This window comes from Scomber scombrus, chromosome 15 (assembly GCF_963691925.1).
Source record: "Scomber scombrus chromosome 15, fScoSco1.1, whole genome shotgun sequence".
NCBI lineage: Eukaryota > Metazoa > Chordata > Actinopteri > Scombriformes > Scombridae > Scomber > Scomber scombrus.
This window is the reverse complement of record NC_084984.1, coordinates 16919645-16990129: the sequence shown is the minus strand read 5'-3', so window position 1 is coordinate 16990129 and position 70485 is coordinate 16919645. Positions and strand designations below refer to the sequence as shown.

Here is a 70485-nt window from a genome sequence, read left to right as displayed (position 1 = left end):
CATAAAGCAGTCTTGCCCAGTTTTTTGCAGAAGACATTTTAACATGTTAAGTGTAGGAAAAACACAGGGCCTTGATATTGTCCCAGTTTGCTCAGTGTCATTTCAGACCTGGGCACACTAGGATTTCAAATGGTGAAATGTGGCAAATGCATTTTATTATATAAATAAGTGTTTTGAATAAACTATGTATAGTCCCATTGGCTACCAAGCTTACTATTTTTAGCAAGCTTGTTAGTGGCCAATAATTCCACACACGTGGAGGAGAGAATGTCACTTTGTGGTGTTATTTTACTGGGATACCTATAAACAGAGCCATTAGTTAATCACCAATTGCAAAACAGCACACAATGTGCTATTATAGTCTTATCTAAACTATGTAATAAAGACACATCCTAACTGACCAAACATTTTTGGCATTTCTGTGCAGGAATTTCTCAGCTGACACAAAATCAGTTTAGTGCATTTTACAGAGGTGAGGTTTGAATGGTCAGTATTAAGTGGAGTGATTACAGCAAGAAAAGCCTGTACAAGTGTTTAGAAGCACTAAGGTTCCCATTTAAAGAAACTTAAAGAAAAGGCCTTTATTCTAAGAGCAGAGATTCATGTCTGCAGAGTATTTAGACAGCTAAATGTAAAGCACAACAGTCAGTGACAGGGTTTGGGGGGGGGGCAGAGTGTAGCCTGTATTGATCACAAACTGGAGGTAACAAGGTACTTGCTAGGCCAAGCCAAGCAGAGCAGTGCATGTAACTGCACACAAAACTGAAAGTTGTATGTTAGACTGAGTACTTTAATGGACTATTAAACCATATGTTATTAGGACTAGACTTGGAGTCCTTCTGAAATGAAAAATCAGCAGCATCAATACCTCTGCAGGAGCCCAAGTGAACTGAGGTCTTACAGCACCCTCTAGTGGGGATCAGAATTATGACAATGCAAATTTCTGGTCAAAAACATTTAATAAAGGCTTTAACACAAAAGTAAAATCACTTTTAAAAGTATTGCTGTACATTTCACACATTCACTGCCACACACACATTAAGAAAATCCAATTTAAAAATGGTCCCATTATCCACTGGACCCTTAACATGGCTGACCCATTTTAAAAGCAATGCTACAAGGTTTCCATTTGAAATAGCAGTTAACCCATGAGACTCACATTACCATCTGTAGCATCATCTGAGTGTTGAAAAATATTGTGTTCAATGTGCCAAATCAGCTAACTGTAAGTAGTGCATTATCACATTGCAAATATCCCTGGTGAAAAGAGTGCTACACATTTAAGGGAGGTAATTTTTGGTCTGAGAAACTGACAGATTCTATAAAGTAGTGGAATATCAATATAGTTTCAGCCCTACCATTAAATAATGAAATACCTGTAGCATGCTTTGAAAAGGGCCAGTTAGAAATACACAACCTGTAAAAATGCAAACCACCGAGTCATCCTTGGGATCGGTGCAATTGTGTAAAAAAGTTCAACTGTACAAGTCAGCACATTGTGCCAAACATGGTCATCTCACTGAGTGAGCTGCTTTGCAAGATCCTTCACCACTGAAGATTTGAGCTGCGAGATTGTGGCAATCCTCATCTGCTTTGAAGTGGAGTATTTGCCTTTGATAGCCTGTAAGAACAGAGGTCAAAGAGTGTCACTCTGTTATGTAGGCACAGTGGTTGTGTTTTGTTGGAGTTGAGGGAAATCAGATTGTTTCACAACTTACCATGTGCTTGGTCTGCCCTTCATTCACCTTCACAACATTCTTGGCAATGTGTGCCATCACAGGAATCAAACTCTCTGCTGTGTAGTCCATGTAGTGCTGCAGTGTCACATCCTGAAAACACATTTCAGAAAGTTAGAGTACATATTTTATCCTACCATGGTGTTACAGAATTTAACCTTGACATCGATTAACAAGCCTATGTGGCCTCTCAAACCCAGTACCAGTCAGCCTGTAATTGTAAGAGAAATCTTGGGCACTACAAACTGAAACATTTTAAAACCACTCACCCAGTCTCCAGCATCCAAGATCTTCAGGGTAAGAGCCAGGGCAGCACTCGCCAGCATGGAAGGTGGGAAATGAACCATTTCATAGTCGACCATGGTGAGCTCCAGGAGGTATTTTGCCAGGGTGTGCTGATCTGCAGTCACCTGAGGGGAGACAAGTCAGGAGTGGATGTTAGTGGCTGTAAGACAAACAGCAGTCATTGAATCTAGACTTTGATGCTGCTACAAACCTCATAAATCTTTGAGGCCCTCCTGAGGAACTGGAGGGGGAGAGGCCGGCCCAGTTGGAACTTGAGCACCCGCAGGATTGTCATCTCCATGTCTCTGATCTGGGCAGTGGTATAGGCCTTGTCCGTCACATAGGCAAAGTCAGAGATCTCTGGTGGATACATCTCCTCATATTTGGATGCAAGGAACATGGCAGTCACACCGACGAGCTGCAGCTGCTTCTTGGGGACTGGGTGGTCCTGTTGAAGGTGCAAGCACATGGATATTTTAAAAACTGTAGCATGTCAGAGGGCTATGACTGCCATGAAATAGAAGCGGTTTATCCTTAGGCCAACTGCTCACCTGAAGAAAGCGGTCGATTATTCCCACTGTCATGTACATCGTCTCCTGCAGCAGACGAAACTTCAGGTTCACTTGCACTAGCCAGTCAATGAGAATGGCCCGCATGTTACCAGTCACTTCCTGACCCTGCAGATAAGCAGGTTTGATGTCCTGCTCAACCTGAGAAGGAGAAACTCAATTAAACTCTAATATTTAAAAGGGGGGGGGGGTTAACCAGCGAAATCTCATGCAAGTAAAATTTTGCCCACCTCAAGCTGTCGGAGGTACTTGTAGATGTCCTTCACATATTCACTGCAGAGCATAGGGTTGTCATAATCATCTGCGTCCACATCCCTGATGGCGGTGTGAAGAATGACGTCGGAAAATGCTTGACATAAGTCGGCAGGCTCACAGCCTGAAGTCTCCATTGGAGTGGGTGATGCTGGTTCAGGGGGAACCTGGAGAATCCCAACAAGATGTCAGACAACAGCGCCACACCCGCCAGTTGTACCTCAAATAGCTACTGGCATATAAACTCACCTGCTCCTCTGGCTCAGGTTTAACAGGAGCAACATTTTCTGGTTTTGGTTTTTCAACCACAACCTTTTCAGCCTTGGTGGTGACTTTGGGCTTTTTAACCGCCTCTGTCTTGATATTCTAAAAGTGAGAAGAAAGTCACAGGAGTGTTGAAGTAAACAAATCTGCAAATTTTATAGTTTAAGTTCTCAAATATGATTTGATTTCTCTCTATGGTAGTAAACAGAAACAGTAAGATACCATAAATGTTCAGATTAGACTAAAGAATTTAACTTTCAACCAAATGAAGTATCATTTGATGGATCTATAAAAGTTGTTAGTTGAACCTCTACTTATGCAAGTTAAAGCATTTGTTTTGTTAACTACAGCGAGTTGAATTGCAGATAACAGGCTACATTGTTAACCATCCATCGGTGAATCAAGTCTGAGCTCACGAGAGACTTTGTCATTAAGATGTGTACCTTTTTCAGTGGTTCTTTGTTGATTGCAATGTTTCCAATTTCGCCCAGGGCCGCTCGGGGCTTCAGTGTGGGCCCGTTCACCGTACAAGCCTTTCCACCGAGGTCAGACCTGGTAGAAGCCAAGCGGTTCTGCAAGAAAAAAAAGTAGTCAATACATGTTGCATGCTGTGTATTCATATTCATATTATATATTTAATTCAAAAGTCTTAAGTGAAATTATGGAACAGCTGCACGAGAGCAGACCTACAGCGACGCACGAGGACGTTTCACATTCAATAATTTCAAATTAATAAAACATTTAAAAGACGACACCTCATCAAAATGCTTTTTCCAGGTTATACGTAATTAAATGATAAGTAATAATAAGATTGAAGTACTTACTCGGGTTACTCGGAGAGCCATTTCGAAATGTGTGCTGTACCAACAAAGACACGGTGACTGTAATGGAGAGGACCGGGGTGTAGTTTTAAGGTTCGGCGTCTCTGTTTAAATCCTCGCTCCCTACGAACTGATTGGCTGCGCTCTTAACCTGCGGAGCTCCTGATTGGTCGAGCACAGCTGTTTCAAATGCGTTCCCCGGACAACCAGTGGTCACGTGATGTGGTCCCTTTTTTGTCCACATCCTTTTCCTGTTACGTGCTGCTTGTTATTATTTCTTGTATTTTCTTTGAATGTAGTGTTCATGCTATTTCATCGTTTTGTGTGTGCAGACAACACGTTTACATGCCCATAAAAGAAACATAGAAACCCCTGTGATAAAGCTTAGATTATAAATCAGTCAATTGGTCAGTAATAAGCAATCGGATCAAGGCTGATTACTCTACCGTACTTTTCATTAATACACAATGAAACTCAAAGTACTACTGCATTAAAAACGTATAAATACATATACATAATGACATACACACAAAGAAATAAGGCCTCAATAAGCAATGCTTTCTTATTACAGCAAAAAATGGAAAATGTGTAGTTTACATATACTGTACCAGTTATTTTCTTGTGTTTTAAATTGGCAAGCGGGTACCCTCATATGAATTATGATGATATATCAACCAAAAACTATTGATAAAACACCACATACATCCTATGGGACTATGATGTGTTGTGAGCATTTTTGCCAAGAGCTTTGCATCCCAATGAATGAACTTCTCTATGCAGTCTGCTGCCTTATAGAATGTATAGCCTCTCTGTACCTCTCTGTCCAAGTAATCTGCAATGAATTAATTTAATGTGAATTAATAAGCAATTTGTCAGTGGGAAATTGCAAGTAAAAGGGGTTACATATATCTAGGTAAAAGGCAACCCCCCCACCACCAGTAGTCGTAGCCATTTTGCATCTTTTTTCCTATTATTTTTTAAGTTAACCTTAACTCCATGGTTCTTTTGTTGGTCGAAACTATTTGTTCATGCTGGAAATGATGAGGCACTGTCCAAATCTCCTGCTACAGCAGATCCACGGACACACCTTTCACAAACATAATACAAAGTATGATAGTAGTACACTATGCAAAGTATTTCAGGTAATCATCAAAGGACACCTGTGATGCACATTATATTTTCTTAACACATCTTCAAATTGTTCTACTAATTTCATTCTAGGATCACGTATACACTTTTCAATAGTATTTTCTGTCTAGGGATCAATATATGGAACTCCTTATCCACAGAGCTCAAAGGGATCATGAATGGGATTTTGAACTCAATTTGAAACTGCTCTAAAAGAGGGGTCAGTCAGCTGTGAGTGATCAGGTGCTCGGCATTGTTTTATGGCAATTTATTGTTTAATTGTTTGTGTTTAATTCTGTTTTATATATATTTTCTGACTGCATTTTTGCCCCATTTATACAAAGGCTTCTATAGGGACAGAAAGCCAAATATAGGCTAAAATGCTGTGGTGTATGGCATTAGTCCATACTACTTGTCACTATGAAAATAAAACAGAAAATAAATTAGAAAAAAAATTACAAATCATATCCAGGGATCATGTGGTATAAATATTAATGTGTTCATCTGTTTCAGAGGAGAGCCAAACTGAGGGAATGGATTGGTAAATCTTGTGCCTGGGCCCTGTGACTTTCCAAGAAGAGATGGCAATAACAGTCACTTCAAACAGCTGTGCCCCCCCTGACTCTCTGGATCTGTGCCTGGCCTAGTCAGTAATCCATCCCTGTATGGTCGTCCCATATTCTGTGGACTGCTAATTTCATTGAGCAATATTATGGAAAGATACAGGTGGCAGAACAAGACTCAAGATTACTTTATTTTAATTTCTGTGTACATTGAAATAAAATTCCACGTCTCCCAGTCCAAAAACAGTGCACTTGTACAATAAATGGTTTAAACAAACTTAACTACAAACATAAGACTCCTAAAAATATATTGCGAAAACAAACAACATGGTTAGATGGAGTGAAGTAAGTACCACTCTTGGCCAACTGGAGAACTGAAGGCACCATCCTCAACTTGCTTGCTTGTATACACAGACAACTGATTGTATGCATATTGGTGTTTGACTATAGGCAATGGAGCTATAAATAAATACAGATTCATAAACACATATACACAAAGATATAAGGCCTCAATAAGCAATGCTTTCTTATTCTCTGTCTCAATGTTGTTTCACAGCAAAAATATGGAAATCATATTCTGATTTGTTTACACATACAGTACCAATAATGTTCTTGTTGTGTTTTAAACTGGCAAGCTTGTACCTTCATATGAATAATGATGATATATCAACTCAAAGCTATTGATCACATACTGTATACATCATGGATTTTTGACAATGGTTAGCCTATAATGAAAGTATGGTCTGTGTACCTGGTGAAAGAAAGCAGGTTTAATGTTCTGTAATAATAGCCTGAAATCTTCAGTGGCTGTACTCCAGCACTCTGCCGTCCAATCAGAGCGTCACAATTTTCCGTGACGTCCGCCGGAAAAAGAGAGTAGGCACACGCATGCGTACACGCAGTGAGTAAAACAAAACAGATGCCACCACAAATCAGCGACAGAACGACGTCACCGATATCAGCTAGAGGAGAGGAGGCTACTCCGAGGGAAGAAGAACGAAAAGAAACCCTCACTTACCTAGACGGCCCTAGTTAGTTAGCTCGCAAATAAACAGAGTTATTCCGTCAATACAAAAAAAGTATTCACCAAGAAGCGACGTTTATCTGACACCGACGGTAAGATAACTCACAGCTAGCATCAGTGGTTGTTTTGGAAGTTTTCTGAAGTCAACAGTAACATAAAGTCGCATTTCAGCTTAAATACAGTGATAGCCTCGACGTAGCTCAGTTTAAATGGAAAATTTGATTTAATTAGATAGCGAGGATTAAAGAATTGTTAACACGTGTCGACCGTAACTTTTCATCTCCAACTGCGAGTGTTGTAAATTAAATTCACAATAGCTTCTTTGCATATCAATGACTTAAATAGGCTTTTCTGTATTTTCTCCATCCTCTTCGTCGTCTTATAAGTAAAATAAAGACACTCTTTATCTAATTAGGCCGGCGTTAATCTACTAGCATCTGAAGATTGGCTGAAGTTATCTTGTGAGCTTTTATCGAGATTTCACGACGTGTCGCTTTAACCGTGCGTTTATTTCACATGATGATACTTACAAAGAGATCGTGTTATTGTTATTCGGTTATGAAAATAAACAGTATGTTTTTACTGAGAACAAAAACAAAGAGCAGTTTCATTGTTAGCATATGCTAACAGTAGCGAGATCACGAGAATCTGCTCACACGGTTTATTGTGGCTAACTAATGTTAGCATACGATCGAGTGCACCAAAACTACGCATATTGTGTGTATTTGTTTTAACTTAAGCTTTTAAAACTCAGTGAAAATGAGATGGTGTCACTGCTGCCGGGTGTCATGTAAGCTGAAGTTGGCTCATTTAACAGAGGAAAGATGTTTAGCAGCTATTAGCTTGCTAGCATGACTCAGTGGATTTGTGGAGGAGCGACACGGCTGTGGCCCGGTGTTTGTCCGACAATGACTGCTTCAAACAAACCTCCACTGAGGATATCCGGATAGAAATAGTCCTATACATGGATGTTATTGAGCCTCGGGGCGATGTTTGACAACAGCTTGGGGTTATCGGGTTATTTTTTGGCTTTAGCCTCGGTGATAAACGCTCTCTGCTGTTTATATGATCTACAGGTGTCGTGCTGAATGTTGTACCCATGTTAGAATCTGCCCCACTAAACTGTGTGTGATTGGACAACCTCTATCTTTTTAAATCACACTTTCCTGTTTTGGGTTAGAAAGCTGATGTTAATCTACGACAGCTGAACATCTTCCGTACAAGTGTAGCATCTTACTCGTCTCGGGTTCACAAGCTTAGTGTTTTTTTTAAATGGAATTTGTTGGTTATTATTTTAGTTTTGTTGTTCTGGCTGGATTTATTTGTTTAAATGTAACCACAAGATGGTGCCATAATGTGTAAAGCGAACACAGGTGGCCATGCAGGTGACAGATGACGGAATGATGTGATTACCCTTTGGAGTACCTTGTGATATTTGCAAATGTAATAAAGTGGGTTTCGAGTCAGTATTCTTACTTGGTCCCTGATTAAGGCTTTGAATCAGCACAATGCTGTTAAAGTGTGTGTGTGTGCGTGCGCATTCCTCCTCCTCCTGCTAGGACTCCTGAGGTAACCTATAAATAGAAGCGTTCCCAGTCTTACTGTATTGAAGTAGCGCACGCGTGAATCTGTGTGAGCATTTGAGATCACTGTGTCACATTGCACTCCTGTGACAGAGCAAAGCCATCATGCACTGGTCCATGTGAGCGCTGCAGTTGGTAGGGGCGCACACACATGTGCAGGGGGGCAGATTTCAGCGATCAGTGTGTTTATGAGAGGGAGCCTCTGATGCAACTTAGCGGAAACCTGAATTTGTTGATGTGAGTAAGTACCCTGATGTTTCTCCTGTGACTTAAAAACAGCCTCCGGCCCCTCAAGTGGTACTCTTGACAACTAAATGCAGGTAATTATTCGGCTGATGCAAGCTCATGCTGACTTGGGTAACTTTAGAGTAGCTTTAGAGTAACTTTTCTGGTGAAGAGAAGAGACCCATGCTGTGTTTTAACTTGAAAAAAAGAGCAATTTATGTCAATATTAGCCACACATTCTGATTTCTAAAGCTATTTGTTCTCACCTGCAGGTCTATTTGTGACAGAGGAAGTGTACAAGAGCTTTTATACTCAAGTTCTCATAATAGCAACATGACATCACACATTTTAAAACCTTACTTTGAGGAATATACAAATTTTTTATGCAAAACTTTTTTTTTAATTTGACACAAGAAGCTTTCAAAGTTCTCACTTTAAATATGATCTACACAACCATCAGCTGAATAATTTTAGCCTAGTTTGCTTAAATAAAGCTGTGTTGTTGTTAACTTTGTGCAAATTAGAATACGACATTGACGACTGTAAAAGTCAGATGTGATCATGTCTGTCAAACAACAGCTTATTATCAGTATCAGTAATCATGATGAGTTGCACAAGGGGTGAGCATGATGAAATCACACTGTTCTGACCTGTGAGTCACAGATTGTTTGTTTGAAATTGCAAATAATGACGGAATGAAACATCTGGACACAGTGGAGGTTGATCCAGGTGTTAATGCATTTAATTAATGCAACTTCCATTAGTCACGTCATGATAGGACAAAATGAAGCTTGGCTGTTGTTGGGTTCATGTGCTCTTGTGAGGGAAGAAACTCAGCTCTGATACATTCCTATAGCTGATTGTGTCAATTTCACAACTCATTATCTACCACTTAAAGGGAAATTCTGATATGTTTTAACCTGGGTGCTATTTTCCCATCACTTGGGATCTAATTGACTAATGGGGATGTTAATTTTTGGAGTTGGTCCATTATTGAACCAGAGCATTTCAGCCAACAGCCAAGAAACAGGCTGCAATATAATCCTTAGGAGCAATTACTCCCTTTTTAAAGTGCGTCCACTGCTTGTTTTTTGCTGCTGACAGGCTCAGATTGTTATTACAAGTTTCTGACAACGAAAGTAAACACAGGAACCGGCCGCCTTGGGATCTGTATCTGGGGCAAACAACCCACATTTTCATCAGTGGTTTGTTTACATGTGTGAAGCTGATTTTCACAGCATTTGGACTGTAAAGAAACTAAGAAAACTCAGTGCAATGATGGATTATCTCGTGCACTAGACAGCTAAAATAGGGCACGCAGGTGATTGAGTGGTTAGAGCGCATGCCATATACGCATGTCACACCCCCCTCTCTCTCCTATGTTTCCTGTCGGTCTACTGCTAAATAAAGGCGTTTATGCCAACAAAATCTTTAAAAAAGAAAAAGAAAATAAAGCTAAAATAGATCCCTATGCAGTTAACCGTAACGCTGCTACAGGCAGTGTCATTTACATCATTGTGAAATCCATTCTGTAGGTGTATTCATCCATGTTTCAGGTGTGTTTGTGTTATGTTGTGCGTTGGTTGTACTCAGACCCTCATCACTTCAGCGTGCGTCTTTGTTTGCGTCTCCAGGTCAACTCACCAGGCGGCAGACATCGCTATGGCCCAGGAGACCAATCAGAGCCCAGTTCCTATGCTCTGTGCAACTGGCTGTGGTTTCTATGGCAACCCCAGGACTAACGGCATGTGCTCCGTGTGCCACAAGGAGCACCTGTCAAGACAGAACAATGGAGGAGTGAGTTCTCTGAGTGCTGTGGGTAAGACCTGCTGTGTCTGTCACAGGTTTTTTGTTTTGGCTTTATTTCCTTAAATAAATCCCAACCTCTGTCTGCAGCTGCACCTTTCTCCCCAAGCTTCTGACTCTGACATGTGGTAAAATGTTCCTCTCTCAGGCAGCAGCAGCAGCAGCACAGCTGAAGCTTCTGCCATCCAGAGGTTAGAGGCCACCTTGAATAATGCTGCAGCGGCTGCAGCCGCTGCAGCAGAGGTGGCAGCTGAGGCAGCTTCGGCTGAGGCTGCAGCCGCCGCTGACGCTCTCAGGTGAGGATCCGCTGAGGTCACGAGCACGTTTTTGATAGCCATTAGCAGCTTCTGACCGGAGCTGACATAAACAGTTTTTCCTTTTCTGTAATATTCTAATTTTCATCCCATTTGTCATTTGCAGCGGGGTTTCGACAGCTATGACTGTAACAAAACAGATGACTGAGATGAGTCTCTCCTGTGAGGAGACGGGAGCATCAGGGAGCAAATTAGAGCTCACAGAGCCAGGTGGGTACAAAAAAATGGACCTGTTACTTTTCACAGGATATAAACTGACCCACCAGTATATTGATACAATGTAAAACAGTCCACTACATAATAATAGTGTGAATCTTGTAATGTTGGTTTTTATTTTCAGTTGGGTTGCTATGCTATATATTATCTAAATACTTAAAAAAAAAAATTAAATACAATGCATTTGGCTAGTGAGGACAATCAATCAATCAATCAATCAGTAAGCAGGACTGTTTTATGACAATATTGGATGTGATATGTGTGAATTTGACAGACATTTCAATCTGTTAACTTCATGTATAAACTCTGTAAAAATACAAAATTGCACTATAAATATACATTTTCTGCGCCTGCAGTGGTGAATCAGCCCACAGTCTCGACCTCCCATCCCTCCACTGCTGGCAGTGAAGACTCCAAAGCCCCCGAGCCCCTCAAACCCAAGAAGAACCGATGCTTCATGTGCCGCAAAAAAGTTGGCCTTACAGGTAAGAGACGACAGTCACACACTATTCCTGTTCAACTGTTGCAACTTGTTTCAAATTTGGTTATTGTTATTTATAAGTTGGACTGCTGTTTTTGCCATTATTTGCCAATATTATTATCACACATGAAAGTCCACACAGCAGAATACAAAGAGTAGTAGAAACTTTGCATTGTCTGAAAAAATGCTTCATTTTTACATCTGCTTCAGAAAAGTGTGATGAAAATTGAGAAACGCACAAAGATGAGCCAACATGCCGGTTCATAAATAATTGATCTTGTGTTGAAAGTTTTCCTGGAAGTTGAATTTCTCTTTTGGGGGTTTTTACAACATTTTCATAGAAGGTTCCTGCTAAAAGACACTGCAAAAAGGCATCAGTTAAGTCTTATGTCAGTAGTGTTTTACTGTAAAATCCAGATATATTTCTGTACTAGTTGGGCAGGCAGCAGTGATTCATTAGAGCTTATGTTCTATTATATCTTCCAAAATTAAAAGCTCAATTTTTACCTGAAAACTTCCAGGCTGTCTACACTCAGGAACATTTTTGCATTGTGGGCTCTTGTCATTGATTTAACACTGTCTGTGCTCTGCTGTGTCATTTCAGGTTTCGACTGCCGCTGTGGGAACCTGTTCTGTGGACTCCACCGTTACTCCGACAAGCACAACTGTCCGTACGACTACAAAGCTGAGGCCGCCGCCAAGATCCGAAAAGAGAATCCCGTGGTGGTCGCTGACAAGATCCAGAGAATATGAAGAGAGAGAACTCCGTTACAGTTTGACTTTGAATACCAAGGGGAGCGATCGGATTTAAACACACAAAAAAAAGGAAAGAAAGAAAAGGACTTGAGCCCAACCTTCTTCCTGAAGGACCCTTTTTTCTTCTTGTTTGTTACAGTCTGGACCTTTTTCCCCCTCCCCCTCAGTGCATGAAAGTTAACTTATATATCTTTTAGCTTTCATTCTCGTTTGTGTGAGTTTAACACTTTTTTTTTTGGAAGGTGGTATTGAAAAATAGTGTGAATGAATTATATAAAAAAGTAGAAAAGGGGAGGGGTGGGTCGCTGAAGAAAAAAAACTCATTTATAGAAAAAAAAAAGCTGTTGATGGTTTTACTCAGTCTGGTCAAGGTCGCTCGAACTCTTTGCTGTTGAAAGAACCCCGGACACTCGGGCCTTGTTTTTGAACTCTCTCAGACTGTTACTGCTGTTGGCTGACGGCGCCATCTCAGCCGTGCTTGCTCTCTGCTGGCTTGAGTAGCAAAGTGGATATCTGTCTTTTCTCCCTTTTCTTTTTTTTGTTTGTTTTTTTGTTGGCCTCCCCCTTCAGAGTTTTGATGTTGCGTCCTGAAATGCTTCTCCGTGCCCGCCGGAATCTCGTCCAATCCGGCCCGACCTCTTCACACATAACATCTCGCTAAAGAGACTTTAAAAATAAAAAAAGAGACTTTAATGCTAGCCTTTTTCTCGCTGGCTTGTGTGTGTGGCACAAGAAACTCAACGCAGCGTGACAGCTTCCGTCTCGATCTCGGGGTCGAACACCACGACCCCGCTACGCTCCAAGATCCGGACGACCGGCAGCCATCACCCGTCTCGCTTTTTTTCCCTTTTTTTTTTTTTTACTTAGTTCTTTTCAAAAACCATCCGCTAACTGTTCTTCTCAGATCCTGTTAACATTTGTTCCCTTTTTCGTTGATGAAAATCAGTGTGTATGCTGTGTGTTGTTGTTGTATGACAAGTAGCCTAAACTTGTATTACTTCTTTTGCCTTTTTTGGAAGGGTTTAGCCCCACTAATATTTTCATCTTTTACTTCACTATTGAATGTTTTCTTCTACTTTTAATGTGAGCTGACAAAAGTCGGAGAGTGTTTGAGGACTGTTGCATACTGCATATCGAACATGTGTGTGTGTGTGTGTGTGTGTGTGTGTGTGTGGCTGGTGACTGAATGTTGTGTGCAGCAGAGACTTAGTGAGACCTGTGGTTGTAGGTTATTAATTCCCATTTTTGTTGATTTGTCGTTTTTTGTTTTGGTCTGGCTGCTTAATCTGTGTGTTCTGTTTTTTTTTTTTTTTTTACCCTTTAGTTATGCAAGTTTGTACAAACATCTTTATTTATATACTGCAGTGCGCATAATCTTCCAGTTAAACAGAATAAATTGTATGATGTAAATAAATTATGTTCACAAATATAACATTAAGAATCTTGGGCCATTCATTTAAATACATCAATGTCTTCCAGTTCAGACTAAAATTATAATAGGGCTCTAGTTATATACTGTAGAGGTGTTTTAACAGTATGTCAGTGGCAAGAAGGTGATGAATTGGAAACTTTGGAACAGGCAACCCTGAGGACAAAATACTCCCATCAATCAATGCCTTTATTTTGAAGTTTTGGGAAGTTGTGGTTTTCCAAGAATGTAAATCTTCCACCTGCACACTAAAAAAGGTAACCTGTGGAGTTTGACCTCTAGTAGCACTAATATTAATCCTTTTTGGGGTGGTCCTGGTTATATTTAATACTTTAATAAGTGGCTTTGCAGATGTTTTATGGAAAAAAACACTCGCCCCCTTTTGTTACACCTTAAGGATCCACACAATATGTTGTGGGAGTGACACACAATGTAAACATAACTTCTACAGTTTACACAGTAGGTGACAAATGGTCCGTTTTTATCCAGATTTTTCTTTTAAAGACCCGTCAAGTCCATTTAATCACGTTTTTCATTGAACTTTCTCCACGAAGATTCAACAGTACACAAAACATCCCTTCGGAGTCCACATCCACCCCAACCCCAATGTCCATTACCTTCTTTAAAAAGCCATGTTTGCATCTTGCTGTCTAAATTCTTAAATATGAACATGTAAAATAGATAAATATTCAGTTAGTAAAATAAGAGGCCGCAGAAATCAAGAAATGAAGGCTTACATGTAACAAACTGTCACAACATGCCCACAACAACAGAGTCATAAGCACAGACTTATACCATAACACAACATGCAGCTATACATCACATCATATAACTACAGTTTCTTATGATGCATACACCAAACCGTCTCCTCCTCCCTCACAGGTTCAGTTGTTCAGACATCAGCTGACATTTCCCTGCTGCTGCCTGTCACTTTATCTCACAGAGCCCTCTGCTTCCATGTGACTCATGTCTCCGCTGTGTGGAAACAATATCTGCTGCAGAGAGCGTGGCCTTGGGTCACGTTATGACACCCTGCCTCTCAGTGATGACTGTATGTTTAAATACACACACACACACACACATGCAGAGGGGGCTCGTTCATCAGTACAAGAAGCACATAGTGTTCCTCTGTCAGTCAGTTCCCCACACACCCCCGCCCCTGAGAATTAGTAGAAATACTTCCCCAAATAATCTCCTGTGTACTACTACAGGAGTCAACATTGACCTACCAGAGCCACTAGGTGGCATAACACACACATATCCCAAATATCCAATCCTATTTAATGTGTGTAAAAAAATCCAAACATGAATTTAAACTTCTCCAACTTGTTGTGCCATTGGTGTGAAATGATTGAGCTCTTGAAGGAAAGCAACACTATAAATTAAGATCATTCAACCGTAACATTGTAAATTGAAAAAGGGGCAACTATAAATACAATACTCTAATGTTATACAGCAGAAGCAGTCACACCTGTAAACAGCTTAAACACTTTGTTTTATTAAAGTTTACAATTTTTAAGACAAGCAAAATGTTAATATTTATGAAAAGGATAAGCTGAATATCATGTTATATTTCAGTCTTTACATTTACACACACACACACACACACACACACACACACACACACACACACACACACACACACACACACACACACACACACACACACACACACACACACACGTGTCGTTCACAGATGTGCAATACTATAACAGCAACCTCAAGACCAGATCCATTAACCTTTAATTGCTCATGCATCTTTCATGGTGATTGTGCATGAAATATTGATTTAGAGATATCGGAAGGTTTTTTTAAAAAATGTTTTATTAGACATGCAGGTGTTTAGAAATGTGTGTCATGAGCACAAATGTGTCCAGATCAGAAGAGAATAGGGTGAATATCTGCTGGTTTTGCAAGCTTTTATAAATGACAGCACACTTGTGCATTATAAACACAAACAGAAAATAGAAAATATAGCTGATTAAACACCAAGTGATTATAGCTAACACACATAATTGTGTTCATTTAATTATTTTCAGCCCACACAAATGCTTGAAATGGTTTGATCAATATCACTGTACAGTAATACTTGATCAGACCAAATAAGCAGTTTTAGGACAACTGTTGCTTCTAGTCATTTGTGACGAGCAATTGAGTTATATTTGGCATAGGCTACATAGATTAATTACAAAATACAATCTAAATGCATGCATGCAAAACGGAGCTCAAAGGACTGAATATAAATATTACATTCATCAGACATGGCCAGAAGTATGACTCAAAATGAATAATAATGTTGCTCTTCTGGATGTGCGAATTAATATCTGTTTGCCATAGTTTGCCATATCAACTTTCGTCAAAAGCGCTCTTGCACACCTGAGAAGTCTTTATGATAGGTGTGTTGGTGAAGTAACCACATATTAAAAAGAGGAAGGAACACCTGCACACTGTCTTTTGCTCTTCCTCTTTTTAATATGAGATGATATTGTTATATTAACAGCTTTTTTCTCTACCCCAAGTGGCGCAAGTGATCAGTTAGTGTAGCTGCTCCTTCCTCTTCAAAATAAACAATACAACCTCTGTGCTATCAATAACTATTGATTATGGGATAAAATCATCCCGGATGAGCCCCCATTTAAACACACAGTGTACTATACACATATACACATACTCAATATACCCTTGTATACTTTTGCTATAAAAGTATGTCTTATGATACCTTAAATAATGCCCATTTGTTCTGTGTAGTGTCAGTTTATGCTCACCTAAAGATTCACAGTAGTGCTGGATCATCTAACTGTGTCAGAAATATATTTTGCTCTCTAGCAACATCATCTCCACTACTCACAGCTGCACACTGGTGATCCATGTGTCACCTTTGGGAACTGACGTCTGTGTAATAGAATCATTTGGATGTGAAAAATGAGCTCTACTGTATTATTTAATGATGGTTTTCTCTTCAGCTCAGCACAAACAGGCAGCTACATGTTGGCTTACTCTATAGCTGCAATATTTTGATCACAGTTTTTTTTCTGCAGTTTTGAAGACAAAACAAAACAACAAAATACTGCAACTGCAAGGTCAGCTTAGGGTATTTACTGCTTGCCTAATGAGCCTCGGATGAAGAAACCTAAACCTTCATTAAATCTTAAAGCTGTCTAGTCTTCTTGTGTGTGTATGTGTGTCTGCATGTGGTCTCCAATAACAAGACGAGTGAGAGTGTCTCCAGCTCTTTAGATAATGGGGTCTTTTGGATATTTAGGAAAAGCAAAGCAGGACACAATAGTCAAGTCTAGCTAAATAGAGTCTGTCTGAATGCTGATTCAGTTCAATGTCGGCCTGATATGAACCACTGGTGTGACCCATACCTCTATATCAGCACTTCAGTGTAGTAATAATAAAATATAAATGTCCCAGCTCTTGAAGAATAATACAGCCCATATGCTCAATAAGCCAAACTGGATCATTTTTGGTTTCCAGAAGTTACTGCATCAAAGAACCACTGTTGAGAGCGGGTCACATGCAGTAGTCGTCATAGTGACAGCATTGTGAGATACCTGAGTTTGGTGCTGGCAGGGAGCCAAGGCAGAGGAGAGCCAACCTGCTGGGGGGGGGAAGTCTGGACGAACACCGCAGAAGACGCAGAGGATAGAAACTTTCTATTTTTCATCATTATGCCGAGAAAAAGTGATGTGGCTAAAGTGGAAGAAGGTGAGTTGAAGGTTTAGATGACTGGAGGCTTCTTTTGCTGTGTTGCTGTTATAGAATCTGTATTTTCTCATACATTTTTATAACTACTTACATAAAGATGTCATACAACATTATATGCTTCAACTACATAGGTTTGGACTCAGGTCATGTGGCTTTTGGCGACCTTTCCTGCTGTAGGAACTCAATGAAATGTTACATAGTGTGTAGCCATTGTCACAGGTTCAGCCTTTGTTTTCATTGGTCTCCACCCACTTGGAGTCTCTGGAACTAAATTTGGGAGCTCCTCGGCTGGTAATACTACAGTTAATGCAAGTTCATGATACTTTCATGGCTGTGTCTGGTCAATTGGACCAAATTGGTAGACCTACTTATAGACAGACCAAGATTGCCATCCCTATAGCGCTAAGATATTGTGGAAATGGAGAAGATGTATTGGACAAATCAGGATTTCCTTAAAGAAGGAGCTGGAGGGAAAACATTTAAAACTTGAAACATGGTTGTAAAATGATCACAATGTGTGCAGTAGAATTAATTGAAAAACTTTAGGGTGGTTTGATGTGTTAGATGCTGTTTTGGACCTCCAAACACTGGTTCTATCATAAAAGTGAAAGAAAATGAACAACAACAATTCCACTTCTGTTGTTTTGTAATTTCTATTATTGTCTAACAACCAACACATAAAAAGCCTGGTATGTAAAATACAGTAAACACAAGAATCTAGCATCAAAGCTACACAAGGTTATTCTTTCAGGTTATGGTGAAAAGATTGTGGTTGTTTAAGTTCCTGCAGTGGAAAAAAGCTATTAGACTTACAAGTTTTTACGAATTTTTACTAAACAAAATCGGGAAAAAAAGTAAGCTCTTTGACTTAAATGTGTAACTTCATTTAGACTTGATCTTTCTGATGTGAAAGACTTGATCCACCTCCCAACGCTTAAAAAAGAAGAAAACATTGACTTGGTTGCAGTACTGCATTCGCTTTTAAGTGACTCATAAATGTTTTTTGACAAACACAGAGATTATAATAATAATAATAACAATAATAATAATAATAAGCTTTATTTATATAGCACCTTTAAAAACAGAGTTCACAAAGTGCTTTGACAGACAAGGCAAAATCAGTAAAATACAAAGCAAGACACACAACACAGAGAGAGGTAACAAGACTGGCATTGACAAGATGGGAGTAGAGGACAATAAATACAGTAGGAGATAGTGAGAATATAAAAATATATAAAATACATAAGACAAAGTAAAAATAAGATTAAATGAAAGCTAGTCTGTAGAAATGAGTTTCGAGTAATGATTTAAAAGAAGATACTGAATGTGTCAGCCTTATTTCCTATTTCCAGGTTGTTCCAAAGCTGAGGGGCCCTGATGGCAAAAGCACGGTCCCCTCTAGATTTCAGCCTTGACTTTGGAACAACCAGAAAGGCCCCACCCGAGGATCTAAGGCTGCGGGCCGGCTCATACGGAGTCAACATGTCCGTTATGTAGCTTGGAGCTAGACCCAGATGTGCTTTAAAAGTGATCAGTAAAATCTTAAAATCAATTCTAAAATGAACAGGGAGCCAGTGAAGAGAAGCAAGCATTGGGGTGATGTGATGTTGTCTGTTAAAACCACCTGCTGCGTTCTGAACTAGTTGGAGGCGAGAGAGACATTTTTGAGGTAACCCGGAAAGGAGAGAGTTGCAGTAATCTAAACGGGAAAAAATGAAAGCATGAATAATTTTTTCCAGGTCAGAGTGGGTGAGCATCGGCTTGAGTTTGGAGATTGTTCTTAATTGTAAATAACAGGACTGGACAGTTTTTGTGATATGAGGAATGAAACATAATTCTGGGCCAAACTGGACTCCAAGATTTCTGGCAGTGGGCTTGATGTTCGCGGACAAGGTCCAATTTTATTTTCTATCTATATGCTCCCATTTGGCCAAATCATCCAACGACACAACGTTTCTTTCCATTGCTATGCAGACGACACACAGATATACCTTCCCCTGAGATTCGGTGACCCATTTGGGGGACCAAATACAAAAAATCCCATCAGTCTTGGTCCCTAAAATAGAACCTTGCGGTACACCACAGGTAATGTGGGATGTGGAGGAGGTGGTTACCTGTAGTGACCGCAAAGGTTCTTTCTAAAAGGTAAGAATAAAACCAATCAAGTGCAGTGTCCTTGATGCCCACCCAAGTTTTAAGACGATCAATTAAAATTGTGTGATCTACCGTGTCGAAAGCTGCACTTAAGTCTAAAAGAATTAAAACTGTGCTCTCTCCCCTGTCCATTGTTAAAAGAATGTTGTTGGTTACCTTGAGGAGGGCTGTTTCTGTGCTATGTAATGCTCTAAAACCTGACTGAAATTTCTTAAAGATGTCATTTTGAGACAAAAAACTTAAAAGTTGGGTTGAAACCACTTTTTGTAAAATTTTGCTTAAAAACGGAAGTTTAGAAATTGGCCTAAGATTATTAAAAACAGAGGGATCCAGGTTTGGTTTCTTTAAAAGTGGTTGCACCATAGCATGTTTAAAAATAGAGGGAAATAGACCTTCTTCTAAAGAACTGTTGATAATCATTAAAATAATGGGTCCAACTGTATCAATGACTTCTTTGAGAAATTTTGAGGGAATGACATCAAGGCTACACGTGGTGGGCTTCATGTGGGCTATGATTTCAGTTAAAAACAGCAAAGACATGGGTTTAAAATTACTAAAATAACAGTGGATGTCTCTACTGGTATGTAAAACCTGGGCTGGGGGGCTAATTTGTTTCCGTATGTCTAAGACTTTTTTGCTAAAAAAGTCTAAAAAGCTCTCACAGGTTTCTTGTGAGGCATCGATAAAATGACAGGGGAAGGGGGTGATGACAGAGTCTCAGGTTTGAAATAAAATTCTGGGGTTAGAATGATTTGCTAAAATCAGATTAGAAAAAAATGATGTTTTTGCCTCTTTAACTGCGCTTTGATAAAACCTCATAGTGTCTTTCCACGTTTCATAAAATACATGTAGACCTGTCTTCTTCCATTTACGTTCAATTCCCCTGCAGTCTCTCTTTAATTTTTGGGTGGTTTCAGTAAGCCAAGGTTGTTTTGGCAATTTAGATTTTTTCTCCTTATAGGGGGCGACAGAGTCCAGGACAGACTTACACGTATGATTAAAAAAGGAGACCAGCTCCTCTGTATGAGATTCTTTATATGCTGACGATATTGTAATATATATCAGTCTATTAATTGTGGACCAACAATACCATTGGAACTAGCATGGCTAATAAAGACAGGAGACAAGTGGACAAAAAGATTGTTTTGTGAAAATAATATTTTTTTTTATTCAAGAATAATAACAACACAACATTTTAAGCTAAATATTCCTTCCACTGAGTACCACTGAATATGGTCATTGTTAATTGTGCAGAATTGAGATGTTTTGTGTTACATCTGCTTAATGTTTGTTGAGCCGGTTGAGTATTTTATTGTTGATGTGTTGTTTCTGTTTGTTCTTCTTCAGTTGGGATAGATATAGATGCAGATTTGAGCGACAGTGATGGTGAGTGGATGAAACAGCTTTTCATGTAGCTGATTAAAACTCAAACAATTGTTTAGAGTTTAATCTAATGGACAGAATCATGAATGTGGTATTTTGTGATTGCTCTTAATGTAGACGGTGCCACCCAGAGGAGAGGGAACAGGAGGCAAGCAGCTGGAAGAGGAGCTGCAAGGGGAAGAGGCCGTGGTAAAAAACCAGCCAGCGAGGACGAGGGTGATGATGATGAGGAGGCAGATGAGGCTCCAAGGAAAGGCAGGGCAGCAAACAAGAAGAAGCCAACTAAGAAACGTGGTGGTGGTGGTGGTGGTGATGATGATGAGGATGAGAGCGAGGATGAGGCCCCTAAGGGGAAGCGACGTGGAGCAGCCAATAAGAAGAAAGGAGGCAAAGCCCAGGACAGTGATGAGGAGGACAGTGATGTAGGGAAAGGAAAGAAGGGAAAGAAGGGAGGAGGGAAGAAAGGAGGGAAGGATGAGGAGGACAGTAAGGGTAAGAAGGGGAATGCCAAAGGGAAGGACACGGGGAAAGACAAGGACAATGACAAAGGCAAGAAGAAGAAGAAAAAGGACAGGTAGGCCAGATTTCATCAACCCCAACTCTGCTTTTAAAATCAGGATCCAATTTATTGTAATTGACAGTTTTATTGTCAATACACAATAATAATAAAATTCTTCTGTGATATGCTGCTGAGCCATATTGACAACTTATAAAATCCAACAAAGTTGGGGTGTAAAACAATACTACAATATTTAACTTGAGTAGAAGTACACTTACTTTACGGCAGACTCAAATCTCAAGTCCTGCTAGTGATCCCTACAAGGTACACTGTTCATTAAACCAGTATGTGACTGCTAATTCTGTTATTCTTAAATCACCACCATAAAATGACCAAGTACTTTAGCTTGAATTAATAGTAGCAGAAATGTGTTTATTCTGCTTTTCTATCCTGTTAATTATTTTTCGGGCCCTACCTTGTAGACATATCCTGCACTTGATACATGAATTCAAACAGATAAATCACTTCTATTTGCTTCGACAAACTCCCCCCCCCCCCCCTTCTCCATCTGCTTTTTATCCACCAGTTCATCTGATTCCAACACAGACTCTGACGAGGAAGAAGAGTCCATGTCGGAAGGAGAGATGGCCCGGTTGATGGAGGAGGTGGAGGAGAAGAAGAAACTGATCGCCACCATCAGGAACAAGCCATGGAGGATGAAGCGGAGACTCGTACACCTGAAGTAATCTCATGTCATTTGTCCAGTTTTTCAGTTTGAGATTTAAAAAATATAATCAAATGCAGTTTATTCAGTTCAGTTTCTAAGTGGAATATTTTGGGGTCATTTCATTTACCTGTCAGTGCCTGTCAGAAGAAGTATTCAAAGGGTTCACGTTTATCTTCACAGGGAAGCTCAAGAATTTGTGGATAAGTTTGAAGGAGCTTTGGGCAAAGGAAAAGGCAGGAAGTGGTTTGCCTACAAAATGATGATGGCAAAGGTTAGGATCAAAATTTCTCCTTTCTATTTTACCCTTGATGTCATGGGAGTGGGAGCATTGTTTCCATTCTTTTTTGTTGTTGTTTTATCACAGAAATGGATCAAATTCCAGAGGGATTTTGAGAATTTCAGAACATCCTGTATCCCCTGGGAGAGGAAGATCAAAGACGTGGAGAGTAAGTTTGGTTTCCAGCACAGCAGAGTTTACCAGCTGAACGGTGACTCCTTGTGGACAGATGCTGAATTTAAAATATTTTTCATGTCCTCAGGTCATTTTGGGTCATCTGTAGCATCTTACTTTATCTTCCTGCGCTGGATGTATGGCATGAACCTCGTCCTTTTTGGATTCACTTTTGGACTGGTGGTCATCCCGGAGGTGAAATGATGCTGCAACATGCTTAAGAATACTAATTAAAATCCATTCATGTGGCATAAATGAAAAAAGTTTAAAAAAGTTACAGTATACAATAGTTAAAATAAAAGTAAACAAAAATATAGATAACAATAAACATGGAAATTAAGTTTTATTCTTTTTTAAATGTAATTTGTTTTATATTGCAGGTTCTGATGGGTCTTCCGTATGGGTCCATTCCCAGGAAGACTGTACCTCGAGCAGAACAGGACACGGCTCAGGATTACTCTGTCCTCATGGACTTCAACGTGAGTCTCACTTATAAAGATTACATTTTCCAACACTTAAAAAGTTAATTTTATTAGTAATGCAAATAAATGTCTCCAACACTGATGGGGACCACAAAACACCGCAATAATACAAACAAAACCAGATTCAGAATTCAGCACATACTACAAAGAGAAGTAAAAATAATACCAGATTACATAACTTTCATAATCAGACTTTCACACCTTTATGTTTACAACAAATTTCACAGGTTACTAACAAGGAATATGTGATAATAACCCACTGTGTAACCCAATAGAGAAATCAAAATAATGACTAATTAAGAAACCATTATTTCCTTCTTTTTGCATTTGAGAAAATTAGCAACTGTAAACACATCAAAGACAATAAATAAAAAAATACATTTCATATGTACATCATCTGTATTGGAGCATATTTCAAAGCTCTGTTGAGCCATTTCATGCAAAGTTGACACTCTCAAATTATCAGTTTGTACAAAACAGAAGAAAATGGGATTCACCTCCACTTTTTCTAAATCACACAGCTCACACATTGTTTCCATTCTGAGTATTTAAAAAAAAAAAATCTGCCACATGTAATATATACGCACCTGTCATTTTACTATTTATTCAACCTTTTTGAGACATCCTGGCTAAATGGCAGCCACTAAAAGGAGATGAGTGAGGAAAGGAGGACTGGAAAAAAGTTAATGATAACATCTCTTCTTTTCTCAGGGATACTGCAAATATTCAGTCCTGTTTTATGGATACTACAACAACCATAGGACCATCGGCTTGCTGAAGTTCAGGCTGCCTCTGTCCTACCTCATGGTCGGGATCGGCACCTTCGGCTACAGCCTGATGGTCGTGATCCGCACGTGAGTCTGCAGTCCAATAGCATGTATATTTGCCTTTTGGATGTTTGCTGTCAAACAAATCAAATCAAGTATGAAAAAACCTCTCAAAGTCAGGATGCTTCAACTACCCCTGAGCATGTTTTTCCATCAGAATGGCCAAGAACGCTGATGTTGGCGGTGGAGACGGGGATGAAGCAGACTTCACCTTTGGTTGGAAGATGTTTACCAGCTGGGATTACCTCATAGGCAACGCAGAGACTGCAGACAACAAATACGCCTCCATCACCACCAGCTTCAAGGTAACCATGGCAACCGGCTGCACAAACTGAACAGATGAATCATTTGTCCAGTCAGTTCATATAGATTTATATTTTAAAGGATATGTTGAAATTCATTTATTTCTATATGCTGTAATAGACTGTTGAAAATCATACTTGTAGTTATACTTTTATTGTCAATCCTGTACAATTTTTGACAAGAACAGGAGTCCATCGTGGACGAGCAGGAGAACCAGAAGGATGAGAACATTCACCTGCGGAGGTTTCTCAGAGTCATGGCTAACTTCCTGATTACCTGCAGCCTCGGCGGCAGTGGATACCTCATCTACTTCGTGGTGAAGAGGTCTCAGGAGTTTGCCAACAGGGATGACCTCAGTTGGTATGAGAAGAACGAGGTAATGATGGTCAGACGATTCCAATGAAATACTCCATTGTGGAAATACTCACAGATAGTGATTTTAATTAATCTGACATAATACCCCTGTTAGTCTTTCTACTACTAGGGCTGATATTACACCAAACAAAGGTAACAAAGACAAATTGAAAGGAAAAAGTACTTACTATTACAACAAAATAAGTGCACTTTCTTACTATAACTACTATTACTAGTAATACTATTGCTGCTAGTAGTCCTACTACTACTCTTGCTAACATAACAATCTCAATCAAAGGTTATCTGCTTTCTTCTGGAACTTTCAAGCTCATCCCAAAGTCTTCATTAGAACGATGGAAAGTTCAAACATCTACGATTCAACAGTGAGAGATGCTATATTTTCCTAAAATGTCCTATATGCTAATGAACCAGTACACTTCATACATGAGATACTGTGAATAAAAAATAGACTCTAAAGACCTACAAACAATCTTTACATGATTTTCGATAATGATTAAAAGAAAGAACATTGAAAAAAGAAAACTTCCCAAAGATTTCAAAGAAGGTGAGTCTGGACAGGTAAATCAAACAAGACAAATCCATTTACAGCTTTTACAACTTTGTATTCATCATGCAGTGCTATAAAATTTAATTTGTTTTAACAAACACTGTATAGGAAATAAAAAGGTGTCTGTATTCATAATATAACAGTGAAAAAGTCTGAAAATACTAAGATAAAAAGTGTGTTGTCAACTGTAAGGAAGTAGTGATTTGACATGAGGATGTCAGTGGTGATTCTCACCTGTTTGGTCCAGTTGGAGCTCATCATGTCTCTGCTGGGGCTGGTGTGTCCTCCTCTGTTTGAGACTATCGCTGAGCTGGAGGACTACCATCCTCGAATCGCCCTCAAGTGGCAGCTGGGACGCATCTTTGCCCTCTTCCTGGGAAACCTCTACACATTTCTCTTCGCCCTGTTTGACGAGGTCAACAGCAAGGTATGGCAGCAATGTGTGTGTGTGTGTGTGTGTGTGTGTGTGTGTGTGTGTGTGTGTGTGTGTGTGTGTGTGTGTGTCTCCTCTCTCTCCACACTGATCACCTGGACAGTTTTCTGATGGTTCCACATTTGCTCCAAATTTGCTCCAAATTTGCTCCAAAGGCCTTTTTAATTTAAGGATGGATGGGAATGAATGTCCTAATTCCCTGAAATTTGGGCATTTTGCAACATGCTGAATGGATTCATGTGTCACTGTTGATTCATCAACTTGTCTGTGCCTGTCAGCTGGAAGAAGAGGACTCCATTAGGAATGCCTCACTCTGGGCCATAAAGGAGTACTACGCCAACTACTCACGCATAATCAATGACACTCTAGTCACTCCACCCCCCATGGACCCTGGGGATGTCATCAGAGGACCCTGCTGGGAGACCGCTGTCGGCATAGTAATGAAAAAAATTCCCACCTATTTACATTTACACATCTGGAATATTAGCAACACTACAGATTTTTCTGCTACATCTCATCAATTAAAATCAGTGGTGTTATTCTCTGCCAAAACCTAGAAAACTGTCATGTCAGTTATTTTAGGCAACATAAATGCCACTTATACAGTCCAAAAAACCATCTGGTTTTAGACTGAATAAAAAATGTTTTGAAAGTGAAAATTGCTACTCATACCGAGCAATTTTCCAACTTCCTTATAAAGATATAATAAGTATCAGATACATGTTAAACTGAATGAATAACTTGACTCTTCTAGCAACCTCTTCAAAATTTTGTTGACTCCTCACTTTGTGCTGTTTGTATTCCAGGAGTTTGTGAAGCTGACAGTATCAGACATCCAGGTGACCTACCTGACCATCCTGATCGGTGACTTTGCCAGAGCCGTCATCGTCCGCTTCCTCAACTACTGCTGGTGCTGGGACCTGGAGGCTGGATTTGTAAGTCTGGCAACCTCAGCATTTTTGCTTCAATTTTAAATGAAACAGTTTACTTTAAATGTAAATACAAAATAGTCCATAATTCAGCAATTAGTGAGGAGTTCAGAAGTCATTCCATCATTAAATTAATGTCAGAATATCTCCTGTGAAAAAGGCAGACTGTGCAGTTATTATTTCAGTTTTACAGTGTGGACCTTGTTGACAGTATAATATGCAGGTGGTACACAGGGTGAACCCAGCTGTTTAATTTATATATTAGCACACTAACTGGTGAATAATAAGTCATTAGCACATTTAAATCACTTAATAAATTTGATCAGCACCTACAAAATCAACACTACAGACTGTTTTCACTTTTTGACTTGTTATATCAGTTAAAAAAAACAAGTAACGTAATAACTTTAACAATTGTTATGTCCTATTGTGGATCCCAGTGATTGAGCATCCACAATACTAATATAATACATTAATATATTAGTACCAACTTTCATTTTTATACTGATACTGCTATTAAAAAAGGTTTATCTTGTTAGATGACCGACCAAACTTTAGATATGAACATTCATTATTTTTCCAACTAGAACCAGCTTAACTGTGGACAAAATATGTTGCTGATGATATGATGTTTTCATTTTTTTTCTTGCAGATCTAAACCAGAAATCAGTGTCTCAAATCCAGTTCTCTCCCTACCGGACTGAGGACTTATTTACCTGTTATACTGAAAATGTTTAAACTGTAAAATTTAAAGTTTTCATCTCTCTGTTCACTTTTAGCCGTCATATGGAGAGTTTGACATCAGTGGAAATGTTCTGGGATTGGTCTTTAATCAAGGGATGATCTGGTATAAACTTCATTTTTATGTGTGTGTGTGTGTGTGTGTGTGTGTGTCTGTGTGTGTGTGTTAGGTGAGAGTGTTCTATTCTTAGTTGATCAAAGTGGATTACATTTAGTAGATTTGTTGTTGTATTTAAAAAGTATTTACCAGACACTTTTAAATGATGATTTATCAAATTAATATCAAAGTATCAAATGGTGCCATCACATAGCATCACATCATTTCACTTCTGCAAATTAATACCAGCACATACCAGACAGAAGTAGTAGTAAAGGTACAATAGCCAGATGTGCCATTCCAGGGAGATCGTATAATAAACTGTTCCTCCCCTGTCTTCGTCTTTTCCCAAAAACACATTTGAGTTCATAACTTGGTTAGCAATTTGAGCACTGTCAGTGAAATGCCCATATAAATGTACAACTTTCATACCAGTTTTGTACGGTGAATATGTGGACAAATAGCAACAATGCAAATCACATGTGGTTAGGGTGTTATAGACACGTTTCCAGAGACAAATAGTAGAAACTCAACTCAAACTTTAAACTGTAAACCTTCATATTTAATATGTTAGACAACATCTTGTGTCATTACATGAAGCATGTTCTGGTGTGTTTCAGGATGGGGGCCTTTTATGCTCCTGGCCTGGTCGGCATCAATGTGCTCCGCCTCCTCAGCTCCATGTACTATCAGTGCTGGGCGGTGATGGCCACCAACGTCCCCCACGAGAGAGTTTTCAAGGCCTCCAAGTCCAACAACTTCTACATGGGCATGCTCCTCCTCATCCTCTTCCTCAGTCTGCTACCTGTCGTCTACACCATCATGACCCTGCCGCCCTCGTTTGACTGCGGACCCTTCAGGTAACAATAAATGTACAATGACCACCAGTGTGATATGAGTGGAGTCAGATATGAGCAGGTGACATGTTGACCCTGCTGATGTTTGCAGCGGGAAGGTGAAAATGTTTGATGTGATCATGGAGACCATCGACCTGGACCTGCCGGCCTTCTTGGGGACGCTCTTCAGCTACGCAGCCAACCCGGGCCTCATCATACCAGCTGTTCTGCTCATGGTGTAAGTGTAAAAGAAACAGACTGGATCACACACACACACACACACACACACACACACACACACACACACACACACACACACACACACACACACACACACACACACACACACACACACACACACACACACACACTTTTTTGCACATTCATACTTAAACATCTCTGATACACAAATTAATTATTGTTTTTAGCGTGTGTCTAAAAAGGCTGCAAATCTTTCTGTCTTTCTGTGCTTGTGGTCACTGAAACACAACAAACCCTGTCATCTCTGTTTACAGACTGGCCATCTACTATCTGAACTCAGTGTCCGAGGCCTACAAAAACTCCAACATGGAGCTGATGAAGAAGATGAAGTTGGTAAATACAGATAACAGTAATAGAAACCAATGGTTCCCAACTTTTTTGACCTGTGACCCTTTAAATTAAGCAGTTTTGCTGTGTAATCCCAAATCACATGTTATGGCCTTATAGTGTGAGTGCGATTGGTAAGCAAAGAGAGATTTTTCCCCCTCATTTAAAAAAAATAATGATTGTAGGGGCCCAGATAAAGCAAACATATTCAGTATTTCACAGGAAATCCTTTAATCATCTTATAACCCCTTAGATGAATCGTTTTCCCCTCTTGTAGATGTTCCCCTGCTGATAGGAAATAATACTTTTTTTGCCAAAAAGAGAGCAGATTAGTAATATTATTGCATCTCAGCCAAAATTCACACCAACAGAGACAAAGCTTAACATGCAATTGTTACAGATCTTTAGCAATTTTCCTCCAACATTAAACAAAAACTTAACTCCAGTCAAAATACTTCACCAAAGGTACTGTTTTTAGCTCCTTACTGGAACTTTGTACAATATATCTTTGACATAACTTTTTATTAAGCCCACTCCTCTCTTCTTCTTCTCTTCCCATGTTCTATATAAAACTCTGCTGTCCTCCTCCACCTTTCTCTGCCCAGGCTCGGGATGAAGACAAGAACCGCAGGAACAACACAGACAGCACCAACCAGGTCATGAAAGACCTGGAGGACCTGCTGCCAAACCGCTCCCTCGCCCCCCCTGCTCCCCCGGATCCTGGTCAGTTAACTCCTGCACATTCGGTGTCTTTCAAAGAATGTGGACAGTGTATCTGTACATCTCCATCCCTATAGCATGATGGAAAAGTATTATTCCTTCTGTATCGAACACCAATATGTTACTGGTGTTTGTGTATTTGACATTATGCATCCTTGAGGTACTGATATTATGAACTTATCTGATTCATCACTTTGTCTCTCTGAACAGAAAAGACACCAGAGAAGGAAACAAAGCCAACTAAGACGAAACCTGGGTCAGCTGGCAAAGGTGTTAACTTGCAGAAAGACGTGGCTCTGGCATCACCCAACCCCAACACTCGAGGGCCAGTGAACCGGCAGCCCGGTGCAGGACCAGGCCGAGGTCGTGGGAGAGGGCCCCCTCCAAGATAACAACGTGAGAAAATGACAATCCTGCAGGCTGTGTTCATCGCTTAGATAATCTCTGTTAATGTCCCACCTGGAGACACAAACAGGCACTAAAAACAAAGTGTTGTGATTGTGGTGTTTCAGACCTTCATTAGAGCTTCATATTTACTTGCTGACGTCTACAACAACCCAAGAATGCTGGAGGTTTTTTTGGAAAATTATCACTATATAAAGTGTAATCTACTGTATCGGTGCTGTGAAAACCTCAATTTTGTCTTGAGCTAATTATAAGCACAATTCACAAAGGAAGGCCGGAGGACCAGGTTCTTAATGTGTTTGTCTGCCCATGTGGGTGTCTAATGGGACCAAGGTTGGACCCTTTTGGGCAAAGTTATAGCTGAACATCTGTTAAACATCGGTTGAACATCTGTTGAACATCTGTTGGTTAGTACAAGGTATTAACTTTACTATTTGTATATCAAGACACCTCAATCAATGCTAACTCAGTGCTCAAGGTATTTTTAAACTGTAGGTAGCCATAACAACAGTACTTCATATGCAATGACATAACATACAACTTTATTTATCTTAAAGAAAATGTTTGTGCCCCAAGAAACTCAGTATGTATTGAGTGTGGAGGTTTATTCTTGGAAACAGTTGTCTGACAGACATATAACACTACTAAGTAGCTGTTTCTGGAGTTTCAATCACATCTCATGGTCTTCCTCACCATCCTCCATACTAAGGTCAGGTTTATATAATATTTTTTAGTAAAATAGAATAAAACAAATGTAAAGGTGGATTTAAATATAAAAGTAATAAAAGGTCCTGGTCATACAAATGATGATGCAACACATGAATGAAAGTGTAGGTTACTAGGATACAAATGACCTTTAATAGTGGGCCATGGCAAAAGCTTACTACTGCAACAATAATATAAGTTTTGAGCGATGGACAGTTTTCTCATTGAAGTTTGAAATCATTGACCTACAAACATGATGACTTAACTGATTTTAGGTCCAGAAATCCTAAAATGTTTTCTATCTTTCATTCAATGTCAGTTCGTTAATAATGTAAATTAAGTATTTTTTTCATGCTGTTATAAATATGCTATTATTAGCTTCGTAATCAACATCCATCTACTGCTAAATGTGTTGTTGTATTGTAGGAGATTAATTACAGTGTGGTCATGTCTGATGTCTCAGTTATCTGTGCCTCTGCCTTTTTTGTTTTCTCTTACATTTACAATGACTTTGTAATTGTGGTATGATTCTGACTTTGCAATAAAGTTTCAAATCTTTTAATAACATATTTTATAGTTGTTAATATCCTGTTTTCTTCAGTTCAGGAGGTAGCCGGGCAAACAAGAGGAGGATCCAAATACAGTCATCCAAAAAGTAGGACAGCTTGGGGAAAAGGGGGTTCTAATAATCAAAATACAAAACAGGCTATAGTCCAGCAATGAGAAAGCAGTCCAAACTAGCAGACAAGTCTAAAGGGGCGAGGAAGGCTGGTCACAAATATGTGGAGGAGTTTAAACCTCAGGGAAAGGCAGGAACAGGTAACAAACAGGAACAGAATACTGAATAACTGGTACAGGTGGCTGGAATGCCAGAATACAACAAAGCAACAATGACAATCTGACAGGGAGTGGACAGAAGAGGACTGGTATATGAAGTACTGCTGAGATGACGATAATTTGGGAGTGGCAAAAGGTGAGCAGGTGTGGGAACAAGGCAAGAAAGCCCCGGGGCATCAGGACAAGTGGAGAAGGGCCAAACCAAGGAAAGAGAGAGCGTAGGGATGAAGGCAGAGGACAGTAAGAGGAAAAATGAGCAAAAGAAACTAAATAAACATGGCCATGACATTCTATTTTATCCTATTATATAATTGAGTCTAATTTAGTAATTTGCCTGAAACCACAGAGGTAAGGGAGTAACTCAAAGTATGACCAAGTGAAAATAAAGTTGAAAAACAACATTTATTAACCCAACAAACGAGTTAGTCGCATTTCTGCCATTTTTGGGATTTTTTTTATGTCTCTCTGCGACTTTAACAGCAACAGCTTGAGAGAAAAATGCGGAACATCAGGTTTCATATAATTACTCAAAACCAATTTTCACCTTATGATGGTCTCAGGTCAGTGTTTAGTTGTGTTTACTTCATCAGTTCCTTTAAAATAAGAACTAAAGCAACTTTTATCTTATAGTTGTCACTGTTTCCTGTAGTGTTGCATGTCTGTGTGAATAATATGTTGTTTGATTGGTTTGAAGGGTGAAGCACCTAGAAATTTACAAGTCTGAACAGAAGAGTCACCTAACCAGTCGGAGGTTGGAGCACCTCTGAGTGTCACTTCACAGGTATGTGGTCTGTGAAAGGTGACAGACGATTGGCTGATCCTCTACAGGTGCCTGAAAATCATCTGCACAATCATTGGAAGGGCGGATCAGCTGCAGAGTGAGCTAAATACTCTGACTAACACAACACATCCACGGACTAGGGTGTGAAGACTGTCTCCATTAGCACAGGTGAGCTTTTCAGATGTTTAAATATGAAGAAGAAATATTGATATTTTCTTATTAAGATATCCTTTCTTTTTTCCTTCTTGGCTCTACAGCAATTGGTTTTGTTTCTTCTCCAGTGAAGTAAAGATGTCCCTCTTCAAGAAATTCTTCAAAAATATCCATGACAGAGACAGAGATGATGACACAGTCACAGTGAGTATAAGAGTGAACAGTCAATTGGAGTTTACTCCTGTTCTTGGCTAACTGCAGATTTGTTTAATATTTGATATAAGTCCAGTTTCAAGTTCTTCAGGTTGTAAAAAGTTGTTTTTTGTGTGTAAAACATCTGCCTTTTCTTCCAGGTGAAGGGTAAGCCCAAACCTAAATATTATGGAACAGTCACCCCGTACCCAAACTTCAATGCCAGCAGTGATGCCTCAGTTCTTCAGAGCGCCATTGAAGCTAGAGGTGTGTGTGCTCTCTCGATATCTTGTTTGGTTATTCTTACAAATGGTACAAACACTCACATTCTATTTTACTCTTACACTTAATGCACTTTACTCATTTATCAGTTGTTTAAGCTTTTTATTCTCTTTTATTAAATTAAAGTGTTTTATTTTGATGTTGGTGGTGTTAGATGTCCAGCTATCTTTGTAATGTATGCTTCACAATAACGATATCTAAAAGAAATGATACAAACACTTAAGTGTGTAGAATTTAGTGGCATTTAGCGTAACAGACTTGGCAGATATGGAATATTCAGAAGTATGTTTTAATGTGTTAAAACCTGTCATCTGTTTTTGTTAGTTTAGAATTAGGCCTTTATATCTACATAGGGAGCAGGTCCTCTTCCACAGAGTCTGCCATGTTGCAATACCATGTTTCTACAGTAGCCCAGAATGGACAAACCTGCAAACCCTGGCTCTAGAGAGTGCTTTTTGTGTTTTTCATGACTTTTGCAGCCACTTTGTGACTTCGAAGCTGTTCTCTAGTAACTAAGTAACTACAACTTGTCGCTTACAGGAGTGGACGAGGATGTGATCATTTCAGTCCTGGTGAAGAGAAGCAACGAACAGAGACAGAAGATCAAAGTAGTTTATGAAGCATCCAAAGGAGAGGTGAGTAATTCATTTATCAAGAATAGTCAAATAATAATAAATCAGCACCAGGCCGAACATATGCAACGTATTGAAACATAAAATAAAGTTCAAAATGGCAAAGTGTCATTCAACCCTAATCTGTTGCAATATAAGGAACGCTGTTATTACAATTTATGTAATCATGTTGTTTACAAGTGTCTATTCTTTTACATTATTTTGCTCATTTCCACTTAAAGTAAATGAGACTTTTGAAAGAACACATACAAAACCCTCCTTTTACATATTAGAAGTAGAATTCATAAACAATAAAACACACACACACACACACACACACACACACACACACACACACACACACACACACACACACACACACACACACACACACACACACACACACACACACACACACACACACACACACACACACCTATTTGTATCACCTACTATAATGAGCAATAAAACCCTCATGCCCTCATGTGGCTGCTGCCTGTGTGTTGCAGAGGCTGGCTGAAGATCTGAAGGACGCTCTCAGGTCAGATTTGGAGGATGTCTCTCTGGCTCTGCTCATGACACCTGCTCAGTTTGATGCCTTCCAGCTCAGGAGAGCCACAAAGGTAAATATCGTTAGTTTATATACTGAGTATCAGAGGAAATGATTTCCAGATGTCTGTGTTACTCTTTGTTTCACTGGTTTGTCCTGCCAGTGGTGAATCCTTCTCTGATTTGGTGTGTCCTGGATTTTAAAGGGTTTGTTTGGTGTTTTTTTCCATTCAGATATTTTCCTTGTTGTGTCTTTAAGAACAAATCTCTTCTTCAGGAGCAAAAAAAATCTATTGCACTGTTGCATAAGAAAATGAGACCAAGTCAAAAACGTTAAATTCCACACACTGTCAGCACAAAATGTAATAAAGCAACATATTGCACTGACATTGTGCATGAGTTTACCACTAATTTTTCAGCAGCAGTTAAACACATTTATACCCGGAAGCTGCTTTTTATTCCAGCCACAGTTTGTTGTGGCGACTGAGCAGCTGCACTGCAGCAGTTAGTGGTTAAGTGCTTGGCTCAAGGGCACTTTGGCGGTGGGAGTACTTTAATTTTCTGCCAATATTTATCCTTCCTCTGGAGGGGATTGGAGCGGCTACCTTCCAGTGACAAGCCTGCTTCTCCATAAAGGATGAGACTGGCTATATTTTGTATTGTCTGTGCCTAATAATCCTTTACCATACAGATCCATGTGTGTCCATAAACTACTACACACACAAATTACACTGACTAATTATTAGTGACCCACATATTGGTTTTAGTCTTTTCATTGGATTTATTGGTAGAAAAGAACATATAGAATATCATCAACTTTATCCTTGAAGGTTTTTGAGACTTAGTTGTAATGTATAGTATAGATGTAAAGGAGCCAAATGATCTATCATAGTCAAATTAAATCATTATGATTTCAATAAATACTACTCTATGAAGTAGTATTAAAATACTCTTAAAATAAAAATTTGCTGAAATTCATGATTTAATATTAATGGTTTTAATTTTGTTCACTCAAACATATTGTTACTGGAGAGAAGGCTGTTATGTATTTATATAATGTATTATATGTATGTATTATTAATATTTAAGTAAAATGCTTTAAGTCTATTACAGCATAATATATATACTATTTTGTACATATATTACATATATATTGCCAAAGATTATCTGATTGCCTCAATGTATAGCATTTCAGAGGCATTTTTGTGTACTGTTATTATTTTTTTCTTTTCTTTTCTTTTTTTTCTTTATTTGTTTATAGCGCAGTAAGTAGTGACCAATATTAAAATGAGCCACATATGACAAAACTAAGAACAATAAAACTACACTCAAACAAATTGTGACAAAAAGAGAGAAAAAAACAAAGCAGCAGCAACTATAACAAGAATGTCAAAAGAGTAAACAAACAAATCAACAAATGAAAAAGGCATGATGTTTGGCATATGTTTTCATATTGTAGCACACGTGTTAAGATATGTGTGTGTTTGTGTGAGTGGGTCCAAACCAAACCAAAGGAAGAAAGGAATAGAAAGAGAAATAAATAAATAAATAAATCAATATCAAGGATGTGGATCAACGATGGGCCAGGCAAGAACAGCTGGGTCAATAATTATTTGTGATATTGGTTTTGTTATTAATATTTTCACAACTCAATCATTCAGTTCAAATTGTATTATAAAGACTAACCTTGGATTAACATCTTGTCACTGTGTTCAAACAGGGACTGGGCACAGATGAAGAAATCCTGGTGGAGATTCTGGCAACAAGATCAAACCAAGAGATTTGTGAGATCAAGAGGGTCTTTAAAGAAGGTCTGTCCTGATCTAGCGCAGTCTGTTACAAACTGGACTACATGCTGGTCTCTGAGGTTTCACATTTTATGTAACATCTTAGGTATTTTAGTTGACACTCCTCCGTGCCTCCAGTGCACACATCAGTAGAACAACACTGAATTCCTAGACAGTTGCAACACTGTAATCACCCTGTCAGGAGGATAGTAAACGTCTAAACAACAGCTAGAGCCACTGAGGTCATACTTTGTACCTTTATAATATTACAATTTGCAATTCTATTATCTCCCTCAGAGTACGGAGAAGAGCTGGAGGAAGTTATTGTGAGCGAGACAAGCGATGAGTTCACCACGGCTCTTCTGGCCATGATGAAAGCAAACAAAAGTGAAAGCATGGAAGTCGACATGGCTCTGGCCCAAAAGGATGCAGAGGTACAATAAGAAAAACCTATGTTTAAAGGATGGAATAACTCCAAAGAAAACACTTCCTCATCCTCTATGTGGCACTAAAGCCTTTTGGTTTCTACTGAACATGTAATCTTTAAAAACAGCTCACAAATATATATGCCCATTATTTTCCTAAAACAGCTGGGCACTGTCATTTTGAGCAAACTGTACTCAAACTGGAGTAACAAGTGCATTTGTTGGGAACTATTTTCAGTTGCGGATTAATACATATTGCACAGTTTGTGAGCAACAATGGAGCAATGGATGTTAGTAGATTGATGCACTGTTAGTTTTGGCATATTCATTGGATTTGTTGACAATAAGAAAATAATATAACATCACTAGACTTCTGTAAATGTTTTGAAGACTTCAGAGTCAGCTGGTAATGGAGAGGCACTGTTTTGTACCTGCAGATTCTGTTTGAGTCAGGTGATAATGCTGATGGAATCGACGTTGCTGCCTTCATCAACATCCTGACCACACGCAGCGGACCGCAGCTCTCTAAGAGTGAGTGACTGCGATGTTTGAATGATTTACATGCTAGATTTGTCTCATCGGAGGCCAAAGGCTAGAACAGCCACAACCTGAAGACACAAACACGCACGCACGCACGCACGCACGCACGCACGCATGCACACACACACACACTTGTAAAACTAGTGGAACTACAATCATCCAGCTAACAGGTGGAACACACCTAACACACATAGTCCATTGTAATAGGTTATTTTTAGATTTCTTTGGGTTTATACACCTTTTTTTCCAGCAATGGAGATCCATTTACCAGTTCATTTCTTTCTGCCACTTACTATGCATGTTTTCAAGTTGAAAATAACAAAAATAACAAAACATTAGCTTGGATTTTTAGTACAAAACTTAAATGTGTAAAAACTAACCCCAGTTTATGATTTAGAATGGTCCTCATGTTGTCTGTTTAGAGCTGCTGTTATACATTAACAGCCCCTTAACTTCAAAATTCACGTTATTCTTTTGTAGTAAAGCTGATTGTTTACTCATCCACATTCTGGAAGATGGTTGTTGTTTTTATTTTCTGGAAATATCAGGGGCTAGTGTCTGTCTGACAAACACAGTAGCCAATAAACAGCCATTAACCTGTGTGTCTGCTTTCCTGCTGCAGCATTCGAGAAATACGCCTCCGTCAGTGACGTCACATTACCTAAAGCCCTGGAGTTGGAGCTGAGCGGAGACATTGAAGACTGTCTCATTGACATTGGTGAGGAAGATGTGACCATTTCTTTCCTTGACGTGATTCGGTATCATTCACCAAAGGTTTTCCATTTAAGGCTTGAGCAGGGACTCCTCAACAGTTTACTCAGTTTAGAAAAAGTAAAAGAAATGTGAGACAGAATGACGACTACATACTGAAGAGTAGTGAAACCACAAGGTTTAAGAAAAAAATCATCAGATAGAAATAGCTGATCTTCATGGGAACAAGAATATCCTCAAAGATATTCTCAGTAAATGTCAATATGAAAGATGAATTTCCTGTGCTCAAATAAAAATGTTGGCATCATGGTGACTAGAGGAAAAACTAAAAACTGACTAAAACAATACAATTTTACTGAGAAATCTGCCCTGCAACATGTTCTATCCAACAAGAAAACAGTGAGAGAAGAGCATCCATCAAGAACCAGAATAAACAAAGAGGCTGCAGGAAACCTTAAATGCACAAATTAAAACCATTATTTCCAGCTGGAGAACACAAATGAAGAGAAGTGCATGAAACTGCAGATCTGAACACTGGGTAGACCCAATGATACACTGTATATACTACATACTCTGCATAGTTCAGCCTGTATGTGGCACCATGACCTCAAACACTGTGAAATCAGGGAGTGTCTAAGACTTTATATGGACTATTTCTTCCTGAGCATAAAACTCTACTAGATTAACTATAACACAGAGGTAAAAAAAATAGACATAGCAGCAGCTGCATGCTGTATTTTATTTTCAGTTTTTGTGATTGTGTGTCTTTGTGTCTCTTTAATGTGTAGTGAAATGTTCCTGGAACAAACCAGCTTTCTTTGCTGAGAAACTCCATCTGGCAATGAAGGTGTGTATAGTTATCTCTCTCCTTCTAACTCTCACTTTATGTCAAAGTGTGTGTGTGTGTGTGTGTGTGTGTGTGTGTGTGTGTGTGTGTGTGTGTGTGTGTGTGTGTGTGTGTGTGTGTGTGTGTCACCTAAACTGTTTCTACTGCTCATAACTTGACAAATGCATATCTTGAACCTTAAAGGGATAGATTAGGTTTTAAGGGTTACTTCACTTTCCTTGCTAACTCACAGAGACACAAGCTCTTGGATGTCTTTTCGTATACTTCTGCAGACAGATTGAAACAGTGGAAATAAATGTCTGCCACAGTAAGCTGCATTCACATTATAATGATGTCACAAATCAAAAATGATCTTGGAAACCAATTCCTTTTTTGCAGCTGACTCTCAAAAGCCAGATTTTGAAGCTCTGACCACCACAAATATTCAAAGTCTCTGGAAATTGGATTGGTTATGTAGATGATTGTACACAGATGTAGCACTGTAACTTTCCCTGATATCATAAAAATGTTGGTGTGTAGTAAAACCAGCAGAGTGAGTTCTACCTGCTCAGTGATTGAGGGTCTGCTCCATCTTTACAGGGCCACGGTACATGTGAGGAGACGCTGATCAGGGTGCTGGTGAGCCGCTCTGAGATTGACCTACAGAAGATTTTGGAGCAATACCGGGCCATGTATAACAGAAGTGTACAGGAGGACATACTGGTAAAAATGACATACCTAGGAAGGAATGAATATTCCTGAATATAAGCTCAGTTTTTCACTTACAGAGCCATTAAGTCAGTAAGTTTCAGGGTATTTCAGCTGACCACATCTTTGCCTCTGTTTCACAGGAGGACACTGATGGACATTATCAGCAGGTCCTGCTTGGAATCTGTGGACCATACTGATATTCTGGCATAACTACTTCACTGGAAATGGAGGCCAGCTTGTCCATCAGACGCCACTGAAATATCACATCAAATAATGAGAATATAAAATGACAAATATGTCTTACCGAGCTGATGCTGTAATAAAGCTGTTGAAAAAAAGAGGAGTAAAATATATTTCTGTATGCTTTAAAGCCAATATCTCAGCAAAATGCTCAACCTGGTATGTATTTTTCATAAAGTTTATGAAATCTCAGTGGAGTCTTCTTTCTTTAATAAAATGTTGGGTAGATTCCACATATATAAGATGAGAGTCATGAGGTATCCATTGCAAATACTAACAAAGAAAGTAATTAAAGTCCTTTTCCACTCAAAAATAAGTTTTTTACTTCACCTGGATGTGTATGAGTTTGACATTATGATGAATGGGAAAGTTTCTTTGTGCTTACATTAAAACTGAGTTTAAGGTGTTTACATATAAGCATGACTTTGCAACATCACAACTAGTTTGGAAGCCAATCAATCTTGGTTTTGCTTGTATTTTGTCATAAACCAAAGTTTTGGTTTGTGAGTAATTAAAATTACGATCTGATGAAAAGTCAGAAAATTGATCCTGAAGGGGATATGAATGTGTTTACCAATTTTTAACTCTAGTCCATCCATTAGTTGAGTTTACATGTGTTAATCTCATTCATGGTGGCACTAGAGGAAAATCTGAGGATCACCAAAGTGGTCTACCAGCCAACAGACTGACATTGCCATCCCCAGAGCCACACCACAAACATGGATTAAAAACACTCTCATTAAGCTATGTGACAAATTCTAGCCTAATCATTTTCATGTTATAGTATCAACAGTGCCCTTCAGGCCTGGGACTCTTGGAGACATGTGGGCTGCAAAGAAGGCGAGCCAGTACGAACATCTTGGAAGCTGCTGAAAAAGCTTCCCGTTGGTTAAGAGGTTTAACACAAAGTGTTATGTGCTGCCAATACACAAGTTGGCATTTGATCACCCCCAGTTGGGTCGCCCTGTTGAGGGTGTCTAATGTTAATACCTGAAACACCTGATGACCCCGAGTTCATCTCAAAGATGTATCCAGGTTGCACCATCAAAGAACTAATCTTAATATTTTATGTAAGAGTAATTTCAGAAAAAAACTGACATAAGATTTTTAGTTTCTACTTTCTTTAGTTTGATGTTTCTAGTTTAATTCTCCAGTGAATTGATTTCATTTTACTGTAAATAAAACCAACAACATATCCCATAAGTCTTAGCCACTATCAAAGCATGTAGCTGTTGAATGCTAATAAAATATTTGGTCTTATATTTTTTATTTAAATGCATGGGTGTTCAAATTATATTGTATATACAGTGTTAGATAATGTGGAAGTCCATTTATACCATGAAAGGTTTGGAAGGATGAAAATAAAAATACTCAAACTCTGACTTACTAAGTTAACTATGAAAAGGTTGATCAAAATATCTGAATATTTGAAAAATAAAAGTAAAAAAAAGGTGAAATATTTACACAAAATTTTAATTTTTAAGATACTTAAATACTGCGTCATAATTTGAGATAAAGCCACAATTTCAGACAAAATAATGATAAAAAAGGAGAGATAAATAAGTCAAAACTCGACACAAACATTAACCTGGAAGTGTCCAGCTTTCTAAAACTTGCCATAAACTCGAAATAATAAAACGAAGCACACTAAAAACTAAATTTAAATGTATTTCTTTTACTTTTACAGTTTCTTTCCACCTCAATGGTCTCCATGCTGGGAACAAAACACTGAACTGCGCAGGCGCACCAGTCACGAAATACGCATGACGTGTAATGTTTTACCGTGTCCGGAAGTGCTGCTGCTTTTTGACCAGCTTGGATGCTTTATCCTTTAACTACGGAATTAAGTTGTTATTATGGGACACTCAACCTAAACCGTTTTATTTATCTTCCTCTAACTCAAGTACCCCGTGTATTAATGTGACGTACACTATCCACAGAGGACGTACCGCTGCCAGAAACTTTGTATAAAATCTGAATAACGTTAGCATGCTAACAGGCTAAGAGAGCTGGCAGCTGACTGAAGCTTTGAGCTTATTTACAGCTTATTTTATAAACTTGTGAAGGTATAACGGGAGAATGAATGACAGCCAAAACAAACCCTTTCCTGGTTTCCACCGGTAAATGGACTAAGCTTAGTTTAACTGTTTAGATAACAGTTATGTTGAAGATACTGGGGACATAAATACTGTAAGTGGAGTGAAAATGGAGGAGAAATACAGCAGCAACGTCCTTTCTGGAAGTAAACTGGGAATGGTGGAGGTGCCCAATTCCAGGTATGTCTCTGTTGTTTAATGAGTGTTAGTTTATTGAATGGGTTAAGTCCATAAAATCAACCTAAAACTAAACTAAGGGCTGCAGCTATCTGTTATCTTCAATATTGATCCTTCTATCAATTTCTCTTTTCTGTTAAATGTGTATAAAAAGTCAAAAAAATCTTGAAGATATCCATCATAATTAAACAAAAGTCCTAAGTCCTAACTGTCTTTAAACTACTTCTCTTTCTGACCAAACCTCTAACACTCAAACATAGCATATTACATTTAAATATATATTAAACCGTGTGTCTATATATCAGTGGAGGATAATGTTTTATTTCTGTATCACCCATCTGTAGTACAAATGTATGTTCCTTTTGTCTTTTTCCTCAACAGGTTGACCAGATACATCGTTTTACTGGTTGTCTCAAAGGTCCTCAAGGCACTCGGGATCTTTGAATCATACGATATCCTAAAAGTTGTTCATATTGTCCAGTTCATCTTCATACTAAAATTAGGGTAAGTGCACTTAAGCTGATTACCTTTTTGTTATTACTTGTTGTATTTTGGTTGTTTTTGGATGATGACAACATGGTGACAGTGATCCTTCTTCTTCCGCAGGAGTGCTGTCATTCTGCTTTTCTTTCAAAAGCCTTTCTCCTCTGGTAAAGTCATCACAAAAAGACAGGTTTGTTGGATTTCTCTGTCTTTAATTTGTGCCTGATTCAACTCCTGTTTAATAAGATCTAAGTGTGTATGCAGATCTGTTGTTTTTAGTGTTTTAAGACATTTGATGGTTGATCTTGGGATGATCATTTATCTTAAAATATATTATAATAATGCACCTGTACAGCTATGTTGTCAACCTTTCATAATGATTTATCTTTTCTATTCAAATCTGTTTTCTTTGTAGTGGATAAAGTTACTAAAGCACGCCGTTTTCAGCTGTGTCATATACCTACTGGGATTCTTTGGTCTAACTCTCTGTGGACCTCTAAGGTAAATAAGTGTTAGTGTGGTTTTCACAGTAGTTACAAGCAATACAATACATCAGTTTGCTTGTTTTTACTGTGTGTACTCTGGTTAAAAACCGGCTCGTATCTTTCACAGGACGTTGTTGCTTTTTGAGCACAGTGATGTGGTGGTCATCGCTCTCCTCGGTGTGCTGTTTACCAGCTCAGGAGGAGGGCCGTCCAAGGTAGGAAGGCCCAAAAACACTAAATTCACATGTTTTTTTGTTGTTTTTTTAAATACGGTGTCACCAAATAACCCCGATAAAGAACCACTCTTATAAAGAAAGCACTCACTCACTTCAGCAGAGCAGTATCAGTTTATACAACTTTCATAGCTGTCATTTCTATCAGTAATAACAACATTTTACTCACCATGTTAATCGATGAGATCTGTAAACACTGTGATATAGCTTAAAAGAAAAGCAGAGGATGACAAGAAGAGAATCTGACAGGGGGAAAAAAACCCAGATTAGACAGATTTATTGGAAAGAGGAAACAAAGGCAAAGCTTTCCGATGCAAAACACACATATTCCTGACCTTCTCTATATTCTCCCATTTAGTTTTACCTCCAGATGAAGTGCTAAACGTTTGGCTTGTTTGAAACATCTGTGTTGGACTGTGCATACTGCCACAATTTAATAACACTGTGATTAAATGTTTTATTAAATGCATTTTTGTTTGTTTGTCTGTAACATTTCTCCACAGACCAGAGGTGCTGCTCTGTTCATCATCGCTGTGATCTGCCTCCTCCTCTTCGATAACGACGACCTCATGGCGAAGATGGCGGAGCACCGTATCCTTTCCTCTTTATGAAGGACATCAGTTACACAGCTGTCGTAACAGTTCATTGACCTGATCTGAAGCGTTTGTGTTGTTGTTGTGTTGTGTTCACCTTGACTCATCTCCTGACCAGCTGAGGGGCATCATGACAGCGCGCTCACTCATTTCCTCTACACTGCCATCGCATTTTTAGGAGTTGCAGATCATAAAGTAAGAAAAGACTGTGTTAGACATTAAATATAACATTCAGTGCTGCCTATAGAAGCACAACACTGTACTGGTTTTTACTTTCTAACTAAAAGTCATGTCCTTGTATCCTTGTTCTTCTTGTCAGGGAGGTGTTGTGCTGCTGGTGGTCTCCCTGTGTCTGAAGGTGGGCTTCCACACGGCCTCCAGGAAACTTTCAGTGGAAATCGGCGGAGCCAAACGCCTCTATGCCCTCGACAACCTGGTTTCTTCTATAGTGCTGCTGCCCTGGGTCATAGTGCTCTCAGCTACTACAGAAGTAAGCGCACACAAATCTTTACACACATACAGCGCATTTTGTCCTTGTGGAGACCTAGGTCACATCACCTCTGGAGTAATATAAGTTAGAAATACAAAGACACACAGTGAGCTGCTTTTACAGTATACAGCATTAAAATGAGCCAACAACAACAAAAAAAAGACCAAAAACAATACAGAGGTGCTGTTTCAAGAGGTGGCTGCTTTCCAGATTGCCACAAAGTTTATTGTCAATGAACTCCAATCAATTTACGACCTCCAGAGAATCATTCCTAATGATTTTAGTCACATCTCGACCTTCTGATTCAAATGACTTTAGTTTATAACACAGTAAAAATACAATAAATAGATTTCTTTAACATTTGCTGCGGATATTCATCGTCACCAGGGGATGAACTCTCATGATTTTAGTGAAGTTTGTTTAGTGCCAGTTTTCCATTTATGCTTAAGACATATCAAAACAACACACGAAAGATCGGCCATTAAAATTATGCTCTCCAGTTAATAAACTTTTTCCATTTGATATGATCAGAGAGATTCAGATAATGTGATAAACCCATTTGATTAGATTTTTTATGAAGTTTTTTAATTAGAATATTTCTTGAGGTAGTCATGAGTGTTCATTTCACCTTTACGGTCATTCTTGAGGTGGTGGTTTGTAGGAGTTTGTATAACATTGAAATCTGGCCCTGTAAGTTTCTTAACTCCTTTAATTACATGTATATTATATACAGTACCAGTCAAATGTTTGGACACACCTTACCATTTTATTAAATGAGCGTGTCCAAACCACATAAACAAAAGGCTCATAAAGGTATCTTGTGTATCTGTATGTATGTTTATTGTATTCCTATTGTATTGTTTTCCTTGATCCTTTCACTGACTATTGTTTCTCTCTGTGTGAACCTCAGAGTAAAGTAGAATCGTGGTCGTCCCTCATTCTGCCTTTCGGGATGATCATCTTCTCCGTGATGATCCTGGAGTTTTACGTGGAGGCCGTCTGCAGCGCAAAGATGGAGACTCCAAGGTGCGCCCGCTACGGCGCCATCGCCCTTTTCCTCAGCGCCCTGCTGCTGGCCAACTTCTGGACTCACCCGCTGACCGACCAGCTGCGCTCCATGAGCAAACCGCCCCAGCAGGTCAGCACGGAGCACGTGCTCTCAGGAGGAGTGATAGTCAGCGCCATCTTCTTCATCATGTGTAAGTAACTGAGGTGGGAATCAGCAGGGGTGTAAATTATAATCATGTAGCCCTCATTGTTTAAAACCTACCTCAGATAATCACAATTCTTTGGAACTTGAAAGTCAACACTGTGCTTTGAAAATAAGGGAAATTTACACAGACCCCACCGGACCATTATTTTTACATTTTAAAAAGATTTTCCCCTCAGCTCCAGAGATCTAATCAGAAGGAGTCTCTACTGCCCACTCTGCTGTAAACAAACAGACGGTTGATGTGTTCTTTGTGGCTTCTTGGGTGTGCGTATGTTTAATCGACCTACTTAGTGGATAACATCATTTTTCCTACCATGAACAACACTAAAGTCCACCTTGCGTGGTTGTTCCCTATCAGGCTTTTTGTCAGGAATGGGGAAAATAATCTCCTAGGTATTTCGAGATTTTCACATAGATGTTCTGTGAAGGTGCAGTTATTCCACTCAACCTTTTAACATCTTAACTCCTGTGTAGCAGCAGTGGGCTGTGATTCGTTGGTCGCTCCAGGTTAACGGTAACGGCTGCCTTAGTGTCTCATTCAAGGATACGATGTTCGAACGGGAAACAGAACGAGCGCTACTAGAAGCTACAACAGAACAGTGATGGACAAAGAAGTTCTCTACATTGTAGTCATTAGTCAGCTCATTGAAAAGAATCAACGATTCCATCTTTGCTTGACTAGAGCTCGCCGCTCACTGAACTGAAACACAGTCGAACTAGTGAACTGAGTCGACGGTCATTGGTGAGGGGTAAACCAATAAACTTAGAATGTAGTTTGATAAAAATGCTGTTTGCAAGCTGAAACTTCTATAATAAAGTCCTACCATGTTATGTACAGCATGAATATTTTTGTGGCACCTGTAGAACTGTAAAAACAACAAAAACAAATATGAGATTTATGGGTGAAATTATGAAACAAGACCATGGTGGGAGAAGGAACCCAAGAAAAACAGTAGAGTTGACAGATCTTGTGGTGTGTATAGCTGTAGACTTCATCATTCTTACTGGGAAGCTTACATATGTTCCTTTAATTCTGTCCATATACTTAAGTTATATTATTTTATTTTATTTTCATGCACTTTAAACTCAGCAGTGAATATAAGGTGCTGATCAAGAACAGGAGGGTTAGGATGAGGTCATCAAATAAAGATACAGTTGATTACACAGTGATTTAGTTGTGATTTCCCCTTAGTATTGGTCAAAGAATAAACTTATGTATTTGCTAACCTACAGAATAATAAAACTATTGCATTTTTAGTTGGTGTAATTTTTAATCCAACAACAACAAAGCTCATGCTAAATGCTAAGATTCATCAATATAAAACACGTAAACAACTCAATTTTGCATCATTAAGTCATCATAACTTTAATTTGACTTCACTTTCTCTCCTCCCACATCTCTCTTTCTCTCTCTCTCTGTGCAGCATCCAGTATTCTTTCATCTCCATCAAGAAAAGGTCAGAAGGGCACCCTGGTGGGTTACTCACCTGAAGGGACCCCTCTATACAACTTCATGGGCGACGCCCTGCAGCACACATCACAGTCCCTCCCGCGGTTCATCAAAGACTCCCTGAAACAGATCCTAGAGGAGTACGACTCCAGACAGATCTTCTACTTCCTGTGTCTCAACCTGGTATGTACCGTACAGAGTCAGGAAGAGAAAACTCACAACTCGGCTGTCCGCTGAAACGGTCTGGATCTCATCTTGGGGGACAGTTGTTTATTCTTAAAATGCTACAAAATGCATCTGTTTTTCCTCATGTAGGGAGTTATGGATTAACATTTCTCATAAGAATAAGAAACTGAGTACATGTTATCAGAGATCGCACAGTAAGAGTACGCTATTCCAAGGAAGGGATATTTCCAACACAAACCAGGTCTGTAGCTACACTGAGGACATGAACTCCTTATCGTTTCTGGCATTAAAGAGGAGAAGAAGAGGACTACAGGACACACACAAAAAACACTAAATGGACTTTTTAATTGATTGAATTTTATTGTTATAAGGAAAACATATGAAAATGTGTTAGTAAAATAAAACCACTGGGGGATCACATTTGTTCTGCCTTCATCAGGAAAATTACACAAAGCTGTTATGTAATTCCAAGAAGTTTTTGCTGCTCAAATTTCTTCAAATTAAATTTTAACTCTGTTTTTTGTTTTTTAAGACTTGTTGACTGGTGTGCAGAATTGAGTCTTGACTTCACCCTCTGATGTCATTTTGAGTTTCTTTAAGCTTTGTTGCTCTGTGTCTTTCAGGCTTTCACCTTTGTGGAGCTCTTCTACGGCGTCTGGACCAACAGCCTGGGACTGATCTCAGACGGCTTCCACATGCTGTTCGACTGCTCCGCTTTAGTTCTCGGCCTGTTCGCTGCCCTCATGACCCGCTGGAAAGCCACCAGGATCTTCTCTTACGGGTAAAGCTGATGGAGAACATGTGAAAAGTCTTTCGTAGCAGATAACAGCATAACAATTTCAAGTATTTCATATTCAGCTGGATGTTTTTTTTAAAATTGGTTCTTTGGTTTTTTTGCAGATACGGTCGTGTTGAAATACTTTCTGGGTTCATCAACGGTCTGTTCCTGATGGTCATTGCTTTCTTTGTCTTTATGGAGTCAGTCACCCGTTTGTTGGATCCTCCTAATATAAACACAGACATGCTGACTGTGAGTAAACTGCTGCTCCAGATTCATGTAAAGGCTTGTGACCCGATGCATGTTTTGCAACATATATTTGCTATGTCCTGGTTATGTTCTTGCCTTCAACCCTGAATCATTTATTTATTTATTTAAATGTATTGCACATACAAGAAAAAAGATACATAATTCAAGAAAAATATATAATACATGCAGAATTTTTGAGAAAGAAAGAAAACAATAATGAACAAAAGAGAAATGTGCAGGAGAAGCCAATAAAACCCACAAGAGCTTGCCGGGTGGCCCTCCTATGGTGACACATACAGCATAAAAACCTAAGAGTAAAAAATATAAGCATAAATCATATGCACACTTCAAATATTATTTAATTGTATTAGTATTACGTATTAGTTTTAATGTAAAAGCTATAAATTGAAAGAAAATAGTCTGCACCATTCCTTGTGCTGAATGGCTTTCATTTGTTTTTTCTAACAATTTGTAATTTTTATTTTATTTAAACAGGGACAGTGCGCAATAAAACACTATCCTTGTATATAACAAGGAGAGATGCATTGCAGGGTTTTAGCAAGTTGCTATTTTCCGCCCATAGTCCCTGGTCAGGTAGATGGAACATACAATAAATCAAAATCAATAACATAATTCACAAAGTTGTGCAAAATTGCAATGATAAAATTATCAATACACATATTCCCACATCTTAAAAGCAATTTGCCCCCCAACTTTTATAAATACGGGCCCTCATCATACAAACACACGTTTGTAAAATAACAAAGTAAAAAAACTCAAAGTGGCACTCCACCACTTTTATATAACATGTTCTGTGCCTCTGGAGGAGTCATCAGGGTTATCTCAGTTTAGAGACTGCACATGTTTAACAGATAGCCTGCAATTACAAACCGGGGGTGTGGACTTTGAGAGACGTGGGCACTCAGCAGGCTGAGAGGCTCTCATGAAAAGACATCATGGAAACTGTAGGATCCAGCTTAGAAACTATAAGTCAGGTTATCTTTGTCTTTGTTACATTGATTTCAATCATTCTTTTTAATATGTCTCATAAATCCTTCCCCTGACTTTATGGGTGAGCTGTACTTTCATCGTGGGAGCAGCCCGTCATGAAGCCCACTCACTCCATGTTCCCCAGCCCACATGGGCTTACAAGACAATACTCGCATTACATACAGAGCCAAGATAAAGCAGAGAGAAAAGCAGGAAAATACAAGTCACGCTGTTGGACACTATGTGTCAAAACATTGAAGACACTGGGTTATCTTACAAATATTGAAAGGAAAAGCTTATACTGGTAGATCAGGAACAAATGGTCATCCAAATCCCATCTTTTTAATGGATTACATGACATTTCTACTTAAAAGTGGTGCTTTAACATACTGGTTTTGTTGTTGGGGACTGTTTCTTAAATGCTGGTATTGTAGACATTGTGTAAACGTGTGGTACAAGATTTTAGCTCGACATTCCTAACATTTATATATTTTGGAAGAACTTCGTTACCATGAAGGATGAATAGTCTTTCATCAGTCCCCAGACATCAGTCAGTCTAATCTCTGCGTCCTTTTTGTTGCCCCACCTGCAGCCGGTGTCTGTCGGAGGCTTACTGGTCAACCTGGTGGGTATCTGCGCTTTCAGTCACGCTCACTCCCACGGCGGCAAAAGCTGCTCATCGAACGACCACGGCCACTCGCATCACGGCCACTCCCACAGCGAACACAGCCACGGAGGTCACGGACATTCTCACGGAGGACACGGTCACGGCGGCCACGGTCACGGCAGTCACGGTCATGGCGGACACGGGCACTCCCATGGATCGGGCGGCGGAGGCATGAACGCCAACATGAGAGGTGAGTGAGATAAAAAAGAAGGTTGCGGAAAGGAAGACGGCACCAGATACCATCCTCGTGTCCTTCCTTTTCTCCCAGGTGTTTACCTTCACGTCCTCGCCGATACGATGGGCAGCGTCGGCGTGATCATCTCCACCATCCTCATCCGTCAGTTCGGCTGGTTGATCGCCGACCCCATCTGTTCGCTGTTCATCGCCACACTCATTTTCCTCAGCGTCATCCCTCTGCTGAAGGACGCTTGTGAGGTTCTTCTTCTCCGAAGTCCCCCAGAGAACGAGAAAGACCTGAACATCGCTCTAGAAAAGGTAAGGAGATGATGAGGAGGAGGAGGAGACAAAGTTCTTGAGCATTGTCATTGGTGTTGGCAACAATAAAAACTGTATCACCCCATCAAGCAGATACTTAAAAAAAACTGTTTTCCGGATGTTTGTTTTTGTCATTCCAGATTGAGAAGATTGAAGGAGTGTTGTCCTACAGAGACTCTCATTTCTGGAGACATTCGGCCAACATGATTGCAGGGACCATCCACCTCCAGATCATGTCAGATGTGGTGGAACAGAGGATCATACAGCAGGTCAGTACAAACACTACAGTCAAGATTCAAGATTCAGACTCCTTATCCAAGGGTTTAACTTCATTATACCGAAAATATGTCAGGTTTGACCAGAGAACATAAAGGCACTTCTGATTTGTGATGATTGGTGACTGTGTATAATTCCCTTCGTTCTCTAGGTGACGGCTATTTTGAAAGACGCCGGGGTGAATAATCTCTCAGTGCAGGTGGAGAAGGAGGCGTACTTCCAGCACATGTCAGGACTCAGCTCCGGATTTCACGAAGTTCTCGCTATGACGCAGCAGATGGAGTCCATGAAGTACCTGAAAGACGGGACGTGTATTATGTAACGTTCCAACCTGCGGGACCAAACAAAACTTTATTGATTCAAACACTCAGTCGCTTTTTCATTGAAATGTACAGTATATGTATTTGGTTTAAATAAATCTGAATATATTGGTTTTACATTTGCGTCAGCTGTATTTTATTTTGTGAACCTGCTCAAAGCATCTGGTATTAAACTGACTTATTATTTACATTTCTGTCATTTTCACCGCAGCCATACTAGTTACTACCAAGAAAGTAACTTTTTTTCTTTTATCATTCTCAGATATTTTTAAATGTCTGCGCTATGTCTCAAGTAGAAGTAGCTTTTATATTAGCCAAAAGAAAAACCTAACATATGTCTGAGGTAATTTAGAGACATCAATATTAGTTTGTTCACAAAAGAGCTCTGACAAGTACAATTTTAAGCATTAAAATGCCCCACTCTATTCATAGCTTAGTTTAATTAAAAGAAAAAACATATATCAACAAACAACATATCAAAAGTTATTTTGTCAGATTATTTTTACACTTAAATATTGATATATGCCTCTAAAATCACCCATGCTTTGCTTGACACGCTCAGAAACAATAGGCCTTCCTCGCATCAAATGTCAGGGTTTCCATATACTGCTTCACTGAGTCATCTTTAAGTCAGACTTTATGTTACCCATTCTGTGTCTGACAGTTTGCATAGTTACAGAAGAACTGTATGTGTACTTTAGTCAGGGACAACCTCATCCAGCAGTTGTCCCCTCCAGAAACAATAATTGCTGTTTACTGTTGAGTTCTGTCCAAAATCATTTCATCATTTTATATCTGTCTTAGCAGAGGTAATCAACAATGAGCAAATATATGGGCAAAAGTATTTGAACTCCACGTCAACAAAACTGTACTTATTTTTAATTTTTAAGGCTTCATTCCAATGAAGAAAAATCTTAATACTGTATTTAGACATCCATTTGTTTTCGACTACATAGTATCAGTGGACTTTGCTGAGTACACAGTGTGATGCACATGCACACATGATCTTTGTGGTGATACAGTTAAGTGTTTTGGTTAAGTTGCATTCCCATTAGATGACAGTCAAATCAAGTATTCCTGTATCCAGATTCAGTATTTAACATTGAAAAAAACAAAAAAAGCAGCAATCATGTTGAATAATCTTCTCGCTTTATTTGAGCAATGAGCATTAATCTAATGCATATAAATGTAAAGAAAAAAACACAGTGTAACATCCTCTGTTGCTACAGTGCAGAGAGAAATGCTGACTATGACAGCACTGATATGTGTTGCTCCATGAAAACAGAACTACATGAATAAGATTTCCTTTTACATCCCTACGTGTTCAAAATGTAGAAAAAGTCAGGAGTTGGCGAGACTTTTGAGTCGTCTGAAATGTGCAAATAAACAAGGTTCATGCATCCTCCACAGCTGTTTCCTCTTCTCTTCTACTCGATCTCATTGGACGTTCCTACGGTGGATCTGACCTCTGTTTCTGCCATGGAAACAACAAAAAACAAACACCCAAATGATTTCCTCCTTTCATCTTTAGCAGCATGTTCAACAAGGATCATAAACAAGTTGTTTACCTGGGCAAGGTCCACCCTCCAAAATGATGTCATCAATGGCGATGTCACTCCTAACTGATGTACCTCTGATGGCTTCAAACACAATCTGGAAAAGAAGGATGAAACATAATAATAGTTTAAATACTTTTCATTGGAAGCTGATAGAAAAAGGACAAAATCTTATATATTTTCCCCCAATTTTATCATTTATATTTTAACCTACCTACTTTGTATACTTGTAGTTAACAGTTTTTTGTGTCTTTTTCTCTTACATTTTTAAGCCTCTTGAATAGAGGTTGTCAAAGTAGGGAGCTCCAAACAGTGTCATGGGAGGCTCAGTGAATGGAAGTGAAAAAATATTACATTAGTTATCTAAAGAATAGCCTAAATATGTTGGATTTTGTTGAAGAGATAGTTCAGATACAGTAGTTCAGGACAGTTTTTCTCACTTTCCAAGAATCAGAGACTAATAAATCCCTTTAGACAGACATTTTTTAAGCATTTTTGTGTAGTCTGAGGCATGTCAAACAGCAATATCAAGCTCATATCTTGGCTCAACTGTTGAGTGCCAGTGGTATCGAATATCAGATTAATTTAATCAGGAGTTAAGCATCCATAAGTATCCAGGAATTAAGCTAAACTAATCAAGTAAAGCAAGATGGGGTGTAGGGGGTGTCACCTTTTTCCAAGCTTGTCTTGAGAATTTGAAGACCCCTGCTCATAAATCTCCTAGCAGTATGTGCAGACCTCCACCAAGGCCTAAAAACCTTCCCAGTCAGCTCATGTGCACCCAGAATAATCTGTATAAGAATTATGCTAGAAGAAGGTCAGGGGTCTTCCTGATATTTATGAGGTTAGAAAATATGTTCATGGGAAACTGAGAAGTTCACTAAACAGTAGTGGTGGAAGGTTCTGTTAATCAGGGTTAGAGTGATCTTTTCAGCTTTGACAATAATGGGTCAAAAGCCAAAAACATTCAGAAGCATTAGCATGGAAACAATTAGTGAATTATTCAATAAGTCAGAATAATTCACTAATTATTCTTTGTTTTATAAAGTCATACATTAAATGCTCTGGGAACACGTGGTGCATATTTTTCATAATTTTATGACTTAGTCTATAAATAAATAGTAAGAAGTAAACAGGAAAAAGACATCCATAAAAAATGTAGACATTCATAAAAGAAAAGTTGCTATGTGAAGTAGCCAAACTGTCTCTAATAAAAAGCGCTTTGGACACATTCTGCTGCTCTCTTGCCTGATGCTGGCTGTCACTCTGGTACTCTACTGTGGCCCTCAGCCAGGCAATGCTCTGCTCCCCGCTCAGTTGCCACAGCAACACATCCTCTCCGTTCTTGTCGAGGTGAACGCTGAGCTGGCCCATGCCCGAGCCGTACATGTGGTAGAAGAAGCTCAGACACTGAAGCCCCCTGGAGCCCCTCAGAGGGCGGGAGAGCAGGCGAATGTTCTGACCTGGCAGCATGGGAGACGCCTCCATGTGCAGGTAGTAGCCTGTCAATCAAAAGCAGACAGGTATGTCTGTGTATAGCTTTAAAAGTTTAAAACGCAGAATTTCAGTTATTCTGAGCAGAATTTGTGTATTTTTTTGTACAATACAATAGTTTAAAACTCCTCTTGGACATAGTGAGTCCCAAATTAAAAACAGTTTTATCACCAAGCATGTTTTAAATTCACAGAGCTTTAATTCAAAGAGATTATTAACTCTTATCAACTGTTGCCAAAAAATTAATAAGCCTGTTTACCAAAATGTCAAGCTAAATTTATTAGTCTCAAACTTTCCAAATATCGTAATAATACTAATACTAATATTAATACTAATACTAATACTAATACTAATACTAATACTAATACTAATACTACGACTACTACTAATAATAATAATAGCTTTGTTTATATAGCACCTTTCATACAAGAAATGCAGCTTAAAGTGCTTTAAAACAAAAGAAATGACATACACCAAGTGCTTCATATTAAAAGGACCTAAAAGCAGCATAAAACAAAGTTAAAGCTTTTTTAAAACATATTTAGCGAGCTGCTTCCCTGATATCTATCAGTAGTTTGTTCCATAGTTTTGGGGTATAATTGATAAAGGTTGCATCCACAATTTTCTTTGGCTGATTCTGTGAACCTTCAGTAAACCAGCAACAGGTTAAAGGAGAAGAGTGCAAGTGGAGAGGCCCTCACCAAGTCCCGTGGTGTGGTCTCCTCTGGGTCCGGTGTACGAGGTCGGAGTGGGTCCTCTCCTCCACTCCCAGTCGGCAGCATCCTTCTGCTTGTCCTGAATGTAACCACACAGGCCTGCTTCAAAGTCACATTTACCCGGGAGAGACAACGTCAACAGTCCTGCAACAGAACAATGAATAATATAGATATATATATATATATATATATATAAACACAACTATCAAATGACAGGAACTTTTTTTTTTTGGGACTTTTTTTGCCTTGATTAGAAAATGATTGCCAATGATGGTGACAGAAAACAAGGAGAGACAAGGAACAAGTTGATTTGCTACTTGGCTGCATCCCTCTAGATCAGGCATGTCCAAACTATTCCATAAAGCTCCATGTGCCTGCAAGTTTTAGGGTTACCCTAACCCTAACCCTAACCCTAACCCTAACCCTAACCCTAACCATAACCCTAACCCAACCAATCAAGAGTACACGAATCAGCTGATGAAATGAGTCAAGCCTGGTGTGCTCCTGCTTGGTTGGAATGAAAACCTTCAGCCACATGGCCCTTTACGGAAGAGTTTGGACAATCTTGCTCTAGACTGCATCTAAATTTAACCATAATGTAACCTTTATAGTCAAAAATGAAATGTACACTTTCTCACTTACCGCAAGAATCATCAGAAAGTCAGATGTTTTAATCCCTGTTTTCTTTTTTTTTTTTTTTTTTTTTTTACAAATTGTTGCTTACTTGGTTTGTGTGTAACAGTTTGACAGTTAACAGGCTGATAACTGGAATATTGATCGTTTGAATTCTTCGACTGATTGGAAACATCTGGCTGGATTTATTTAAGATGAGTTCAATTCGCCAACAAATAGTGTACTGTAGCATCCTTGAAGCCAAAACATCTCATTGCTGTGTGACCTTAGCCGACCTAGGAGGGGCCTAGCAGTCTTTAGGGGCCCCAAACAAGCAAATAAGGAATTTGCCTGTTCTACCCTTGTGGTTTTTGCTTAGAGTCACTAAGAAGTTTGGGCTGGTGCTTGATTTCTTTGTTGCAAATTTTCTCCATTTCCAAATCGAATCCAGTTATCCCTGTTACCTGCTGCCAGCTCACAGTCTCCGAGGCTAACGTTGATGTCATCCAGAGCCACGGAGCCGCAGTCCCAGAAGCTCCTGCAGGTGCTGACGAAAACCACCTGAGCAGAAAAGGTAAACAGTGAGCGAAGGGATCGCTATCCCAGAGGAATTTGTACATTTCTACAAGCATTAATCATTAACAGATGAGTCCTGAAGAGAACCAAAAAAAAAAAAGAAGAAACCCCACTTTGAAACAAAAGACACTTTGATGCAATTGTTGTGCAGTTCGCTCCACGCTCACATATTTATGGGAGACTCAAAATCCCAAACTTAAATCCCTCGTGAGGAAGAAAAGAAACCATCAATCAAATGTTAAGTGTTTTAAAGCAGGAGGAAGAAAGGAGAAGAAAAAGCCATTGTGGGGAATGCCTTTGAGCGCCATACGACATCTGGTCGAATGTATTCTCATCACGCAGGACACGTGATGACGATGAAACTGCGTCTTCTTCACAGCAGCTGCTTGATCATCAAATAAATCACAGATCAGGAAATGTAAAGGCTCCAACACCAAAGCTACTTTTAGTTTCTTTTCTTATTATATCCATCCTGCATTATTTTAATTCCCCTTATTTGCTCCCTTCTTTTGTTCATCTATCCCTTTATTTCTTTAATTTCATTATTTGCTTGTTTGATTCTTCCTTATCGCCTCAAATAGTGTTTCTTTTTACTTCCTTTCCTTTTTGCTACGATATATCCTTTATTAAATTTAATTCTGCTTTCTTTCATTAGTTTTTTGTATGTCCATTTCTTTCTTCATCCAATTTTTTACAATATTTCTTCCCTCTATTCTTCATTTATTCTTCTGTCTGTTTGTTCATTTGTTTCTTCCTTAAATCGTTCTTCACTTTCTTGTTAATTAATTCCTTGGTTAATGTCTTCCCTCCATCTTTTCTGTCTGTGCTTTCCTTCCTTTTTAATTTGTTTTTTTATTTATTCCTTGTACCCTTCCTTCCTTCCTTCCTTCATTTCTTCCTTCACTTGTTTATTCCTTCCTTCCATCCTTGCTCCTTCTTGTCTTCCTTTCTTTCCTTTCCTCACTCAATGAATGGTCCTTCTCTCCCTCGTTTGCTTACTTTTCCCCCTACTTTCTTTTCTCCCTTTTGACTTATCCTCTTGTTCATTTATTCGCACATATTGTGAGCATCCATTCTCCCTAAAGCAATATCCCTGCTTCCTCTCCTCTGACCTGTGCAGGCTGTGATGTCTGGAAGGTCACGTCCGTCGCGATCCAGATTCCCCTTGATTTCTCCCCCAGAGTCCAGATCTTCTCTTGGCCGCTGCTGTGCTGCAGATACACGATGAGGGCCTGCTCCGTCTGGTTGAAACCTGCAGTTGTCAGAGTTATTTTTGGGTTGGTGAGTCAGTGAAATAAATCACAGCAAAGGAGTCAATAACCGCCTCCTATCTATCGAGCTGGAGAGTTTCTAAGTACCGCTCACCCCTTAGTGAGAAGTAAAATCTCAGGCAGAACTTCATGTTGCCAGGAAGAATTGGACCAATCACGCGGCTAACGTAGCCAGAGCTCGGGCCCAGCCGGGAGTGAGCCAACAGGAAAGATCCTGGAAAAAGAAGATAGCCTTTATTTTCTTGCGAAACTCTCTCTTCCTGTGAATCTGCTGGCCATGAATGTTCGCAGCACTGCCAACACCTGCTGCTGACCTGGTTTTCAACAGTTCTTCACCATCTAAAAGTTACATTATTTTTATAACCCTCATCCAACCAACAAATTTAACATACAAGGACTACTGACTTGGCTATCTGGGGACCCAAAGAATAAACGACTGTAAGAAACCACCATCATTGCAAAATGTTAAGTTATTTCTTCTTAAAACATTATTAGTTATGTAATTCATGTAATCTGAAAAAAGCAGATTATTAATATTTTTGGAAATTACAATTTGTATATTGTGTAAAAGGAAAATATCTACCAATAATAATACATTAGTGTTTTTTAAAATCTCCAATTAAAACAGAAATTATATGGAGTCAATCGGGATAAATTGATTGACAAAGTCATGAAAAAAAACTTGAATGATAGACTAAAGTACCTGTGGGATATGAAAAAGAGTAAACCTTTGGGGTCTGTGGGGTTTGTAGGATTAAGTTTAAAACATGAATAATTTTCGGCCACTAGGGGGCAGAAAAAACAAGCCACCACTATATCCAGGGCTGTCAAATTTTGGCTTCAGTTTGCAGTGAGATTTGTTCCCGTGGGAGACAGAGAAACACTGTGCTGCTGCCAGAGGAGCCGCTGAATGAGATTACTCTGAGCAGCATGCATGGGCATAAATTACAGCAATAGATTTGTGTTTGTTTGTTGCTTTCACCCTGATGGTCTGAATAACTTGATGCTGTATGGTGCTGTGCTGCTCTGTCTTGCCTGTCTGTGCACTGTCAGTGTCCTCTTTTCATAATGTGACATCAGCCATCATCAGTTTACACAGTACGCACAGCAACATTATCATTCCATATGAGTCATGTTTATGTCCATCTGAGGAATGTACATCCAATATTCACGCTCGTTTTAACTCTCTGTTTTGTTCTCCACCAACTCCCAAGAAAACACTCAACAAAGCTGCAGTACCATCATATAAATCTCAATGATTTTGGCACTACAAGTAATTTGAGTCTATGTTTTTATCAGTTATTCAGATAAATGAGGGTTTAAATGTTATAAATGTTCTGAAATCTATCATCAGTGGCTTTTTCTACCTGCTCCTGTTGTGTGGTCTCCATTCCTAAATATGTTTGGCTTCACAGAAACTCTCCTCCATGACGATGCGATCACTTGGTCCTGTGTGTACTGGCAGAAACCTGACTCGAAGTCACAGCTTGCGATGGAAGGGTCAAAGGTTGGCTCTGTGGGACATATGAATGGACAACAGGATTTGTGGCTCTTGTTAGAGTGAGTTTCGTATTTGACGACATGATAATTATATTGTGGAAGGTTTATGCTTTTGTCTATAGCAAGATATCTCAAATCTGCAACTATGAGCAAGCATCACATGACATTTGTTATGGATATTCATCGTAAGGAGGAAGATTTCTCCTTAATTTCGTGACTCCCTGACTTTTCCTCTGGTGCCTCCATAAGGGCAAAATTCTCATATCAAACTCTACAGAGGAAATATGAGAATGTAAATGTCACATAATAAGAAGCAAATCAAGCTTTGGGATGAAACCTTTTAGTTGACCCCATGGTTTATTCTCTAGCACCAACCCCGGGACAAACTTGACATTTTTAGCTGTACTACATGTAAACCTCCAAGGTTTCATCTGCCAAAGGTTTCATTGTTATTGCAGCTTCTTCTGTGGCTGCTAATGGAAATTAAGGTTTATAGCACTTTTAAAATCCTAAAATGTTCATATTTTGGAGGTTTAAGATGTCCACTCAGACTGCATTATATCATAAATATGACCATTTTAATTGTGACATTAAAACAGACCTGTGTAGAATTGACAATTAACAATGCTGGCTGCAGCTTACCAGTGTCTGTGCTGCAGAACTCTGAAGAAAAGGAAATGTCATCGACTGCAACACGTCCGCCTCGTGGACTGTTAAAGGCCACTTCAAAGACCACCTGGAGGGGCAGACAGACACTCGTAAACATAGCTGTATGACATCATGCTCACACAGATGCAGACCCTCACACAGAAAGTAAATGTATCTGTGCAAAAGTGAAGGAACTTTGAGTATTTCCACTGTTTTATAGTCATTTTATGCATTTTGCATAAGCATACCTAGGTAGGTTCAAAGCCATGAAAAATGAACTGCTACAACATTTTTCAGATAGAACAAGGAGCAAAGAGCATAAGTACAAGAAGCAAAATTCTGTCTCTCATTGGAAGAATACAGACCTCACTTTATAAGAGGTATTCAGAACTGATATCTCTTTTAGCAGTTAAACTCTGAAGAGTGTTAATTATCCTAACTGCATGCAAAAGAGCCATAACATGCTCTCTTTATTGATAACTGTATAGATATTAATCTGATATAATGTATATAATGGGGAATACCTGATTATGGTGGACCCTAAAGACAAGATTTTCACATGTAACACACCTATGTAACTCAAATAACTCAAAATTATTTCTTTCTTTAACTTTTAAAAACAGAAAAAATAAAGCAAAATGGAATCCTCTCACAGGCTGTCTAGTAGATTTAAGATACTCCCCGTATTTCCATTATTTTTGCATTATTTTGTACATACAGTATGTTCTAGTATCACCTATTTGATTTGATATCAGTTTTGATGTTTGACATCATCACATACATCTAATTTGACATAATATGTTCATACTGACCTGTACAAAGTACGGTGCCTTAAGATCCACCTGTACAGGTATCCACTCTCCAGGCATCCAGTCGCTCTGGATCTCTGGCTCTGCCTTCCACAGCTCCTGATACTGACCCAGTCGGTCCCGGGTGAAAACAGAGAACAGGTTCCCTCTATCCTCGCTGCGTTGGTACTGAAAACTCAGGCAGCCAGACATGGGCACCGTCGTCATGGGAGACACCAGTTTGGCCACTTCTTTGAAAGTCTTGGCGTAGATTGAGTCCACATACATGAAGTGACCTGCAAGGGGAGTTTAAATGTATATCAGGTTGTGGAATACAAATATGTCAAAATGCCAAGCATGGGAAAAACTATTAAAACTCTTGATTTCAGACGGATTGAAATTGATTATCATGAAACTTTATGCAGAAATTCATGGTCACCAAAGGATGAAGCCTGATGATTTTTGCAATCCCCTGACTTTCCATTTGGTGCTTTCATGAGGTCAAAATTTAAATGTGTCCATAATAAGGTTTTGGAAAATTGATGAGCATTCTAACATTCTAATGATGGCAGTGCTGCAACAGGTGTAAAGTTTACCATGTTCATGATTGACTGCTTATTAGCCCTAAACATAAAATATGGGTCAAAATGATGGAGATTAGTTTTGTGAATATTTGGTCATTAATTACAATTGATCCTGAGTGGAACATGAATGTGTGTACCAATTTTTATGGCAATCCATCCAACAGTTGTTGAGGCATTTAACTCAAAACCATCATCAGTGAAACTTCTGTTCAAAAAGGACAGGAAAAAGTAAGAAGATCCTCAAAGTCAATAGTTTTCATCGTATGAGGGTCATAAAGTCTCTACAAAACTTCACGGCAATACAGTACTCCTTTAGATATTTCATTCTGGACCAAAGTGGTGGACTGAACCAGTATTGCCATATCTAGAGCCTCGCCGCCAGCATGTCTAAAACCCCTTTGTAAGACTCATTTGTGAGTAAATGTCACTCACCTGTCTTGTTGTTATATGTGTGATCAGTTGGCATGTTGTTCTGAAGGAGCTGGGATCCACCTCCTCCCACGTACCAGTTTACATTTGCATTCCACTGGTTACTGTATCCACACAGGTGAGACTCCTCAAAATCACACTCTAGATACCGAAAAAACGAGACATCAGCAACAGACTTACCAGATGTGAGTGTACAAGGCTTTCATGCTGTTGTAAAGCTAGTCTGCATCCAGACATCCATATGTGAATTATTTTTTTCTTATTAATTTTAGGAAGATGTGTGAGTAATGAATGTGTGACATCACCTACCCAAGCAGTATCCGGGACTGATGTGGATCTCAAATACGGCCACGCTACTCCCAGGACTCTGCTCTGGTTTACCTTCGATGACAATCTAATCAAAAACATATGTTCAGTAATACCCTCAAAGTGATATGGGCTGACACAGGAATTACATCATAGAAGGTGAAGGAACGCATGGAGGGTCAGAAAGAGTGCACCCATGAAACTCACAGACAAGCTAATTTGAAAGCTTTGGTGCTGCAAAAAGACACATAGGAAGACGAAGCAGAAGAAAAAACACCCTTTTTTAAACATGAAGTCAGAGCTTTTACATATTTGTGTGTGTGTGTGTGTGTGTGTGTGTGTGTGTGTGTGTGTGTGTGTGTGTGTGTGTGTGTGTGTGTGTGTGTGTGAGTGTGTGTGTGTGTGTATATGTGTGTGTGTATGGCTTGAAGCATGATCCCAGAGGTGTTTTGTACTTATTTGGATGAATAAATGAAACGTTTTCATCATTATGTGTGTTAAAAAAGGTTTACATTAAGTAAAACATTGTCCCTCACCGTGTTATGTCCAGCAACATTTTTCAACTGAAATTACATCATTTTGGGAGGTAAAGATAGTATTTCATTAGGTAGGTTAATTTTGTTGCCCCCTGGTGGCTGAAAAACTGAAACCGTACAGTAAACGTGGGGTAAAACCAATACTATGATGTAAAAGAGGCAAAAAAAATTGCAGCAGTGTTCATCACTAAAAACCGAACCATTCCTATTTAATGTTTTTGTTTAATAAGTCTGGGTCCATGTATAAAAAACTGATACTTTGATGCTTTCTGTGATAACAGATTTCGCTAGATTAGCTAGATTATCTTAAATGTTGGAAACAGTAACAGCTAGCCCAGCTGTCTTCAAAGGGAAAATAGGGTTACCATCTACCAAGACCTCTAAAGCTCATTCAACAATATACATTTAACAATGTTTTAGAGGGAGGTACCATTTATGTTAGATGTGTTAGATGTATTATCTGGAAAGAGCCAGGCTAGCTGTTTGCCTCTGCCTCCAGTATTTATGCTAAGCTAAAGTAAGCTAAGCTAACTACTTCCATATGTAAAGTGAGATTGGTACTAGTATCTTCTCAAAACTTCTTACAAAGAAAGCAAAACATATGTTTCACAAAATGTTGAACTATTTCTTCAATTAAAGATTTAACCAAAGCAAGAGCATTAAACAATGTTCATTTTAGTGACGGTTATTTAAAAAGTGAAAAGTTGAGCCATTGTTTTTTTCTAAGAGGTCAAGGCCGTGAGAATTTGCTGGTGGGTGTGTGTTAATTGAGAATAAATGGCAGGACATTTTAGCCTGTCAATGTGAAGCTTATAGCACTCACACACCCAGGTCTAGAGTGAAATATGTTTATGCACTAAGGGGCCCACATTTAAAGAACAGGCCTGGCTTACCATCATGTAGGTCATGACCTTGTCAGAATCAGCTTTACCACCACATATAATGTAAACATGTGCTGTACTATTTCTACACTATGTTTAGATAATGTGTGTGGGTGTGTATTTAGGGTAGGGTAGGTCTCCACACACTTCATACTGGCCTCAATTTGGGCCTCTCTGTGTTATGTCAACCTATATCTGTCCTTACGTATATCTTTGATGTATCTTAAAGTACTGTAGGTTACATATGGAAATCCGACAGTTTGCTTATAGCCCAAACTGGATAATGTATTACTTTGGACCTCCTTTCCCTCATTAAGCCCTCTGTGAGACAGTTTTCTGATTAATAATGTAATGTAATTTGTACCCAACGCAATAAAATTTGTGTCGCAGTGTTCTTGTCAGGTGTTTTTCTGTGTGGTTTCTAACACTTTTAGTGAGGTTTTCAATCATTTTGTCAAAAACTGAAGGCTGGATTTACATGAAACTTGAAACTGTTCATAGTCACCAAATGATGAATCCTAATATTTTTGGTGACCCTTTGACCTTTTATATTTCTACCATCAAGCTAACTTTTCCAATTGCACACTATAAGCCTCAAAACTTAAAGAGAAAAAAAGAATGAGAAAGCTCCCCAGAAAATGAACCACCCAAAGGACAAACTTAAGGCTGGAAGAATACCTAAATTGTCAAGTGTTTGTTTCATCCAACATATTATAAGATAAAATAAATAGGTCAAATAATTTGTTTTACTCTGTAAGGTTCAGTATTGTTCTGCAGGTCCACGCTTGAGATGACCCAGCTGTCGGAGGGCACTTGGCTGCTCCACAGAGGTTTGTCAAAGCTCTTTCCTGCCGTGCGCTGCAGGACCTCCAGGCTCCCTGACCCGGTGATCTGGTGGACGATCCTCAGGCAGCTCCACTCGCCTTGCTCCAGAAAAGGGCTCAGAAGGACTCCAGTGTTTTTTTTCTGCATGACAGTGTCTGCATCTGTCTCGTCGTCATTGTTCGTGACTGCGTCCACTGCAACAAAACGTCCTGAAACAGAGAGGTGTGTGGGATTTAAAAAATGGAAAACTGTCATTTCAGCGACAATGTCTAAACTAATTTCCTAAACAATACTACTACTATTTTGGATGCTGAATACTTTTCTTTTTAGCTTTCAGGCAGCCATCAAACTTTAAGAGATCAGGTGGTCAGCAACTAATTTATGAGCTTTAGAAGAAGGCACCGGCTACAGAACAATTTACCAACTACTGACACAGAGTGGGATTTCATGCCAGCCGTCCACAGGCTGGTTTTCGGTGCCGATAGTAGTTTGTTCCACTGGTACGAAATGGATTTCCACAATCTATTGCTGGACCTCTCATAGACCACTAACCACACATTCTTTACTGTCACTTCATTTTGGTGCCATTAAAGGGAACATTTTTACAGCATTTTGCTGTTTTGACCTAAACCATGATCTTTACCTAACCTTGCCTTAACCACACCACTTCAACCCAAACCATGAGAAGAATATCAGCCACTTTCTTAAAAGAAAAGTGAAAAAAAAAAATATCAGATCTTGAAAGAGGTGAAATCATCTATTTCCAGCTGTGGGTCCAACAAAATAAAACAAAACAAAACAAAAAAAACTACAGAAGCTAGCACAAGTTAAGACTGATCACCACCAGAACTTTGGAGCTGATAATACAGCTAACTGCATGCAGGTCCAATATGATCTTCCTTTCTAGCAGTGTTTGCAAAGCTCATTTTCACTTTCCTGAAGTAATTACATTATTTACATGATCATGTCTATCAAGACTATGGTGGAGACCCAGTGAATGCAGTGTAATTTAACATAAGGTGAAGCAAAGTTTGCCCCTAATCATGTTCTATGATATGTGAGTGAATCACCCCACAATGTCACAAAACAACAAAACCACAAAACGTTCTGTGGTAAATTACTATTTTTTGTTATTAGAGTAGCAATAAGTGAGAATTGGTGGAGGCTGACATCAGCATGGCAACATGCTCAGTGACAATGTCAACTTAGCTAATGACTTAGCTGACTAATTAGCACTAAAAGTAAAAAACATTGTTGAAGAAATTGGTGTATCCGTCCTGTGTTAGTATTAGCAAAATCAGGGAAACTGACATTTTACATCAGGATTCACATCTTAAGTCAAGATTCTCTGAGTTGATGCAATATAAAATCCACCTCGACTTCAACCATAACAGCAACTCTAAGCTTCTTTTCTGCTTCAGGGGCCTCTGAGCTCTTCTTACTGGTCTGTCATTTATTATTTGTCCCTGTGGAATGCCCTGCTGCCCCCGGGCTCCTATATCCTGACAGACACACATGTATTCACACACACATGTGCGCACACACACACACACACACACACACACACACACACACACACACACACACACACACACACACACACACACACACACACACACACACACACACACACACACACACACACACTAGGACTGAGCTCATTTAACCTTCAATTCAGCCAGTTCAAGATGTTTTTCTTCCTTTATTGCCAGTAAATTGCAATGTTTGCCATGACACACACTCAAACTGACATGCTATCTTGGTTTAATCAGTGCCAGTGCTATATTTGAATCCAGACAAAAACAAATAGACAAATATACAGAAGGATTCAAATTCAAAGGTTTGAACACACTTTCTCATTCAAGTGAACTTTTGACTGGCACTGTATTTGACATGACTTAATTTCTGTTAGAGCTTCAGCACTGCATAGACCACATTGAGGGGGAGGAGAGAGGAAAATAAATGAGTAAGAGCTGAGCACACCATTAATGCACTAACTACATCCTAACCCTAACAAGCCGGCGGCAATAGCAACTAGGATGGAAACAGGAAAAAGAAAAGGCAGTTGACGTATTCCAGAGGGAAGACAGACTGCAGGAAAAGCTGCAACAGCAGAGCAATTTCAGACAAATACGAGCAAGAATCCCGCTGGAAAAACTTGTTTTTTCCACAGGTTTCCAGTGTCTGTTAGGACGCGTTGCCTGTAGATACAAAAGCTTTGTGGCTGCTGGAGCAATAGGACACATTCCACCAATCTAATGGGTATAAATTAGAGATCTTTATGATTAGTAATGTTAAGAACAGCTGTGTTGTTGTTAACTTTGATATTCATTTTGAAGTGTAGTGGTCCCCCTGTGTTTTAATCCAAGGATGGAAAATGTGTTTTTATACAGAAATGTGGTGCATTCAATACCTCCAAGCGAGCAGTAAATAATGCTGAAACGATCAGCACTAGTCAGCTAATTTAATGATTGCCAACTTGAAGGTTGGCATGAGGGGTTTATGAGATAATTAGTAGGGCAGGAAAGTATGAAAAACAAAAGTTGTGCTGCACAAATTAGATTTGTTTTTTTCCCCCCTAATCTTTGCTATCATTGTGAAATATAGAACTGTTTCATTTCATTAGGCCTCAAACATTTAAATGAATCAAAAATGTAATTCAGTCAATTTGAGGAGTTAAGGGGTCAAAACTGGTAACTGATGCGTGAGTTAATCAATTAGTTATTGCAGTCAAATTTACTTGATTCTTTAATTCCTATTGTTCAGACAAAATATGCAATTTGAGACACTGCAGTCGCCTTTGATAACTTTTGGTTGACATTTTACAAACCTAATGATTGATTGATTTATATAGGAAAACAATTGATACATTACTTTATAATAAAAATCATTGCTGCAGTTACATCCAAAATTTCCAATCATGTGACATTAGATCATTAAAGAAGAAAACAGAGAATGTATATTCATACTAGGCTCCTTTAAATGAAAACTGTGACAATGGGTTTGAATGCTTTCAATGCTGGAGATCATGAAACATGTATTTGAGCTCAGAAAAACCTTAACTTGATGTTACTTGCTTGTAACATCAGGTATAAAATTAAAAATAATAATCATTTGGTATTACATAAGAGATGTAAAAATGTATCTTGTGACCAGTTAAGTTGTACTGATTGTAGCTCAGTGCTGAGGTGCTCTGGTATGTTCTGGTATTAGGAGGACCAAATGTACTCTGGCTGTGGTCCATATGGCTGCCTACGGTTTAGGAGTGTGGATTGGGGCCATTTATGCTGAGAACTAAATCTAGTTACCACTCAGGGCAGCTTTGGACCAGTGTTTGCACCTTTGATCGAATGAGTACTTGAACTAGTATATAATTCATCCCAGATTGTGGTGGATCGTTTTTGGAGAAAGACAGTTGAATTTGGTTTTGTGTGGCTGAGATCTGGTTAAAGATCTGGGCCTCTAAAAGCACACCCCCAAGTTATGTCACAATTTATGTGACAGGATTCTATGAGGCAACAGGACACATCTGTCTTGAGAGGTATCTGCAACTTTGATCTCCACAAAAGAATCAACATGTGCATTACATCTGAGCACATAGAGCAGATGAGAGAAGTTAGTAATGTTATGTAATTTCTAGAACAGGGTGATCACGGTATTAAATCATGTATAAATGATTCAAAGTTATCTGTTGGCTTTGATCACTTTGCATAAATAGACAGTGACATAACTTTGATAAGGGTGTGTTCAGTGCTCATTTGCATCAACTGCAGTACCAACCCAGAATGCCTAAATGTGTTATTTCAATGACTCCAGATGTTCTGAGATGCTGGAATCAATGCAGACCAGATGGGCTTCTTCTCACCAGTGTGCTTCAGTAATATGGACTAAAGCAGCACCAAAACAACTACAACATCCCAGCTGAGACCTGGCACTGCTACGAAAAGTCTACTTAGTAATACTTAGTAAAAGCCTCTGGACAAAAAACAAAAAAAAATGTTTTAAAAATTAGGAGATGCAGTGTGGTATCTATTAAAGTCTCCCAGTACCATCTTTGTGCAGGGTCCAGCTTGTAAAGTCTGCATCTGACGTGTATCCGCAGGTGTTGGACTCAAAGTTGCAGGAACCTGGCAACAGCTGGTTTTCGGCTTGGATGGTGACTTTGAGAGAAAAAGACAGAAGGGAACAAGTAGAGCAAGGGAATGGTAAGTATGAATCATAGCAACTAGCAGTGACAGAAACATGCCCTCATGCTCCAGAACTGCCACACTCATTAAAACCTACTCACCAGCAAAAGTCAAAATGTAGAATGGAAGCATTGCTGCTTTCTGTGTGCACAAGTCGACCCTCAGAGGAAATAAGAAATGCAAAAGTAGGCATCCACTGTCAGAAAAATAATAATTTAAAAAAATACAAGAAGTTGCAACCAAAGTTTGTTTTTGAAGACCTCTCTTGTGTGTGTCGTCTGAGTGTCTCTCCAGCTCACAGACTGGCAGCACACTGCAGACTCGCCGATGGGGGAAAGTCTGTGTCTGGATAAAAGAGTAGAGGGGGAGCATGGGGGAGGAGGAGAAAGAGAGAAAGAGAGGTTGGAGAAGGAGGGAGGGAGGAGGAGAAAGAAGGTGAGTGATGATGAGCTGGTGGGAAGCCAGTGGAAAAGAGGGAAGGAAGGAAGGCGAGAAGGGATGGATGGTGTAGAGGGGCGGAGGAAAGACACAGAGATAAGAGAGACTTTGTGAAGAAGGGAGGGAAGAAAGGAGATGTGCATGGAAGTAAAGGGTTTTCAGGTTTTTTTTCTTTTTTAAATTAAATACAGAGATGGTTCACAGCTGAAAAATAACAGCATTATTTTGTCTTTCCAAGTAACCTCTTGACTGTTTGGGTTTCCTGAGAACAAAATATATTTTCCCAACAACAGACTAGAACCTCACAGAGACCGGCCTCATCAGAAAACGACAGCATCAGTCGTTTATTCAAACTTTCAATGACTTAAAATAATGTGTGACCTCTTGTGGTAAGGTGAAAAATGTGATGTTGTTGAAGGGTCTCAAAACATCTTAGTGCAGAGGTCGTGGTCACTGGAAGTGGACTTAAAAGCAGGAGTCCAGGACCATAGACATATATATACGTATATATGCACGACTTTTGTCTCTCTCTTCCGTCAGTGAGACCCGACACTAGATTTAAAAATTCTGTTATACTGTGAAAATACAAAGAGATCTGATATCTGACAGCGACAGGTTTAAGCATTGTGTGAACTTGTTTGACAAGGGTTTGAATGCAATAGACGTTCATTTATATGTAAAAGTCTTCTGTCTTCTGCAGTCACAGGAAACGCTGGTTTCTTTCAGTCATCACCAGTCTTTTTCATTCTTCATAATGCACCAGCCCTCCAGCCCTCTTTTTATGCAATAAAGTATATTTGAAGCTAATATGAGTCAACAGCCATCCACATCTTCAGTCAAATCAAGTTGATGCCAAATTGCCTCTTTTTGTCACAAATTACAATCTACTTTTGCTGAGCAGGAAAACACTGTCCATCATTACATTGTTAGGGTAGGTGGAGGAGGCTTTCTATTCATCAGTAAGAACAGGAAGAGTGATTACTGAATGTATTTTAATGTTCATGTAGGTGCTGGCTGATGTTTTAAGACAGAATAGAAAATTAACCTATCCTTTAAAGACCCTGCACACCTACACAGGTGTCTTGCGTCACTGTATCTGATTTGACCCCTGTCCAGATTAAAGTTGGGTGGAAACATACTGGAAATTGCTGGAAATTGCATAATATTGAATTCAACGTAGCAATAAAACTGCTAAAAGTGTATATTTGCAGTCAGACTGAAAGCCACCTGGTGAAATATACTTGTGTGGTGTAGCCAAGAAGAGGATGGACAGAACATACTGTGGGTGGGGTTGTAAAAATGAAGATAGTGCTGATAGCAAGCCAACAACAACAGTTCACAAAGTTGAATTAGTGAATTTAATAGCATTTAACCGAACACTTTACTGTTATTCTCCTCACTGTCTTTACACTCACTACAATCAACCAGCATCTCTTCTTCTCTGGCTCGATATTGCAAAGTTCAACCAGACCAAACTCTGCACAAAGCCAATGTGTCTCAACCTGTTCCACATAGAAACGAATGCAAAGCAAATTTCAGTCTGACTGCATCATAAATTTTCCCACCTTAACAGCTGTGTGTGCAGGAGCTGTCAATCAAGCCCAAGACTATACATACTCACACAGTGCAGAGAGGAGGTCTAATCAGTCAACCTAAGTGGAAACACCTGTACAGGTCAACAAGGGGAGACTCTTCCTGGAAGAACGGAAGATAGCAGGGGATGAATCTCCATGATTTTCTTTAGAATGACGTTCAACAATCATGTATAATGTTTGGGCGTCTGCACACTTTTGGCCATATGGTTTAGATCATTAACATATTTTAATGTTACGTATTCTAAACCTTGCCAAAAAACGGACCTTTTTCAGAGGTGGTATGATGATACGTCATTGTTTAAGGAGAGGCCTGAAAACACAAATGATCTAAACTGCGATCTAAAAACCTGCTGTGAGAAAAAACATTTTGAGACGTGCAAAATATTTGTTTGAACAATGAACATTAACGCCCCGTCCACTCAGAAATGGGGTTCTCTTCTTCTTCTCTCGGTTGGATGTTTGAGCTTCACAGTGTGCAGAATGATGGATGTGCCGAGTTTGTTTTTGTGTACATCTGCTGAAGAAGGAAAGTTTATCTGTGCTCACTGTAAATCTGAGTTTAAGGGGTGTCATTTGTGACATCACAACTAGTTCGGATCCAATTGAAAATCAGTACACAACTCAAATAAGGGAGATGTGGAATCTTTTCAGCCCCTTTTCATTGTGTCTCCAGGAGATTAGACTTTTGAAATAAACCATATTAGCATACTCATAGATTCTGTAGTTTTCAGTGGAGAGGGGGCATGTGTCATTTTAAGAAATTTTAACACAGTTCTTTATTTTTTTGTGGAAAGAAACCATATCATATTATTCCAAGCCGACGATTTTTACATGTCCTAAAGCTTGTCTGGAGGAGATCTTTCAGCAATTCTTTCTTAATCCAACATGTAGCACGTAGCAAAAGATACAAGATTGATGTTCTTATGCAGTTTCCAACAGTTTTTTTTAATTCAAATGCAAATAAACCATTTGAGAACTGAAAGAGGCACGACAGAGACAGGATCCTTAAGAAATGAAAAGTTTCAGACATGTGACTCAGTGTTCAAAATAAACTCCTGTATCTGTAATAAAACAGGACTGGTTCACTCACTGTATCCATCCAAAGTGAAAAACGATTTGATGAGCTATAAAGAAAAGAAAAAATGGAATTCTGGATATCCTCACTTCAATTCAGTGTCATTTAAGGAGAAAGAATGTAGCTTGCTGGATATGGGAAACTAGACTTTGCTGTAATTTATTTTTGAAAGAGAACTCTCATCCACATTTGTGATCCATCTGTCAGACCTGCTCTCTCTCTCGGTCTCTCTGTCTCTCTCTCTTTCTCTCTGTCTCTCTCTATTTCTCTCTCTCTC

At 39.1% G+C, this 70485-nt stretch overlaps 6 protein-coding genes across 6 annotated transcripts; 4 read left to right on the top strand and 2 right to left on the bottom strand.

Moving 5' to 3' along the window:
* Positions 1-940: 940 nt before the first annotated feature.
* Positions 941-3994, bottom strand: ccnb1 (cyclin B1). Its single transcript, XM_062434401.1, has 9 exons — positions 3931-3994; positions 3550-3678; positions 3092-3208; positions 2821-3009; positions 2573-2731; positions 2233-2469; positions 2006-2146; positions 1719-1829; positions 941-1621 (listed from the first exon to the last, which is right to left on the bottom strand). The coding sequence occupies exons 1-9, from the start codon at positions 3949-3951 to the stop codon at positions 1517-1519; spliced, it is 1209 nt and encodes a 402-aa protein (XP_062290385.1). The 5' UTR covers positions 3952-3994; the 3' UTR covers positions 941-1516.
* A 2556-nt stretch (positions 3995-6550) lies between these two features.
* zfand5b (zinc finger, AN1-type domain 5b) lies at positions 6551-13449 on the top strand. Its single transcript, XM_062435100.1, has 6 exons — positions 6551-6734; positions 10085-10269; positions 10405-10552; positions 10677-10780; positions 11143-11271; positions 11872-13449. The coding sequence occupies exons 2-6, from the start codon at positions 10113-10115 to the stop codon at positions 12018-12020; spliced, it is 687 nt and encodes a 228-aa protein (XP_062291084.1). The 5' UTR covers positions 6551-6734; positions 10085-10112; the 3' UTR covers positions 12021-13449.
* Positions 13450-17126: 3677 nt separating this feature from the next.
* Positions 17127-29647, top strand: tmc2a (transmembrane channel-like 2a). Its single transcript, XM_062435232.1, has 20 exons — positions 17127-17163; positions 20665-20707; positions 20846-21274; positions 21786-21941; positions 22107-22197; positions 22291-22372; positions 22466-22572; positions 22758-22856; positions 23571-23713; positions 23844-23991; positions 24177-24365; positions 25159-25338; positions 25623-25781; positions 26151-26279; positions 27053-27120; positions 27732-27971; positions 28060-28185; positions 28463-28541; positions 29141-29258; positions 29466-29647. The coding sequence occupies exons 1-20, from the start codon at positions 17127-17129 to the stop codon at positions 29645-29647; spliced, it is 2805 nt and encodes a 934-aa protein (XP_062291216.1).
* A 2627-nt stretch (positions 29648-32274) lies between these two features.
* Positions 32275-38967, top strand: LOC133995220 (annexin A1-like). The gene is made up of 11 exons (XM_062434550.1): positions 32275-32340; positions 32490-32595; positions 33151-33245; positions 33731-33844; positions 35491-35581; positions 35855-35991; positions 36420-36513; positions 37145-37240; positions 38022-38080; positions 38660-38782; positions 38911-38967. Exons 1-11 carry the CDS (start codon positions 32275-32277, stop codon positions 38965-38967), a joined length of 1038 nt encoding a protein of 345 aa, XP_062290534.1.
* A 1837-nt stretch (positions 38968-40804) lies between these two features.
* On the top strand, positions 40805-50308 carry slc30a5 (solute carrier family 30 member 5). Its single transcript, XM_062434931.1, has 16 exons — positions 40805-41286; positions 41665-41787; positions 41890-41956; positions 42182-42267; positions 42379-42466; positions 42988-43075; positions 43196-43272; positions 43397-43567; positions 44478-44766; positions 46205-46413; positions 47040-47197; positions 47317-47446; positions 49026-49290; positions 49369-49595; positions 49736-49864; positions 50023-50308. The coding sequence occupies exons 1-16, from the start codon at positions 41216-41218 to the stop codon at positions 50191-50193; spliced, it is 2349 nt and encodes a 782-aa protein (XP_062290915.1). The 5' UTR covers positions 40805-41215; the 3' UTR covers positions 50194-50308.
* A 784-nt stretch (positions 50309-51092) lies between these two features.
* Positions 51093-67261, bottom strand: LOC133995397 (MAM domain-containing protein 2-like). The gene is made up of 15 exons (XM_062434779.1): positions 67202-67261; positions 66963-67073; positions 62839-63122; positions 60675-60759; positions 60369-60506; positions 59377-59648; positions 58559-58652; positions 57784-57930; positions 56511-56630; positions 56258-56397; positions 55034-55130; positions 53943-54101; positions 52996-53249; positions 51760-51844; positions 51093-51665 (listed from the first exon to the last, which is right to left on the bottom strand). The coding sequence occupies exons 1-15, from the start codon at positions 67230-67232 to the stop codon at positions 51619-51621; spliced, it is 2064 nt and encodes a 687-aa protein (XP_062290763.1). The 5' UTR covers positions 67233-67261; the 3' UTR covers positions 51093-51618.
* Positions 67262-70485: the final 3224 nt, after the last annotated feature.

Coding starts and splice junctions, on each gene's coding strand:
- zfand5b (XM_062435100.1), top strand. CDS start 10,113: ATGGCCCAGGAGACCAATCAGAGCCCAGTTCCTATGCTCTGTGCAACT. Junction 10,270..10,404: donor GAGTTCTCTGAGTGCTGTGG/GTAAGACCTGCT, acceptor TTCCTCTCTCAG/GCAGCAGCAGCAGCAGCACA. Junction 10,553..10,676: donor GCCGCCGCTGACGCTCTCAG/GTGAGGATCCGC, acceptor TGTCATTTGCAG/CGGGGTTTCGACAGCTATGA.
- tmc2a (XM_062435232.1), top strand. CDS start 17,127: ATGCCGAGAAAAAGTGATGTGGCTAAAGTGGAAGAAG. Junction 22,198..22,290: donor ACAAAATGATGATGGCAAAG/GTTAGGATCAAA, acceptor GTTTTATCACAG/AAATGGATCAAATTCCAGAG. Junction 27,972..28,059: donor TTTGACTGCGGACCCTTCAG/GTAACAATAAAT, acceptor TGATGTTTGCAG/CGGGAAGGTGAAAATGTTTG.
- LOC133995397 (XM_062434779.1), bottom strand. CDS start 67,232: ATGCTTCCATTCTACATTTTGACTTTTGCTG. Junction 58,653..59,376: donor AGGCACCGTACTTTGTACAG/GTCAGTATGAAC, acceptor CTGCCCCTCCAG/GTGGTCTTTGAAGTGGCCTT. Junction 51,845..52,995: donor AGAGTGACAGCCAGCATCAG/GCAAGAGAGCAG, acceptor CTTCTTTTCCAG/ATTGTGTTTGAAGCCATCAG.
- ccnb1 (XM_062434401.1), bottom strand. CDS start 3,951: ATGGCTCTCCGAGTAACCCGA. Junction 3,209..3,549: donor ACAAAGAACCACTGAAAAAG/GTACACATCTTA, acceptor TCTCACTTTTAG/AATATCAAGACAGAGGCGGT. Junction 2,470..2,572: donor TAATCGACCGCTTTCTTCAG/GTGAGCAGTTGG, acceptor CACCTTCAACAG/GACCACCCAGTCCCCAAGAA.
- slc30a5 (XM_062434931.1), top strand. CDS start 41,216: ATGGAGGAGAAATACAGCAGCAACGTCCTTTCTGGAAGTAAACTGGGA. Junction 42,268..42,378: donor ACTCTCTGTGGACCTCTAAG/GTAAATAAGTGT, acceptor TATCTTTCACAG/GACGTTGTTGCTTTTTGAGC. Junction 44,767..46,204: donor CGCCATCTTCTTCATCATGT/GTAAGTAACTGA, acceptor CTCTCTGTGCAG/CATCCAGTATTCTTTCATCT.
- LOC133995220 (XM_062434550.1), top strand. CDS start 32,275: ATGTCCCTCTTCAAGAAATTCTTCAAAAATATCCATGACAGAGACAGA. Junction 32,341..32,489: donor GAGATGATGACACAGTCACA/GTGAGTATAAGA, acceptor CTTTTCTTCCAG/GTGAAGGGTAAGCCCAAACC. Junction 36,514..37,144: donor CGGACCGCAGCTCTCTAAGA/GTGAGTGACTGC, acceptor TTCCTGCTGCAG/CATTCGAGAAATACGCCTCC.